Source organism: Oryza glaberrima, chromosome 5 (genome assembly GCF_000147395.1).
Source record: "Oryza glaberrima chromosome 5, OglaRS2, whole genome shotgun sequence".
NCBI classification, from domain to species: domain Eukaryota; kingdom Viridiplantae; phylum Streptophyta; class Magnoliopsida; order Poales; family Poaceae; genus Oryza; species Oryza glaberrima.
The window spans coordinates 10096431-10168519 of record NC_068330.1 but is presented as its reverse complement, the minus strand read 5'-3'; the positions used below and the strand labels follow the sequence as shown (position 1 = coordinate 10168519).

The window sequence follows — 72089 nt, the reverse complement described above, 5'->3', positions numbered from 1 at the left end:
AATGAATACCGAATCCTTGGAAACAGTCTTGACGACAAGGACGTATTTGATGTGAGCAAAATAATGGGTGCCGAATCCCTAGAAACAGTCTTGACGACAGGGACGTACCCGGAATAAAAGAGAAAAATTATGAGCAAAAAGGCTCAAGAAAAGGAAAAGTTAAAAATTCTCTTGGTTATTTTGTGCTAAAGGTTATTTGAGAAAGAATGATAAATGCAACAGGTATATGTGTTTAATGTTTATTCTTCAACCTATATGCTTGTTAAGATGTTGCATTATAGATCATATGAAATCATGAATTTTGATTGTTGATTCAAGCTTAATTGTAAAATCTTTGGTTCATGGTTATACTTTAATGCATGCTTGTTATATTATAGATGGGTTCATCTTCTTTTTATTGCAACACATGACATGATATGCTATATGTATGCTAAGCTCTTGAACATTAAAGAACATAATTCCTATGCTTGATGAAATCATTGTCAAAAGGGGGAGAAGTAATATGAAAATTTTTGATTTTTGGGAGAAGAGATGAGTTGTTGAAAACAGCATGTTGTTTTTGGTTTAATTGGTAATTTCTTTCTTTTAAAAAGGGGGAGAAGTTTTCTTTTGGATTTTCGAGCACGATGTGTACATTTGTACAAAGTGTGCTTTTTACCGCTTTTGTTTTTATTTTTTTTCCAAACACCAAAACATTTTTTGATGTGTTTGCCAATGTGTTCATCAAGGGGGAGATTGTAAAATCAAATGTGTTTTTGATTATTATTCTGTGATGAACAATTGGCATTGGAGATTATTGTTTTTGTTATTTGGAATTTATTCACGAAGTGGTTTTAGAGATGATTGGATTTACAGGTGAATTACAGGTGCTGGTATTTTATGTGGACTGGTCAGACCGGGCATGTGCTGCCAGTCAGACCGGCGTGTAATGCGCGGTCAGACCGGCGCAGCTCGCAGTCTGACCGCCCGACGCTGTGTCAGTTTCGGTTTCGGGTTGTTTGTTTGGATATCCGTGATTATTTCATGATTATGACTTCTAGATGGATACTATACGTATGTAATACTGTTGTTTGCTACTAATGAGTCAAGTTGGAGACAGCTTGGTCTCGGAATATGGTTTCTTTGTTTATTTCATGTGTAGGTGACTCGATGCCTCGGGAGAGTATTTGCGGTGATGGACCGGGAGTCGGCTTGAGGATAAGACAAGTCCGTGGTGGTCAGAGATCATGCGGGATACTTAGGCTAGAGTTGATGCACGTGGTTGATGGAGATTCCATATGGCATACGATGGAGGTATTGTGTGCGTATGGGATGCGGAGTCGAATTTGGAAGGAGTCCAAATTTAGTACAATTGGTTATGTAAAGTTTCTTTCTTGTACTAGAGGGTTTCCTAAGGTGTTTAGGAATCTTAGTATGAGTTTGGTTCGTGGCTTTAGGCTGCCTACCTCGGGTATAAATAGAGGGGAAGTGTGAGGCTTCCCTGTATCGCTTTTGAGAGCAATTGAGTTGAGTTTTCAGTTAGGGTTTTGTAAGGAGTGCTGTTGGTGCACTTTGTAAACACAGAGATAATCAATAAATTCGTCATCCACTTTAAGAGTTCTTCGATTTATGTTTACCGGGTTTCAGCGTTCTAACCGACGGGTGACCTGTGGTCAGATCGGCGGCGGCATCAGGCGCGGCAGGGATTCTAGGCGGTCCAATCGGAAGATCAACACCGGTCAGACCAGCAACTATGCTTTGGTCAGACCGGCTAATCTACTCCGGTCAGACCGATCTCCATCGATTTCGAGGGTAACTTTTATTTCCACTAAAAGTTTTCGGTTTTTGGGTATACCAACCATTCACCCCCCCCTCTGGTTGGCTTAGTTTTTGTGATTCGATCCTACACCTCGAGGAACACATAGCACAAACGCAAGAATGGCAGCAGATTGCTGATGCTTAGTTCACCAATATCAACAACCTGATGCACCAACAGCATGATGACCATCAAGCATACTTCCACTTTCAGGGGTTCGATCCTTACCAAGGACCCTGAGCGAAAGCAAAGCTTGGGGGGAGACGTCTCTCCCCCCACTGAGGTAACTTATATCACATTGCATATTTCCGTTTCCAATTGCATATTTGTTTTTCCAATTGCATTCTATAAACCTGAAAACAACATAAAAATTTGCAAAATAGAAAATACCAAAAAGATAGGTTAGATTTTGTCATGCTAGGTAAGACAAACTAGTTCTCCTTGTTGAAATGATGAATAGTTGCTCTATTTTATATCTCTCATATATGGGTTCATAGGTAAGTGCTCTCTCAAAAATTAAATATAAGTAGCCAACAATTATCTGGGAACCTAAGGTAAAGGAGTTGCATCTGGTAATCAGAGTCTAAGTTGTTGCGAGATATGAGATAGTAAATAAGAGTTGCTATGATCTTAGTCTAAGTTTGACTTAAATTCCGGATGCTTTGTTTTCCAAAATGATAAATTTGGAAGTTCCCCATTTGGTATAAATTCCTACCAGAGCCAAAAAATATGCCATTATGATTAAACCATATACATTGTGGTTACTTGCAATTCCATTGGACTTTGTTAAATTCTTGTGACTTGTGTAGATACTTCTCATGCTCTATGATCGAGATCATAGACCGACATATATGCACATGCTAAACTCCTACAATTGGAGCTAGCAATTATCCATTCCATTTCCATTCTACCACCAAAATAAATTCTCCATGCTTTTATGTGCTTTCTTCTCCTGAAAAGAACAATCCTTTCTAGAAAAAGGAGGGAAAGGCATGGTTATGAAAAAAAATAAAGTTATGCTCTCTGAAGCATGAGCATGATTAAAAAAAGAGAAAAAAAAGAGAGAATAATATAGCCATGCCCTCTCCTTATTAATAAAAGAAGGACTTTTTAGGAGAAGGAAGTAAGCACAAAAGAGAAGCATTTTTCTTTATTTTTCTTCACATTTCATTTCCACCATATATCACACACACACTTTGCACGATCTTGGTCTTGAGTATGATTAGTTATCTATTTTAGTCTGGGTTTTTACTTAGTAATAAATGTGGATGTAAGTATGCCATGTTTGATCCCTACCGAGCTCCATATATCAACCCGTAGAGTAGGAATCAAAAAGGCAAAAATGGTGAGGAATTCTTATTGATACACTTGGAGTGTCTGAGTGAATCATTTGAGGAACTTGGCTTTATTTTGCAAAATCATTTGAAAACTTCTGGAATAAAAGTTGAATAAAGATTGGGTGATTAGTGCTCTAATTGTTGTTCTGTCTTCCAACTGCTCAAGGCAAGGAGAAGCAGTATCTTGTGGGAATCAGGGGTAAGAGTAAGCCACCGTGCCAAAGATTATTTAATTTGAGAGAGAGTACATATACCATTACTTGTACCTTTGAGAAATACAGTATAGTAGCAACTCCTGATCAACAACCAAGTTTTTGTTTCCTTTCGTTCTTTACTCGGGACGAGCAAAGGTTCAAGCTTGGGGGGTTTTTGTTGACGGTCGTTAGTTATCAGTTTCGACCATCAATATTACCAAAATAGAGGAGAACTAGTTATGCTTGCAATGCATATTTGAGTTAGAATAATAATATTCTACTAGTATTAGGTTTACTAACCACTTGCAGAGAATTAACACAAAATGGAGGAGAATCGACATCAAATCAGACGATCAATCAATCGGATGATGTCGAGAATCAGGCTTATCAATGAACGGGCCAAGAACTCAGAAATGACACAACTAATTGTGCCGAAGTTCAGAAGTCTATGGAGGGGAGAAGTCCAGGAGGCCACCAGCCAAATTATGGGCTGGTTAGGCCGGCCCCTGTTCCGGCCGAACCCCCCTCATCACCGTTCGATGAAGGGTTTCTCCTGGACGGTGTAGATTGGCCCCCGAATGACGGTTGGTGAGTATTTCCGACCACTCCAACTGTCACAACCGTCATTGGGAGGCTATATAAGCTCTCTCATATTCTCTCGAGTTTAGTTTAGTGTTCTTAAGCTAGTGGAGTAGGAATAGAATAGAAATTGGAGTCTGGAAGCCTTCGGAAGAGTTCGGGTATGGCTCTAGTAGCTCTCCTTTCCTCTTTTGTAAGCTTTGTACTTTATTTAGAATACTCTTCTTTATACATTTCTAGTATTGAAATACTCTCCGAGTATATGAATGCCAACTTTATATTATGTTCATGTTATACTGATTATACTGCTAGCTTATTTGGGAGATGCATCGGTACAGGTATAATGTTTGCTTATGCAATTACTCTATGTCATGACGATGATATTAGAGTAGTATCTGGTAGTTTAGGCATGGTGTCTAGATTACAGGATATTATTATTTGGGGTTATATGCTGTGGATGAGAGGTGGGCCGCTGATGGTGACAGCTCAGTACGGGTATTCCTCCAAGCGTGTATATAGTCCTAAATTAATTTCCTGGAGAGGGTACTCCTCTGTATTTAGCCCCAGTTGTATGGTCATGACGGGCTGTCGTAAGTAACTCGGCAGTCAGGCTTGGCTTTTCGAAGTACCAGGAGGGCATCGGATAGAGGGTATTAGCTAGTTAATCATATAACTGGAATGTATGTATACTGGAAGTATAGAAATAGTTTCTCTTTCTATTTACTTTCCACTTAGCTTAGATATTTTAGTATGAGAATGAGTAGCTCCATGCTTGTGTGTCACTCTACCCTTTGATTTATCTTAACCCCTGTATAGACTATGATTATTACAATTAACATGGTGCTTGACTCTGATAGAGGGATGAGAAGATGTTCGAGAAAAGTTCATGGGTTGGTGACGTCGTCCTCTGGTGAGCTTGTTTCTTCTCTCTGGTAACTCCCATGGCGGAAGAGATCACTCCGTCCCCCCCTTGGGGGCTGGAATTTTGATTTTGGCAAATCGTTGGGTTCTCAGGTTCTCGATCTCTTCGGTTGCCTTGTGCATTTCTCTCGTCATTTTGGTCGCAATCCTTTTATCTTGGTGGTGGACTTTGTCCGTTTTAACTTTCATCTCTCGCCTAAATCTGTGGCTATTGCTTTGCAATCTTGTCATGGTGGCACTCCGTTTGGCTTCATGGTCTCTCTTCTTAGAAACAACTGTTTCTCATTCTTGGTTTGCAATAAACAAGTCGGCTTGTTCATCTATTCCCTCAAGAACTTTATCTGCAAAGATTTTCATGTGAAATTCTTCCTGTGGGGCAACGGTGGTCCTATTTGGCAGAAGGAATTCATCTCCTGGCAAAAAGAGGAATCGGATCAATGGACTGTAGTTTCCATCAAAAAGAAATCTGCTATTGCCCCAAGGTTTTCTTATGCTGCCGTTACTAAGAAGAATCTTTCTAAGGATATTCTTCAAGGGGTTATTTCTTCTAGGCAGAATGATGTTTCTGGTCAAAAAATTATGGCCTCTTTCCAGAAGAAACATGGTTCTGGTCCATTTACATTCTTTTATAGAGACTGTCTATTCTGATCACTCCAAGGGCAAAAGGCAAGCAGATAAACCCTCAGTTTTCAAACTATTGTTCTACTCCAATGGGGATCCTTTCATCAGTTCGTCCATACCAGGTAATTCTGTTGCTGATATTCATATCCCAGCGTGTTCTTCGCCCTCTGATTTGGTGCAATCGCCCATTATTTCGCCTGCCTTAATTCCTGCGTCGTCTTCGGGCAATCTTTCAAATGCTGGTTTTAAATCGCCTTTACCTAAGGAGCCTAGTTGCTCTCGTTGCCTGGGGGAATAAGTTCACTTCGTGACCCTCAAAAGTGATCGAAATCTAATCCATGACCCTAAACCACAAAACCGGATATCTTGACCCCTAAACTCTTTAAACCGGTGCAATTTGACTCCCTCGGTGGTTTTGGAGGGCGGTTTCGCTGACGTGGCGCCACGTGGCGCCTACGTGGCGATACTGACCGAGCCTTTGTTCCACGTGATGTTGACGTGGCATTAGAATTAAAAAAATTATGTGGGACCTGTTTGTCATTCACACACAGAAAAAAATATGGGGCCCACTGACATGTGGGACCTCCCTCCATCTCTCCCTTCTCTCTCTCCCCTTCTTCCCCTTCGGCGTGGCTCGCCGTGCTGTTTTACCTGCTCGGCGACACGGCGGCGGTGTACTTCTGCTCCAGCCTCGAGGGCCTCTCGTGGCTGCTCTGCCTCTCCCCAGCGATCGCCGGCGTGACGCTCCTGTCACTCGGGAACAGCGCGCCGGACGCGCTCTCCACCATCGCGTCGTTCGCCTCCGGCGGGGGAGAGGGGGAAACCATCGCCGTGGGGCTCAACGACTTGCTGGGGAGCGCAATGCTCGTGTCCTCCGCCGTGCTTAGCATCATCGGCGTCCACCTCGGCGCGCACGGGGACGCCATTGACAGGGTGAACTTCTACCGCGACGCGTCTTTCCTCCTCGTCTCCCTCGCCGCCGGCGAGGTGACAATGTGGGGCGCCCTCACCTTCACCTCCCTCTACGTCGTCGCTGTTGCCTTCACCCACGGCCGCTCCCCGAGCAAAGGCTACGGCGCGGAGGCAGACAACACGGCGGACGCCTTCTCCGAGCTCTGCAACTTAGTAGAGAAGAAGTTGTACGGCGACCAAGAACCACTCCTCCCTGAAACCACCCCGCCGGTCGACTTCCTCGACGTGGTTGCCGACGGAGAGGGAGTCAGCGCATGTCAGGAAACTTGCAATTCGCTCACAGCTCACACGCTCAACCTCACTGAATCTCTGAAACTCTAAAGATTGTAAGACTGTGAACAGTAAAGTGAAAAACCAAAGAACAGAGTTCTGAACAGAGTGGTTTTTGTGCTGCGTAAGTCTCACCAGTCACCGCATGTTTTCTTCTCTATTTATTCATCTCCGTCAGGAGTTCGTTACATGCATAACTGGAAAGAACGAGCCAGCCACTACGTGCATGCAAAACAGAAATTAAAAAGCTCAAGATTACAAAATATCCATCAGCGCATGCGGTGAGCGCGCGCACCAGCTCCATCGTCTCCTGCTCCACCTGCCCCGGCACCGGCACGCCGTTTCTCACGTCGATTCGGGCGGCGGCGGCGGCATCATCGCCGACGAACCACAAAGATCCTGACGCGAGTCAGCTTCCTCTTCTGTCGTCGCCATCGTCCCGCCCCCGTTCCTACTCCCTCCCCGCTGCCGACCGCCTCCAGTCGGGACTATCCAAGAAGAGCCGTGGCTGAGCGGGGACGAGGAGCCTCGCCCTCCTCGTCGGTGTTGAATGGCGCGAGTGGACGGACCGGCAGCCGGACATGCCCCCGACACCGATGCAGTTGATGGAGATGTGGTCCAGCGACTCGTGAGCCGTCGGAGACCGCACCGGTAACCGCGAGGACGAGGACGACGAGCAGCATCTTGGGCCGCCGCCATCGTTCCCCTCGTCGGTTCGTCCTCCCACTATCGCGAGCCTCCGCGGCCGAGCCGCCGCCGTCGTAGCCGCCGACTGCGCAGCGCGCCGATGCCGCCTGCCGCCGCTGCCAATGAAGAAAGAGAGAATGTAGGAGAGGAGTCACTGACATGTGGGCCCTACTTTATTTTTTTTAATTTATTTGATGACTGGGATGCCAGGTAGGCGCCATGTCAGCGAAAACATCCTCCAAAATGACCGAGGGAGTTAAATTACACCGGTTTTAAGAGTTGAGGGGTCGAGATATCCGGTTTTGTGGTTTAGGGTTACGGATTAGATTTCCATCACTTTTGAGGGTCACCAAGTGAACTTATTCTTTGCCTGGGTCGTGGTCACGATTCTTCCTCTTGTTTCAACTCTATTCGTTGTCGGGCTTGTTTCAAATATGGTCATCGGGCCCGTTTCTGTTTGGGCCGTGCGCAAAAGAGAATTTGCAAATTGAGGTCTGCTTCGATTTCGTCGGAGAAATCAGTGGGAGTGTTGCCTTCTAGCACCCCATCGCCTTCCCCTCCATCTCGCTCTGCCTCCTCTGCAGAACAGTGTTTTACTCACTCCGCCTCAAAAAACCCTCTTTCCGCCTCTCCGTCAGCGTCAATGGCGAACATCCCGGAAGCCGATTGCCGTCCAGAGCTTTTCCTTCCCCCCGGTACCAACATCGAAGTCCCTTGGGATGCAAGAACTCCAAGGGTAGATTTCACCTTCCAAGGGCCCATCCACAAAACTGATGAGTACTTCGCTGCAGTCATCGTGAAGCCGCAACCTCCTGTACATCTCATCGACCAGCTGATCCAGGAAGTTGCAAACATCATCACTCATCAGCACCAGATGCAAGTTGTCAGAATCCAGAGGTACCCCCTGGCTCTATGCATTGTCCAGCTTTCCTCTACTCTAGCAAGAGATGTTCTAGTTGGGGGTGAACTAGTTCTTCTAGGAAAATGGTTTCATGCAAGATTTGTGAATCATGATCAGCTAGCAAATTGGAGGAATTCCCCTTACACTAGAGAAGGTTGGTTGATGATTCTTGGCATTCCTCTGCACCTCAAAACCAGACCCATCATAGAGCGGCTACTAATCTGTGTGGGGAATTCATTGACTGGCACTACCGTGACAGAGTCCTCGGTCGGGTTTTGGTTAAGGCCAGATACAAATCAGTCAACGATATTCCTGCTAAACTGGTTATGGGGGATGCTTCAGCTTATGGGGGGCTAGGACAAACTTGGACCTTTCATGTGTATGTTCTTAATGGTACCCCAGCTGACGTCTTGCCAGGAGACGAGGATCTGTTACCAATTTGGCAAATGCTCCCTGCTCCCCATCACAATCAAGCAAACCAGCAGGATGGAATCTGGGGCAACATGGATGCCCAAGGTAATGATCAGAATGAGGAAGAGCAGCAGGGTGAAAATCACATGGTAATTGACATTCTTGATCATAAGCCACAAGACTCTATCTTTCGACGATTTTTCAGTAACTATATCAGAATCCACCTGGCTTCTCCAGCAGCAACAGCATCTGGGCTGGCAGATTGTGCCCTATGGCCTCTCGATTCCTGCACTCCAAATCAATAAGCTGCCTGAATTTTTCTGTTTGGCAGTTGCCCAAGGGGTGTTCAGTCCCCTCCTGCTTGCTCTCCAACCCCCGCTGTGCAGCCCCATCTCTGTGATTCCAAGGTGGTCTTTGATCCAAACAACCTGGGAAGTTAAGATGAACTTGGTGTTCTTCCAGGAGCTGGGACTCAGCCCTAGTCCTGCCAAGAGGCAAAAGATTAATTCTGCTGGAAAAAATGTTGCAAGAACTCTCCTTTTCTCTGATGAACCTTCAAGCTTACAGAATGAGGTCCAGGCAACTCCAAAGCCCAGGAAGCAAGACAGAAGGGGCCAATCTCGACTGATAACCTTAGAAGAAGCCCAAGGTTTATGGGCCAAGACAAGCTAAACTTAGCCTTTGACATCCCGAAAAAGAAGTCTAATGTCCTTCCAGTCAAATCTCTTCTCCCGGCTCCAGGGAAAGTTTTACCTCCCCCTATTCCAGTGGCTCACCTGCAGAAGATTGGAGTTGAAAAGTGTGGCCTGCTTCCTGAGGAAGTGGCTGAAGCCAAGCTGCTCAAAGCAAAGAAATGATTTTCCCCATGTTTTGTAATAATTCGGCTATGTTTAGCCTTACTACCCTGCTATGTAATAGGGTAGATTGTCTCTCTTGTCTGAACTTTATTATGGCTTGTCTTTGGACCTAGTTCATCCTATGGTTATTTCTCAATGTTATTTGCACTCTATGTGGCCATCTATCTCTCATGGGTTTGCAGCTGATCTGTCAGGAAATCCCAACGAATCAGCGAGCGGGCGAGAACGAACACCGGACGAACACAACGCACGCGACACTGTAGACAATCTGAAAACGAGCAGAGACACACGAGAGTTGGTGCTGCGTAAAACTGCCTGCAGCTTTTCTGTTTTCTTCTCCTTATTTATAGCAAAACGAAGATGCAAGAAAGGAAAAATCCAGCTCTGGAACCGGCCCACGCCGCGGATCGCTTACGTCCATCCCCACGAGTTCACGACGTGCGCATGCCCCCGCTGATCTCGGCCACGCGCGGCTATTCCAGCGCCATGACCCCTACGCGCGCGGCGTCCACAAACCGGAGCTCACGCGCATGCAATGCAACAGAAAAACGGAAAAATGCAAAGCGTAAAATGCACAAGGTTTATATCTAACAAATCTCCCCCTAAACCTTGCGCGGTGTTTGAACTTCGATGAGGCCAATCTGGGAACGCAGCTCCATGAACCTGTCCCGTCCGAATGACTTCGTCAGGATGTCCGCCAGCTGCTCGTTGGTGCTGATGAACTCGACCTTCACCCTGCCCTCCTCAATGCATTCTCTGATGTAGTGATATCTCGTGTCGATGTGCTTGCTGCGATCGTGGAAGACAAGGTTTTTGCTAAGCATGTTGGCAGATTGGTTGTCAATCTTCAATTTGACGGCGTCGGCCTCCTCTCCCCGGAGTTCAGCAAGGAGACGCGCCAGCCACACACCCTGGCAAGCCACCGTTGTCGCCGCTATGTATTCAGCCTCACAGGACGACAAGGCCACAACTTTCTGCTTCTGCGACTGCCAGGTGATCAAGTTGTCGCCAAGGAAGAAGAAGACGCCGGAGGTGCTCTTGTGAGTGTCGACGTCACCGGCGAGATCGCTGTCGTTATAGCCGACTAAACTTGCATCTTTCTTCCTCTTGTAGTGGCAGCCGTAGCCGATGGTGCCACCGACATAGCGCAGCACTCGCTTCACGGCCGCCAGGTGTTCGGTGGTGGGTTTCTCCATAAACTTGCTCACGTAGCCCACCGAATACGCCAAATCCGGTCTCAAGTTCACCAGATAGCGCAGGGAGCCCACGATCCGCCGGTAATCCGTGGCGTCGATGGAGGGGGCATTGCTCATCTTGCTGAGCCTGAGGTGCATCTCCATTGGGGTAAGGCTGGGATTGCTGCCCGCCATGCCGGCCGTCTGCAGAATCTTCTCCGTGTAGGCACACTGGTTCACCGTGATGCCGTCCTCCGTCTGGTTCACCTCCAGGGCGAGGTAGTACTGCAACAACCCGAGGTCGCTCATTTGGAACGCTCCTTTCATCTCTTCCTTGAACTGTTTCAGTTCGCTGGGGTTGCCGCCAGTGATGATGAGATCGTCGACGTACACACGACCACCAGCCGTTGCTCTCCCGTGCGCGCATGTACACGGCATGCTCGGAATCACTCCGGTGAAAACCAAGCGATAGCAGCGACGCGTCCAGCTTGGAGTACCAAGCGCACGGTGCCTAACGGAGCCCATAGAGCGCCTTGTCGAGGTGCAGCACCATGTGTTCCTGGCCGTCGATGACGAATCCCGGCGGCTGCGCGACGTAGACCTCCTCCAGAAGCTCGCCATTCAAGAACGCCGATTTGACGTCCATGTGATGCATGGCCCAACCCTCGCATGCCGCATGCGCCAACAGCAAGCGAACGGACTCGAGCTGCGCCACTGGTGCGAACACCTCGTCGAAGTCGATGCTCTGCCGCTGCACGTACCCCTTCATGACCAGGCGTGCTTTGTACATGGTGATGTTGCCAGCGGCGTCCTTCATGGCCTTATAGACCCACTTGAGCCCGATCGGACGTTGGCGCGCCAGTGGATCAACGAGCCGACAAGTCTTGTTCGCCTCGATGGAACGTATCTCCTCGATCATTGCATGTCGCCAGCAGCTGCGCTGCTCTGCTTCGGCGAACGACGTCGGCTCCTCCGCTGTTACCACGAACAGCTCCTCGCTCAGCTCGCGAATGGCCTGTCCCGGCGGCGTCACCGGCCCAAGCACGTCGTCAATATGACGGAAACGGAGTGGCGCATCATCGTGGTCCGCGTCGAGATCATTCTCCACGTCAGGCGGAGGAGAGACGAATTCCACTGGCGGCTCTTCGGCCACAGGCGGAGTCGAGCCTGATGCAGGCGAGCGCGGCGAGGCCGGAGCTCCCCCGTGTTCCGTGCCGGTTTGCGTCGGGGCCGCCGTCGCTGGGTGGTACACCGTGGTGTACTCGATGGTGAAGTCGGAGTCGACGTCGGTGGCCGCCTCGCCATCCCAATTCCACTGCGCCACCTCGTCGAACACCACATCCCGCGAGACGTGGACGCGCCGCGTCGCCGGGTCATAGACACGGTACGCCTTTGAGCCGGGCTCGTAGCCGACGAAAATCATCGGCCGACTCCTATCATCAAGCTTCTTCGTCGGGGCGGTCACCTTCTGTCACACCCTAAAAATCCTAAATATATAAATTGTTGTTTAATTAGAATTATTAGAATTTATTTTAAAAGCCTTGAAAAGAAGATCTAATTTTAAATAATAAATTCCAATATAAAATGGGGTCAGATAAAATTTCATTAAATACTTTGCTTAATTCTATAATTCCTAGATTTTTCTGGGATTTATTTGAGCTAAGGAAGTATTTTTAATAAATGGAATTGCATTTCATGAATAATTTAAATGGAAAAAGGTTTTTTAAAAGTCTCTTTTGGCTTTGGGCCGAAAGTCGGCCCAAAACCTTCTCTCTCTCTCCCTCAGCCCAAGCCGGCCCGCAGCCGCCACTCGTGCGCGCGTCCGCCCGCTGACAGGTGGGGCCCGCCTGTCAGGGTCGTCGTCTTCCTCCCGACGAAACCCTAGCCGCGCTGCGCCGCCGCTGCCATTCCAAATCCGACCGCCCCTTTCCGTTCCGGTGAAATTGATTGAGGGGAAAGGATCCCCGTGATCCACTCTACCTTTTCCCTTTTGGAATCATCGTCTAAATCGCTTTGGAAATCCGTGGATTCGATCTCGAATCGGATTCATCTCTCTCTCCGAACCCTAATCTTTCCTTCGCGTCGCCGGTCGCCGTGGGCCTTCGCCGTCGCCTTCCAACCCCTATAAAAGGACCTCCGGTGTCTCCGCTACCCGCCGCCACCCTCGCCTTCGCCTCTCGTCGTCCGTAGCGCCCTAGCCCCGTGAGCCCTCGCGCCGCCGTCGTCGCCGCCGCTTCTTCCTCGACGCCGTTGTCGTTCGGTCATCGTCCGCCGTCGCTTTGGTCACCGGTGAGTTCGCCGCGTCGCCCTCTACGTGTTGGTGTCCTCCGTTCGCGTCGTCGCGCCGTCGTTCGCCGGCGAGCATGCGCGCCCGAGCCGCCGCCGGTGGTGACGTCGTCGCTGACGTCATCGTCGTCGTCTCTCGTGGTCCGGTCGTGGACCGAGGGATCTTGGCCGTCCGTTTTGGATGGATCGATCTCGGCCGTTCGTTTCCGTGAGCCGCCGCCGTGCACCCGGTCCACCGCAAACCCTAGCCGCTGACGCAATAATTCCCTTTTCCTTTTCAAAAATAATTCATTATTGCGTCATAATTCAATTAAAATCTAAATAAGTGTTTTAATTCGATTTAATCTTTAAAAATTCATAACTAATTCATCTTAGCTCGGATTTAGTTGGTTCAAGTCTCTAAATTTTTCTAAAATTGAGATCTACATGTTAAAAATATCCACATGTACTGTTCATGCTTGTTTATGTGCTGTTTTGGTGTTTTGCTCCTTTCTGTTTAGATTCCGACGTTTCCGGAGAGTTCGTTTTCGCAGGAGAAGAATTTGAAGAGTCCCAAGGCCAGCAAGGCAAGTCACACAGATCCCAAACAACCCTTTGAGCATGTTGATCCCGTTTAAAGCTATTGTTTCTATTCAACTATTGCATTTATTTTCGAATGTCATTAGGTGGAATTAACCTATTGTTTGTTATAGCCCTTTTGTTCTTGATTACTTTATTCCTTGATACTTGGGTTATTATAACTTGACTAGTTGGGCTTTATATATTGGTTCAGCTAGATATTAGATATGATTGCTTATCCATGCTTAGAAACATTAGCACACTATTGGGATAACTAATGTTTCACTATTATTTAATGATGGCTTAATGATAGCTCACGATGGTCGATCGTGATTGGTTAATTAATTAACGTGCTTACTAAAACTTGATAATGGTGGGTTGTGAGCACATGGTTTTGATGGTCGTGCTCATGACAATTAAGAACCGGTTCACGAGTTTCGGTTGTGAAACATTAACCGTGCCAACCACAAGCCAGTGTGGGCAACGGCTTTACCTTTTGTATAGCATGGTTCATTGCGGAGCACCAGACTAAGAAGTGGCGGAGATAAGCCCACGGGGGTCGCTGGGGAGTCCATGCCTTGTTTATAAGGGGGTGATTATGATCCAGGAACAGTGCGCTGTGGTGGATTGTGTTGTGCGAGGGGTACTGTCACAGCTCCTTTCCGAGGTACCGTGGTGGTATTGAGGCACATGGTGACATGTTGTGGGGCTGTGTCTTGTGGGTACAGTGGTACACCTTTGGCCAGAGTAAAACTATTCGAATAGCCGTGCCCGTGGTTATGGGCGGGTCTAACAATGTCTTTCGTGATTAGTTTCACACTTCTCACCATAATAAAAGATGCTATAACTGGTAATAATTTGATTAGCTCCTGGTTTGGAATGGTATATTCCTGGTTTGCATATAGAACTGTGCAGCCGGGTTGGTTGTTCAGAATGGTTGGGCCTATGCAACAGGGTATGTTGTATAGCGTTGGATTAATATTGTTTAATTATTACTTAACTGTTTTATTAAATTCTGAAATGTTTATTAAATGCTGTTTATGCAAATGAAACCCTACTATGCCGTCCTTTGTTATCCTGTGCACTTGCATATTTGCTACGTGGCTTGCTGAGTATGTCATATACTCACCTTGCAATCATTCATCAGAGGAGGAGTTCTACAGTGATGCCGATGGTGTGGAGGATTAGGTGTAACCCTGGTCAAGCTGCCTGTGGAGTGGAGTCGTCTGCGCCGTTTACCTTATTTTCCGCTGCTTAGATCTTTATTGATTGAGAGGAACTATCTACCTCTGTAATGACATTTTATTCGCTTATTAATTAGAGTAATAATTGTACTCTATTATCAATTTGTTATTGTGTGCCTCGGCTGATTCCTGGACGAGGGTTCACACACATGTAAGCGTTTGGAATTTTGGATAGAAATTCCGAGCATGACACCTTCACGTGCGCGACACACCCAAATGTGCGCAGGTGATGGACAGCCGGCGTGACTCCATTCCAGAGCTCATACGGCGTCTTGCCATCAATGCTCTTGGACGAACACCTGTTGAGCAGATAAACAGCAGTGTTCACTGCCTCCCCCCAAAAAATACCTGGGAGCCCCTTAGCTTTCAGCATGCTTCGCGCCGTGCCCACCACCGACTGGTTCCGGTGTTCGACGAGGCCGTTCTGCTGCGGCGAGTATGGAGCTGTCAACTCGTGTTGCAGCCTGAGCTCTGTGCAGTACTCGGTGAAGTGCCCGACCATGAACTCGCCTCCACGATCAGTCCGGAGCGCCCGGAGCTTGTGGCTACTCTTGCACTCGGCGGCTGCCTGAACATGCTTGATGGCGTCCGGCGAGGCGTCCTTGGTGGCGAGGAGCACGAGCCACATGTAACGGCTGTAGTCGTCCGCTCGGTGTCGCTGGCGTGACCGGCCCACATAGGTCGCCATGCAGAAAGGGGAGGGGCTCGGTAGCGCGGTGAAGTGCTTGCTACGGGAAAGGAGTTCGCCGCTGCTTCCCGGCGAGGCAAGCCTCGCACACCTGCTCGACCTGCGACAAAACGGGCAACCCTCGTACCAGTACTTCTCTGCCCATCTTGTGCAGCGTGGTGAAGTTGACGTGCCCAAACCGCGCATGCCAACGCCAAGCATCCTCTCCCGCGCGATCCATCAAGCAGACCGGCCGTGCGAGATTGATGTCGAGCACGTAGAGGCGGCCTGGGGTGCGCGTTATGCGGGCGAGCAGTCTGCGTTGCTCGTCCCACACACGCATCACGCCGTCTTCGACCAACACCTTGAAGCCGGTTTCGTCCAGCTGGCCGACGCTGATGATGTTGGCGGCGAGGCGCGGGAGGTAGTAGGCTGTTGACGGTCGTTATCGATCAGTTTCGACCGTCAATATTACTAAAACAGGAGAGAACTAGTGATGCTTGCAATGCATATGTTTGTTAGAATAATAATATTCCACTAGTATTAGGTCTACTAACCTTTTGTAGAGAATGACAATAAAGTGGAGGAGAATCGACATCAACATAAGCGATAAATCAATCGGACGATGTCGAGAACCAGACTTATGTACGAATGGTCCAAGAACTCAGAATTGACACAATGAATTGGGCCAAAATTCACAAGTCTACGGAGTGTAGCAATAGGAAGTCGTCAGCCGAAGATGGGCTGGTTTGGGCCAGCCCATGGTTCGGTCGAACCAGGGGGTTCGGCCAAAACCCCATCTCCACCGTTGAGGCCAGGGTTTGGCATGGACGTCCAAGATTGCACCCAATGACGGTTGGAGGGTACTTCGGACAATTCCCCTTCCACAACCGTCATACCTACCTCTATATAAGGAGCTCACTCTCTTCACTTCATCACACACCTCAAGCAAGAGCTCTCTCATTCCTCTCAAGTTTAGTTTAGTAGTATCTAGCTGATGGAATAGAATTAGAATAGGAATCAGGAGTTCGGAAGCCTTCGGAAGAGTTCGGGTATGGCTCTAGTAGCTTTCCTTTCCTCTTTTGTAAGCTTTGTACTTTTATTAGAATACTCTTCTGAATACATTTATGGCATTGGAATACTTTCCAAGTATATCAGTACCTTCTTTACATTATGTTCATGTTATACTGAATATGCTGCTAGCTTATCTAGGAGATGCTTCGGTGCGGGTATAGTGTTTGCTTATGCAATTACTCTATGTCGTGACGATGATATTAGAGTAGTATCTGGTAGTTTAGACGTGGTGTCTAGATTACGGGATATCATTATTTGGGGTTATATATTGCGGATGAGAGGTGGGCCGCTGATGGTGACAGCTCAATACGTCCTCCGCGCCTATATATAATCCTAAGTTAATTTCCTGGGGAGGGTATTCCTCCAGATTTAGCCCCGGTTGGATAGTCATGACGGGCTATTGTAAGGAACTCGACAGTCAGGGGTGGCTTCTCGAAGTACCAGGAGGTCATCGGATAGAGGTATTAGCTAGTATACCAGTTAACTAGAATGTATGTATACTATGTATATTAGAAGTATAGGAATAGATTCTCTTTCTCTTTTCATTCCACCTAGCTTAGATTAATTATTATAAGGATGAGTAGTAATACTTGTGTGTCACTCTACCCTTCGATTATCTTAACCCCTGTTTAGAATATGATTATCACAAGAAATATATAAGTTATTAGTTGAGTTCTCTCTACATGATCTTCCCACGGGATAAAATAAATACGATACCCTTGGAATACTGTCAGGTGAAATGCTACAATGGTATTTCCGTGCGCTTGCGGATGAACTCTGTAACCATAATATGCCAGAAGTGTTTCTGCACCATTGCTGGGAATTATATTTCTAGTAATGTCGTTAAGGAATACCAACAAGCATTTCTGGCACCGTTGCCGGGGATTATATTTCTAGTAATGTCGTTAAGAAATACCAACAAGCATTTCTGGCGCCGTTGTCGAGGAAGATTCATGATAGAGATTACTTGAACTAATACATTATATTTACCTCTGTATAATCATTTTCCTTTCCAGGCTAACCTTGGTTGTTTTCACTCTTTGTTGTGAAAACAAGGTAGTGCATGACTGGTTTCAACCTGTCGGAAAACTTCAAAGAAAATCCAGAACCTTTCTTCCGGAGCGTCAGGCCGCGAGTCATTGCTCCATAGAAAACTCTACCGATAGAGAAACCAGCCGTACCAGCGCCACCAACCTTCAAGATTATGGCCAGCAAGACTCTTCGCGAGTTCGCTGCTTCCTCTGCTGACAATGTGGCCGTCAGGCCGCAAGTCAACATAGGAGATGTGGATTTCGACTTGATGTCCAGCCTCATCACGATGGTATAGGCTAGCCTGTTCTATGGCAAGCCTAATGAGGATGCCAAAGCTCATCTGCAACAATTCTTGGAGATATGCAGTACGTACACCATCAAGGGAGTCAGTCCTGACGCCGTCAGACTGCGACTGTTTCCGTTCTCCCTCCTCAGGAGAGCGAAGCAGTGGTTCTATGCCAACCGTGCTGTTATCAACACCTGGGATAAATGCTCTACGGCATTCCTCTCGAAGTTCTTCCCGATGGGTAAAACCAATGCCCTTCGTGGATGAATTTCCAGTTTCCAGAGACAAGGGACGAGTCCTGTCATGCCCTGAAGTTCCCCTCCTTGCTTTAAAATTCATAAAATAAATTGTCCGAAGAAATTGTTCAATTTAACCTAGAGCTAATTCCTCAAATTAATAAATGCAAATAATAATCGAAATCGGCATGTGGAATTTTTCTTGGGTTCTACATGTCAAAATATGCTAACAGGAATTTTAGTGGAATTTTCAGAGCCTTGGAAATAATTTTAACCAATTAAAATAAGCAAAGTGCCATATTAAATCCCTGGGAAAATCCTTTTTCCTTTCTATCTTTTCTTTTCCCTCTTTCCTTTTCTTGGGCCGCCGGCCCATTTCTTCCCGCGCCGGCCCGCTCCTCCCTCCCACTCCCGAAGTTCACCCGGCCTCCCTCTCCCTCTCGGGTGCTGACAGGTGGGGCCCACCTGTCAGCCCTTTCCCTAACCTCCGGCCGCCCACGCCCGCGCCAACCGCCGCCAAAACCACCGCCCACGCCGCCGCGTATCCCGCTGCTCCCGTGCCCACTCCGCGCCCCGCGCCCACGTCGCCGCGACGCCGCCCACGCCCTCGCCTTCCCGCCCGCGCCGCAAGCCCACAAGGGGTGGATTCAAATTTTGAATCCCCTCCCACTTTCTCTCTCCACCTCCCACGTTGCTGGCGAAATCGGGAGCACCCCGGCCACGTCCGTCTCTCCCGAGCCCCAATAAAGCTTCCCCGCACTCCCCCCCACCTTTTTCCTCTTTCCACCGCTCCCTCTTGTGCCCTCTATCGCTCCCGCGCCGCTACACCCGCCGCCGCCGCCTTTTCCACTCCTCCGGCCGCTGCTCGCCGCCGCTAGCGCTGCCGCCGAGCCGCGTCGTCGTCGTCTTCGGGTTCGCACCGCCAAGGGCTACCTCGTCCACCCCTCCTCCGTCGAATTCCACCATCGGAGCCCGCTGTTCGTCGCGTGCCGGTGAGCCCTTCCATAGCCGCCGCCATTGGCCATGGCTCTCTCTCGCCGTTGACACCCTCTCTCCCTCTAACCTCTCTCATTTCCTCTCTTAGGGTGTCCTGGAGCTCCGCCGCCGTTCGCGTCGGCCTCCGGTCGCTCACCGTCGCCGTTCGTCGTCGTCTCCTACCGCGCCGGGCGAACCCCGGTGAGAACTCCCTCCCCTTCTCTTTCTCTCGCGCGCGCCGCCGCTCCCCGCATGCGTGTCGCCGTCGTCTTCTCGCTGGTCGCCACCATCGGTGGCCGCTTGCCGCCGCCGCTCGCCTAACCGGCCGGTCGGCTTGGAGCCAAGCCGAGCCCGGCCGGTGCCACCTCCTCCCCATGAGCCGCCGCCCGGTGGGCCCCGCCTGCCAGTACCCCCTCTCTCTCTCTCCTTGAGTCACTGATCCGCGGGTCCCGCGTGTCGGCGCCGCCCCCCCCCTTGCTGACGTCAGCCCTGGGGCAATATTGCGCAATAAATACATTAAGGCTTTTCTTTAATAGTAAAAACACAGAGAATCTTCTAAAAATCATAACTAATTCATCCGAGCTCCGATTAAGTTCATTCAAGTCTCAGTAAATTCATAAAAATGCATAGAATCCATTAAAATTGGTTTTGTTTCCTGTTTCTGTAGTCTTATAGCCTGTTTTGCTTGTGTGTTTTGTTTGTCGCATAGATTTCGGCCGTTTCGTCGATCCACGGTTTCTCGAAGACGTTGCTGTGGTCTCATCAGTGCGAGAGCAAGGCAAGTCATGCATTACAATTGATCATATTGTACCCAATTTACAAATGTCCCGCATTTCTATTAAATATTGCATTGTTTTACAATATCATGTGGGATGAATCCTACTACTCAGCCATATATTGGTTACCTTATGCCAATGCTAACTCGGGTATTAAAATGACTAGATGTTGGTTTAGGAAATGCTTAGCCATGCTTAGTTCTACTAGTACACAAAAAGGGAATCACATTAAAGCATAGACTTTGATTATTGGCAATAGCTTTGGATTAGTGCCACCGTAATGGTGTTGGCTAATTAAAATACACTACACGGTGGGCTGTGGGTGCATGGTTTTGCTAGTTGTGCCCATGGCGATTAAGGACCGGTACGCGGGAAACCCTGGAAGAATTTATCATGCTTACCACAAGCCAGCGTGGGCAACGGCTGGGCTTGTAATGTAGCTTTTCTCTAGCCGACATACCCAGGCGAGGGTGGGCGTGATGGAGTTGGGTCGGCCGGGGTGTCCGGTTGATCGGCTTCCGGATTCACTGCGGCACGAAAGGGAGGCTGCCCGTTGCCTGCTGGGGATGGGGGCGAACCCTAAGGTGTGGTGCGATCGGTTAGAGGGGGTTATGCGAAGGGTCCTGTCATGGCCTCTTTCCAGTATGTCGTGGTGGCATGTCGGCGCACGGAAACATGTCGTGCGGCTGTGTCTTGTGGGTACAGTTGTACACCTCTGATCAGAGTTAAACTATTCGAATAGCCGTGCCCGCGGTTATGGGCGGTCGACCAGATTCACCGTGATTAGTCTCACCCCTAGTTAGCTAATGAACTGGCGTAGTTCAGGTGGTTGGTTGGGCCTGTTGCAACGTGGTGTAGCGTTGGACAGTGATTGGTTAATATTGATTAATTACTGCAATTGTTTTACTGCTTTTAAATGCTAGCTTTATGCAAAAGAACCTTTCGCCTCCCTTGGATATACCCTGCATCATACCTCCTCTTCCGGTATGACTTGCTGAGTACAGTGGGTAGTACTCAGTCTTGCTCTCTTTTCCCCCACACCAGAGTTGAAGTCCTTCTCCGTTGAAGATGTTTCGAAGAGATTGGTTTCGTCGCTGCCGTCAAGGATGCCTGTGGAATGGAGTCGTCCGCTGCAGGAGTCAAGTCTTCAGGCTCAGCTCGCTTTTATCTTTTTTCGCTGCATTTGTAATCTTTTATATTTTTGTAAGACGTGGATCTGTATGTCAACAATTGTCGTTTGTGTACCCTGGCTGGTCCTGGACAGGGGTTTAATACACATTTAGCTTAGAAATTCTGGTTCGTGAATTTCTGGGCGTGACAAGTCCATTCCGGAAGCATGGGAACGACTGTAGGAGTACGTGGCCGCCTGTCCTCATAATGGGATGGTCGACTGGCTGATCCTGCAGAACATTTACAATGGGCTCACCCCAATGTCCCGCGATCAGCTGGACGCAGCAGCTGGAGGAGCGTTCTTCTCTAAAACGGTTCAAGGCACCGTCAAGGCCTTGGACTTTCACATCACGGGTGAAGTCTAAGGCGGCACGGGTCATTCTCGGAACGACTGCCCGGAACCGGAAACCCGTGAGGAGGCGATGTACATGGGCAACAACAACAACGGGTATCGTCCACAAGGAGGTCAGGGGTGGAACCAACCACGCCCATATTATCAAGGAGGAAATAATAACGGTAACTTCTCTAACCAACCCTCCTTGAAGGATCTTGTTTTTGCGCAAGCTAAAACCACTGATGCGCTAAGCAAAAAGCTTGCTGCCAATGATAAGATCTTAGAGAACATAAATGCTAAGCTAGATGGCTTTGCTTCAGCATTCCAAAACCAGCTGAGCTTTAATAAGATGATAGAAACCCAGTTAACTCAGTTGGCATATCTTCAGTCCCTGCAAATGAAACTAGGAGGATTCCGGGGCAACCCGACTCCTCCATTGAAAATGTTAAGGCGATCACCACGAGGGGAGGTAAGTCCACTCGTGATCCACCATATCCTAACCCTGTAGGAACTAATGGGATGTGTTGACGTAAAACACGAGGCCTGGGAGATCTGCTTAACTCCAGTGCAGGTCCAAAACTCGCCTTCGGGTATGCTAGCATGCCAGTTGATTTGATCCTGCAATCAACAAGAAACAAAGACAAAGAAACCGCGGTTAAACCCATAAACGATAGCCAATCAGCTAAGTGCCGATGACATATCATTTATCTTTGAGCCGATGTCATATATGTATCGATCGGCAGTGATGAATAAATAAGAAGGAACTAAATCTACTCGATCGACTATAGATTTTAACAATATATACTCCTTATATCGATATATGCTTAAATCAAGTGATTGGGATAGATCGGTCGCCGTGCCGAGACAGTATAAATCACTTAGATCGAAATATATATTAATAATGGGACTATATATGTTCATAGCATAGCCGATCAGATAGATCTAGCATGTATCAGCTAATACTCCGATACCACTCTATGTTAAGATATTAAAGCAAGTTGAATATATCAAACAAAGGCCTAATATACTTAAATGCAACGAGATCTTAACATAAAGGGCAGATTTAACATATCAACGAAGCATATAGAATAAATATAGTTAAATCAGGTAAGATCATCTGAAACCTCGATACTACCCTAATCGGCAACCAAGAAGTAGGCTTGAGATTGAGATTGTAATCACAACTTATAAGATCAAACTTAACTGATGCAACTATAAGTATGAAAAGAAGGACAATATCTAGACAATCAAGCCATTGGAAGCTTCATAGAGTGGTGGGTACCCTATATAATCTAAGTCAACATCGATATCTAACCTAATCGGCTGCCCTCTACTGACAGATGTTAGCCGATTGTAGGTTAGATAGCGATATTGTCAGAGATTATGTAAGATATATGATAACTCGACAAATTACATAAACAAAATTGGAGTATCATAAAGATGGAAGCACTAATCCCGAGAACGCAAGCCGCCATAACAAGTTTTACCTCATGTTGAAGATCGAAACCGATGCAGCTCAACACGAAAGCAAAAACTCGTCGAAACAAAACGAAAGTAAAAAGGGTGGCGATGCACCGAGATTGTATTGAACGTGTGTTTTTTTAATTACATGGGGTTCGGGGTCAATTTATACCCGAGAATTACAAACTATGTCCATATCGGACACGACTCTTATCCCTAACAAACTCTAAGATACCATAAGCCTTTGCGGCAGACTTTTGCCCAAATATTCTCTAAGGAAATTACATAAAATATCCTAATTAATAGATACAATTGCCTTCTCAGGACTCTATCCATGCACGGCAATCATCTTGAAGCATACCAGTTCAACCCGATGACGTATACCGAGTTGTATTGTCGTAATCGGCTATATCGGCTTACCGAGTCTGATTCGAACTCAGCTGATCCTGGTCGTAGCCGATTTGGACTCCAGCCGATTCTTACTCTGTTTTCGAAATGATCTTCGTCTTTGATTCCGCCTCGATCTAATCTTCATCTCCATTGTTGATATTGCCAAATTTGGTCGTTAACACATGCCCCCCAAGTCCGGAATATTGGATAATGTTTCGGATTTGCTACACGTCGACTCCGAGAGAAATCTGCACCTGCCGTTTTCTGACCGTTACACAATGCTTTAAATACTAACCGTCGTCCCCAAGAATCTTCACACCGTGACTTCTGTTTTCACTGCCTAAGCCAACTCTGTCCTCTCTCTCTCTCCGGCGATTTCTTTGACGCACAAGGCGATTCCCAAGCGACTCCATCTCCGGCCAAATCTCCGCCCGCGGTGATGTCGTCCTCCGCCAGCCCGTCTGTCGCGCCGTCAGCCGAGTACGCTGAGGTAAGTTTTCATCGGCTAGATCTCCTCTTCTCGCAGCAGATTGGTTTTCTTATTCCTTATCTTGTTTTCCCCTTCTCGGTTCTTCTAGATTTGTAGCACATTTCCAATCTAGTTGCAATTCCAAGCCTATCACATGAAAATTACTACTTCCTCGGCCCAGACGGCAACCCTGATCCTACCGAGTTCATCATTGGCGAAACCAATAGGATTCCTTTCAGATTGGCCAACCCAGATCTAGGTCACTGGAAAAATACCTTCAAATCTTGGCCATCCCTCGAGAAAACTCCACCCGAGAAAAGTTGGATTACATGGTTCAAGCGCATGTCGACTAGCAAAAGAGTTCATTGGGATGAAATTGGAATCGGCCAAGCACTCGACCTCACTATAGCCAACTCAGCCAAAGACGAACCCTTAATGGCTGCCGCCTCCTATTTTTGGTCCAACACTATCAATGCCTTCTTGTTCAACCAAGGGCCGATGACCCCAACTCTAGTAGACATCACTATGATCACCGGTCTGGATGTCACTTCATCGGCTAATCGCATGAGTTTGAACACGAAGAATCAGTATGACTTCAGCACCAAGAGCATAGGAGGTTGGTTAGGTTATGTAACAACATATATGGGTCAAGGCTCTGTCACCCCTCGAGAGCATGTAGCCTTTCTGCTGATGTGGCTAGAGAAATTCCTCTTCTGTGGATCAAGCTGTGGCCCCACAACCAATTGGCAATTTGTAGCCGAAGCCTTGGGAACAAAGAAACAATTTCCTTTAGGCAAAATCCTCCTCGGCTACTTGTATCAAATGCTAAACAATGCATCGGCTAAGATAGTCGTCGGCTCAGTAGTTGGAGCAGGTGGACCATGGTGGTCATTACAGTCTTGGCTGAATCTAGTAGTCATGAAATTTGTCAATCGGCCATCTGTAATAGAAGCAGAATTCCCAAGACTAGAGCCGATTGTAGATGATGATGGAGAAGAACGCACCCATCGTAGGTGTACATCTTATGGAGAATATGCCTCCACACCAGCCGATGCAGGAGCAAAGCTATCAGCCGAGCTGCTCAAGGACTGGTTCTGCAGCTTTTATGATGGCTTTCTCAAAGAAGCTCAAATTTGGTTCCTCTACGAAGATTCAGCACTTCTGGAAAATCCATCATACTTTAGATTTGAAGACATCAACCATGAAAGATAACAAAAGTGCAGAGAAGTCCTTTCAGCTACAATCAGCCCATGCATCCTTCCTGTCGGCATTCATCAGGGAAGAAATATCCAGGTCTCTTATGAGTTCTATCACCCGATGAGCTCAGCCAGACAACTGGGAATGGGCCAACTTCCAATCGGCTTATTCTTTGCTGATAAGATCCAGTGCCGAGGGGAAATTTCATCAACCTTGATGATGGATGGGCTGCTAAATCTCCAAGGACCTCCTCTAGGCAGCATTGAAAATATAGAGCCGACAACATTCAGGAGCAAAGCATTTGACAGATGGTGGGGCGAGTGGAAACTGCATCTATTCCATCAATCGGCTTCCATATACATGACAGACCTCTTTCTAGATGTTATCCCCCAGGTATGCCTTGATTTAACTTTGTCTGAATAATTACTTAGCCGATTCATAACTTGACTAATTTTCTTTTTGACTCGCAGACGACAGAATTCTCTCCTCCTCACCAGAGCAATAGTGGCAGAAATATTGAATATGCTCCAGGTCTGATTCCTAATGGAGGCGGGCCATCTCCCCCTGTTATCGGCTATCATGCCCCCAGGACTTCAACTCTTCTCCAAGGGCTCATCAGAGAACCAGCCGATGCTGGCAAAAAGAGAAGAACCAGATCATCCGCTTGGATACATCAGCTCCCGCTCCAAAGAAGAAGGCCAAGCTAAAGAAGCCTAAACCAACCGATGATCTGCATGCCCTAGATCCATCCATTGAACAAGCTCTGGATGAAGAAGAAATCGGCGAGGATGTTGATCAAGCCGCAGATGAAGTAAGCGATACTGAAAGAACTCCATCGGCTTCACTTAAGCAAACTCCTCCAACTCCTTCTGCCCCAGCCCATTTTTCAAGGGTAAGCAACTTCCCTTGATTCCTTTTGCAATCTCTTCACGTATAGTCGATTACTCACAGATTTTATAGTTGCAGAAGAAGAAAACTGTTGTAAAGAAGAAATCGGCAGCAACAATTCTCAAACCGGCTCCACCAGTAAGATATTCTTAATTCTTTCACTAGTTGATTTCAGCTAATTTTGCCTAATATTTATCTTTTTGCAGCCTCCTCTTCCTCCTTCTCCACCAATTCAGCAACCATCAGATGATCAAACTCCATCAGTTGCAGGGAGTCACCATATTGAGGAAGAAGTACAACCAACTGCTCCTGCTATCCCAGTAAGTCTCTTTTCATACAAGAACTTAGATCGGCTATGTCTATTTAGCTCTAACTCTCTTTAAACCATTATTGCAGGTCTTAGCCGATCTTTTCTCTTTTGACATTAGAGACTATATTGATGAGACGGAAGAGGACACCACAAACAAAGCTTTAGCCCCCTTATCCGATGATGTGAAGAAAATTCTTGAAGATATCTCTCATTGGCTATGGGCATCATCGTTAGACAGCTTGGTGGTTGATTTGTCACAGCCTGAATTTTCGTTTTAGGATTTATAAATTATTTAATAAATTATTAATAGAATTTATATTAAATGTTCACTAATCTACAAATTAAGTTAAATGTGGGAAATAAAATTTCCTAAATATAAAGCATGGCTGGATTTAATTTTTTGTTAAATTCTCCATGACTAATTATACTCTCTGGAATTTCCTCGAATTTTTTAGAGCTCAATTCCTAATTTTAATACTACAAAGAATATTTTAGTAATTAGTTAATCAATAAATTAATCAATTAATGATCTAGTTATAATTATGTTAAATGTTTTGCTTGTTTAAAAATCCTTAAATTATAAATTGTTTTTTAAAAGGAATTATTAGAAATGATCTTAAAAGCCTAAAAGAGAAGATCTAATTTTAATTTTATAAATCTCAATATAAAAGTGAGCTAGATAAAATTTTGTTAAATACTTCTCTTGTTTCTATAGTTCCTAGATTTTCTAGGATTTATTTGAGCAAAGGAAGTATTTTTAATAAACGGAATATCATTTCATGAATAATTTAAATAGAAAAATGTTTTTAAATCCTTCTTTTTGCTTTGGGCCGAAAGTCGGCCCAAGTCTCTCCCTTCCCCTCGGCTTGCTCGCGCCCGGCCCAAGCCGGCCCAGTCCGCCGCCCCTCCTTCCTCTCTCTCTCGATGGCGCTGACAGGTGGGGCCCACCTGTTAGGTCGTCTTCAACCTCCAGCCGCCCTAGCCATGCCGCGTGCCACCGATCTCCTTCCAAAATCCGGCCGCCCCTTTCCTTCTCCGATCAAATTGATAGAGGGGAAATGATACTCGGGATCTCCTCTTCCTTTTCTCTTTTGGAAACTTTGGCTAATTTCGTTTGGAAACCGACGGATTTGAGCTCGATTCGGATCGATTTTTCTCCCTCCAACCCTACATTTCCATCTCCTTGCCGCCGGCCATGGGCCTCCATCGCCACCGCTTATCCCTATAAAAGGACCCCCGGGACCTCCTCTTTTCGCCGCCACCTTCGCCCTAGCCTGCCGCCTTCTCTAGCGCCACCTCCGCGTGGTTCTTTGTGTCACCGCCGCCGGCGGGTGTCCTGTCGTGCGCCGCCATTGCTTCGGTCGTCGCCGTCGGTCGCCGTCTCCTTCATCAGCATCACGAGGTCGCTGCCGTCCTCGTCCCATCCTCGTGCGCCGTTGACACCGTCGACCCGAAGCTCTCCACCATCGTCGTCCGTCCAGCCATGCCGCACCGCCGTTGCAGCCGCCGCTTTCGGTTGCCGTTGCCACCATCGGGTTCGCGAGGAGGAGAAGAACCTCGGCCAGCCCTTCGTTGCTGCCGTTTCCCGCCGGAGCATCGCCGTCATCGCCGACCCGAAGACCGCCGCCGCCTCGACCTCGCCGCTGTCGTCATCCGTCATCATTTGCCGCCGTTCAATTGCTCGGTGAGTTCGATGTGCCGATCCCTACCCGTTGGTGCCCTCCGTTTCGCCGCTTCGCCGCTGTTTGCTGTCGAGCATGGTGTGCCGAGCCGCCGCCGGCGATGACATCATCGTTGATGTCTGCGCTTTGTCAGCCGTAGACCCGTGGTAGTCCAGATCGATCTCGGCCGTCCGATTCGGTCAATTTTTGGTCAATTAGATCTTGGTCGTTGGTTCCGTGGACCGCTTCTATGAACCCGGTTTACCGTGGACCATCCTTGATGACGCAATAAATCTCTTTTCTTTTTCAAAAATAATTCTTTATTGCACCATAATTCAATTAAAATCCATATAAATGCTTTAATGCGGATTAATGTTTAGAAATTCATAACTAATTCATTGTAACTCGGTTTAATGTGGTTCAAGTTGCAAAAGTTGTATAAAATAAAGATCTATATAGTAAAATTATCTATAAATTGTGTTAAATTTATTTAATCCTTTTTAAATAGGCTTTAATTATATTTAATCTTGTAAAATTGGTAATTAATTCACATGAAGTCAGAATGAGGCCGTTCAAGTCTCATAATTCATCTAAAATTATGATCTACATGTTTGTTTACTTTATATGTATTGTTTATTTGGTTTCTATTAGTCTTTTTCCTCGTTTTGCGTGTTAGCTTGTCGTTTCGAAGGATCGTAAGTGCGTCGGAAGTATTCAAGATGATTAATTGAAGACCCTTTATTGCAAGGCAAGTCACACAGATCCTAAACACAATTCCTTTGAGCATGTTGATCCTATATTTAAATTCTCTATTTATTTCAACTGTGCATTTATTTTCGAATGTTACCGGGTGGCGTGAACCTATTTCTTTGTTATGGCCAATTTGCATTGATTACCCTATTTCCTGATTACCTCGGGTTATAATTTGACTAGTTGGATTTATATATTGGTTCAACTAGATATATTAGATGTAATTGCTTAGCCATGCTTAGAAACATTAGCACACGATTGGGATAACTAATGTTTCACTATCACTTAATGATGGATATTTAATGGTAGCTCACGATGGTCAGTCATGATTGGTTAATTAATTAATTTGCCAACTAAAACTTGATAATGGTGGGTTGTGAGCACATGGTTTTGATGGTCGTGCTCATGACAATAAAGGACCGGTTCACGAGTTTCGGTTGTGAAACATTAACCGTGCCAACCACAAGCCAGAATGGGCAACAGCTGGACACTTTGTATAGCAAGGCTCATTGTGGTGTGCCAGACTGAGCAGTGGCGGAGATAAGCCCACGGGGGTCGCTGGGGAGTCCATGCCTTGTTTTATAAGGGGGTGATTATGATCCAGGAACGGTGCACTGCTTTGAGTTGAGTTATGCGAGGGGTCTTGTCACAATCACTCGCCATGGTGACGTGTCTGCGTTGACACGGTGACATGACGGTGGGTTGTGTCTTGTGGGTACAGTGGTACACCTCTGGCCAGAGTAAAACTATTCGAATAGCTGTGCCCGCGGTTATGGGCGGGTCTAACAGTGTCTTTCGTGATTAGTCTCACACTTCTCACCATAACAAATGATGCTATAACTGGTAATAATTTGATTAGCTCTTGGTTTGGAATGGTACATTCCTGGTTTGGAGATAGATCTGTACAGCCGGGTATGGTTGTTCAGGATGGTTGGGCCTGTGCAGCGTGGGTGTGCTGTTCAGCGTTGATTAATATTGATGATTAATTACTCTACTGTTTTACAATTCTTAACTGTTTGCTAAATGCTGCTTTTGCAAATGAGCCTATATTATGCCATCCTTTGGTATCCTTGTGCACTTGCATATTTGCTGTGTGGCTTGCTGAGTATGTCATATGCTCACCTTGCAATAATCAATCAAACCTCAGTTGAAGATAAGTTGCGAAGGAGAAGACGTTTGGCTTATACCCTAGTTGAGCTGCCTGTGGGAGTAGAGCCGGAGCTTCGCTAGACCGTAATTCCGCTGCTGTTTTTCTTTTCTTTGTAAGTATGTAACGTTATTATTATGATGAATCTGTATATTAAATTGTCAGTTTGTGTACCTCAGTTGATTCTTGGACGAGGATTTTATGCACAAATTAGTTCGGAAATTACTAGTGAATTTCTGGGCGTGACACACGAGGTTCAAGCTCTGATCCCATATGAGCTAGCCAATGTCCTTACTCCAGCTGTCTATCTCGAGCAGCATCAATTCAAGCTGGAGAAAGCCAAGCGGAGACTAGCTGAACGTCAGGAGCGCAAAGACATCGAAGCTACAATCCAAGACAATTGGCAGCTTGTTCATGAAGAGAAGGCCAAACTTGATTAGCTATCTGAGGGCCCGATCAAATCTAATATTGATCGGCTCGAAGCTCGCAAGATTGAGCTCTTGGCACAACTTGAAGAATGCAATGCCGAGCTGGACATGGAACATAAAAAGCTAGCCGATCTCCCAAAGTCCGTCGAAGAGCAGAAGGCAAGATTAAAATCGGCTATCAAGAATGTTGCTGATCTGACCAGGTCTTTAAAATTCATCCCTAGAACCGATGCTCAAGATGCCCAAGCCATTGAAGAAGGAGAACAAATCAGGCAAAGAGCTATTTCGGCTATCCAACAATATTTGTCTCAGTGATATCTTGTGTAGTAGATCTTAGAAATTTTTTGTAATCGGTTAACAAAACTTTGGCTCTTCATCTAGCTTATCTTGATAACTTTTATGCCGATTCAATAGAACTCCATATTTTGCTCAAAAATCTGCAATTTTTCATCTATATGTGCCCCCCTAATTTTACAATGTCAGAAGCATTGATAAAATTATAACTTGAACTAAGGGCGATATAACAACATCGGCCATTGTACATCGGCAAACCACAACCAATTACAACATGAAAAACAACTAAGGGCGATATAACAATATCGGCCATTGTACATCGGCAAACCACAACCGATTACAATATGAAAAACAACTTAGGGCGATATAACAATATCGGCCATCTCAAGGCGGTGCAAACACATCGGCTGTCCTGTATCGGTAACACCAACCGATCATGCATTAACCCAAACACTTGGTTGTTTTAGTGCTAGTCCATAAACTTCTCCATCGAGTCCTTGCAACATGTAATCTCCCTTAGACACAACTTTATAGATTTGGAACAGTCCTTCCCAATTCGGCGACCACTTGCCGAATTTGCTATCCCGAGTCCCAATCGGCAAAATCAACTTCCATACAAGTTCACCTTCCGAAAAAGCTTTGGGCATCACTTTCTTGTTGTAATGCCGAGCAACTCGTTCCTTATCCTTGGTAACTTTTGCAAGGGCCCTTAATCTAGACTGAACCAAGTCTTCCCTTTCATCGGCCATGAGGTTATAATATTCATTGGCTGTTAAATCATTCTGCAACTCCGTTCTTCTTGAGCCAATTCTAACCTCCCATGGTAAAACAGCCTCATATCCATAAACAAGCTTATAAGGAGGGACTTGGATCGATCCATGACAAGCCATCCGATAAGACCACAATGCTTCGGCCAATCGAGTATGCCACTGCCGAGGATTATCAGAAATCTTTCTCTTAATCAATTTGATCAAACTCTTGTTAGATGCCTCGGCCTGCCCATTAGCTTGTGCATAATATGGTGAAGAATTCAACAATTTGATACCCATGCTATCGGCAAACTGAACAAACTCATTGGACATGAAAATTGAACCTTGATCAGTCGTAATGGTTTGAGGAATCCCAAATCGATAGATTATATGTTCTTGAACAAATTGTATAGCATCCCCAGAATCAACCTTCTTCAAAGGAATCACCTCTACCCACTTGGTAAAATAATCAGTTGCCACCAATATAAACTTATGTCCTTTACTCGATGGTGGATTAATCATGCCGATCATATCAATTCCCCAACCTCTAAATGGCCATGATTTAATGATAGGATTCATAGCCGAAGCCGGTGCTCTTTGAATCGTCCCAAACTTCTGACAATCCTGACACCCCTTGTAATATTTGAAACAATCCTCCAGCATTGTTGGCCAAAAATATCCTACACGTCGAAGCAAGCACTTCATCTTATGAGCCGATTGATCAGTACCACAAATTCCTTCATGAACTTCTCCGATTGCAACCTTAGCCTGATTGGCACTCAAACACTTTAGCGTCACCCCATCAATCGTCCGATAATAGAGCTCATCATCCAATAAAGTATACTTCAACGCCTTATATCTCAATTTCCGAGAAGCCGATTGAGATGGATTCTGTAAATATTGATGTACATCATATCTCCAATCATCGACTGTTATTGCAGCAATTTCAACCTTAACATCTTTGATCATCGGCTAATACCCTGAAGCCCCTTGGGCCAAATCATTAGCTTCAATATTTTGCTCTCGAGATACATGCCTCAAAGTAACCAGCCGAAACTCCTTCATTAATTCTTGGCACTTCTCATTATAAACTATTAATGTATCATTCTTGCACTCATATTCTCCTGCCAATTGACTGATTAGTAGCAAAGAATCCCCCATAATTTCGATAGCATCGGCTTCAACTTCCCTGAGTAACTGCAACCCTTTAAGAACAGCTTCATACTCATCTTGATTGTTGGCTGCATAAGGTTTAATAGTATAAGCAAACTCAAAACATGCCCCCCTAGGGGAAATTATAACTAAGCCGATACCACAACCATGAGTACATACTGACCCATCAAAGAATAAAGTCCATGGCACGATCTCAACTGAGCCGATTGAATCATCACGATGATCAACAATGAAATCGGCTATAGATTGCCCTTTGAACGCCTTCGGTGACTCACATCGAAGGTCAAATTCAGTTAAGGAAAATATCCATTTTCCAACCCTCCCTATCAAGATTGGAGCTGATAACATGTATTTAAGAACATCGGATTTGCATATGACAGTGCATTCGTTGGACAATAGATAATGCCTTAACCTTGTACATGAAAAATATAAGCATAAGCACAACTTCTCCACAGGGGAATATCTAGTTTCTGCATTCAAGAGCCGACGACTCAAGTAGAATACAACTCTTTCTTTCCCTTCGAGCTCCTAAATCAAGACCAAGTCGATTGACTTCTCACCGGCCAACAGATATAATCTAAAAGGTATCCCCTTTTGTGGAGGAATCAAAACTGGAGGAGAGCGAAGATATTCCTTAATATTATCCAAAGCATTTTGTTGCTCTGCCCCCCAAGTAAACTGTTGATCGGCTTTCAATCTTAATAATGGTGTAAAAGGCTCTAACCTTCCAGACAAATTAGAAATAAACCTTCTATCAAAATTTATCTTGCCGATCATCTCCTGCAACTCTGTCTTGTTCTCTGGAGGTTGAATCTTCTTGATTGCATTCACACTTCTTTGAGTAATCTCAATTCCCCTCTCATGAATAAGAAATCCCAAAAACTAGGCAGCCGATACGCCGAAAGCACACTTTGTTGGGTTCATTTTCAAGCCATATTTCCTGGTTCTCTCAAAAACCTTCCTCAAATTGGCTATGTGGTCTTCTATCTCTTTAGATTTAACAACCACATCATCAATGTAGACTTCAACCAACCAGCCGATTAGATCATGATATATATAATTCATGGCTCTTTGATATGTAGCCCCAGCACTTTTCAAGCCGAAAGTCATTACAACCCACTCAAACAAGCCGATTGCGCCAGGACACCTAAAAGCTGTCTTATGGATATCTTCTTCGGCCATAAAGATTTGATTGTATCCTGCATTACCAGCCATAAAGCTCAAAATCTTGTGTCTTGAGGCAGCATCAACCAGCTGATCGGCTACTGGCATTGGATACTCGTCCTTTAGGGTAGCTTTATTTAAATCTCTAAAGTCAATGCACACCCTCACCTTGCTGTTCTTCTTAATAACAGGAACTATACTAGAAACCTACTCGGCATATGGCAAGGATGAATAAAACCAGCATCATATATACGTTTAATCTCAGCCTTGACAGGTTCGAGCATATCGGCTTTGCATCTTCTAGGAGGTTGTTGGTGTGGCCTAACCCCTGGTTTGATAGGTAGCCGATGGTCAACAATCGATCGGCTGAGTCCGGGCATCTCATAATACTCCCAAGCGAAGCAATCTCTGAATTCCTTTAACAGCTCTATCAACTTGGTTTTGAATTCTGAAGATAAATTCTTACTAATAAATGTCGGCCTTGGTCGATCACCTAGACCTATGTCAATTTCTTCCAAATCATCGGCCGACATGAAACCCTGTCCTTGTTTGTCATCGAGATTATCTACAATGTCCTTAGTGTAGACGTTTGCACCCTCCACGATGCCCTCAAAATAATAGCTTGGGTTCTCCATCTTCAATTGGCTGTATATCAGAATCGGACACTTTTAGAAAATCTCCATCCCAAACTTTTTTAGATAAACAATCCAGACCATCCATCTCCCAAAGAGCTAAATCGGCACTAGCAACATTGACTGACCTGTCGGCTGGCACAATTTCAATCTTGTCGCCTTGCCATTGAATCAAGCATTGATGCATGGTTGAAAGAATACAACAATTGGCATGAATCTAATCCCTTTCAAGCAACAAGCTATAGGAACCCTTCCCATCAATGACAAAGAACGTTGTAGGGATAGTTTTGCTGCCGACGGTCAGTTCCATATTTAAAACTCCATTGGTTTCTGATGGATTGCCACCAAAATCCTTGAGCAGCATGTTTGTCTTGATTAGATCTTCAGCGTTTGTGCCCAACTTCTTGAATGTAGCATAAAGCATCAAATTCACTGCAGCCCCACCATCGACCATCATCTTGGACATCAGCTTCCCATTGACATAGCTTTTTATATACAATGGTTTAAGATGCCGATTCTCTGTTCCTTCTGGCTTCTCGAAGACTGCTTGCTCTAGTGACAAAATCAATTTAGCCAATTCTTCTTCAACTTCGTCAACATTGCCTTGCTTGACCCCAAATTCAGCAGGCAACGTGAAAACCATGTTAACCGATGCAGTTACAACACTTTTCCCTTTAGCCAATCTCTTTGCTTCATTGCCTCTATTATACGATCGGCTTGAGCTTTCTGCAATATTACCGCACCCAGGACAGTCCTCGATAGATGGCAGCCTCACACCCTCATTCCAGCAAAATCTAAAGAACTTGCAGCCCCAATGAGGATCAAAACCGTCATCACCTTCCTCGTAATGCCTCTCCTGCTGTTTGTCATACTTCTTCTGATACTTGTTGATAATTTTAGCCGAATTCACCTGAAAACCTCTTGCACGTCCTCCATCGGCTGTTCGGCCAGCTGTATGCACCATATTGACAGGAAAAGGATTGCCATCAACCTTCATCGGCCTCTTAGAATCATCAAATTTGATTTTGCCTCCCTCAATAGCTGCTTGGATCTGCTGCCTGAAGACGTTGCAATCATTGGTGGAATGAGCAGAATTATGCCACTTGCAATACTTCCTCTTGCCCAATTCCTCAGCCGATGGAATTGTATGACTAGCAGGAAGTTGAATCTACTTCTCTCGGAGTAGCAAATCAAAAATCTCCCAAGCCTCGTGTTTTACGTCAACACCTTGGTAATATCAAAGTCATACCTCTCCTCTTTTCCAGAATTCTTTACCCATTGGCATGGTATAACCTTTTTGCTTCTCACCCATTCCGCCGCTGCTATCTCAGAGTCATCATCCTCATCATCATCCGATCCATATATGTAGGGACAGACATGATTAAACTTTTTGAAGTTCTTCCTGGCTTCTGCAAATCTCTGTTCATGCAAGGTTACCTACTATGCAAGATGTGACAAGCTATTAAAGCCTTGAGATGAGAACTTCTCCCTGATCGGAGCAATCATACCCTGAAAATCTAAATCGGCTAACTGGGTATCAGTTAAACTCAAACTATAGCACTTATTCCTCATCTCTCTGAATCTCTGAATATATTCATGCACAGGCTCATCATGTCTCTGCTTGATCGCTTTTAAATCGGACAGTTTCATCTCATGAATCCCACTGTAGAAATAACTATGAAAATGCTTCTCCAAATCAGCCCAACTGTTGATTTATCCACACGGCAGAGAAGAAAACCAAGTGAAAGCTGATCCAGACAAAGACAACCGGAACAACCTAACCCTGAAGGCATCCACAGCCGATGCTTCACCACACTGAGCTAAAAATCGGCTAACGTGTTCATAAGTTGACACACTATCCTGCCCTGAGAATTTTGAAAAGTCGGGAACTTTGAACCGGTTAGGTAGAAGGACTCTCTCAAACCATTCAGGGTAAGGATGCCGATACAAATTTCCAGCGTCTCTCGGCTTGAGCCCAAACTACTCCTTCATCACATCCGCAATCATATCGGCCCATGGTCGTTGCTAAGGCACTCCTTGAGGTTGTTGTGGCATGAGCTCGAATTGATTGTATTGAGGAACAAACTGGGGTTAAGCCGATCCTCCCTGCTGATATTGAACTTGTGGTGAAGGAGGCTGATACTAATAATTCAAATTGCCCCCCTGGTAATTTTGAAAAATTGGCTGAATATTGTGCACCAAATGCTCGGGGACAACTTGAGATATCACCGTCTGATCTGGTTGTACATGATGAACCAAGTGCTCTGGAACAACTTGATTCGCAGCATGCTGCCTTGGCTGATTGTCAGGTGTTGCAAACCCAGCTGATGCATTCATCAAGCCTTGTTGTTGAATCGGCTGAATAACTTGTTGCCTTAATGGCGTCTGCTGAATCGGTTGCAAAACCTGCCGTGGTGTCTGCTGAATCAGCTGCCCGGCTTGCTGTTTTGATGGTGTTTGTTGAATCGGCTACACAACATGTTGCCTTGTGGTGTTTGTTAAATCGGCTGCTACTGAGTTGGATCAACATTAGGTGGAGGTGGTAAAAACATAGCCGCAACCTGATCTTGTGTTAGTCGATTCACATTCTGCCCACTATGTTGTGGTTGCTCTCTCACCAACAATCGAGGATTCACTAATTGACCTGGCGCTGATGGTGGTGCAGCAGGTCCAGGAGCCGATACTGGTGCCGTCGGCTGAGCTGATAGTGCATTAGGAGGAATTGATTGAATAGCTAGCTGATTATCGGTGACTAATGGCCGATAATTCGGGAATACCCCTCCCGGTAGATAAACCGGTCCTTTACCCTGATATTCAGCCATTGAACCATCAACCATTGTCTTCACCATGTTTGACAAAGTGTTGACTGATATTCCAGATTGATTGATCAAAGCATGGTGCACGGCATAGTCAACCTGATCCTGGAAGTTGTTAAACTGTAACTGTGCTGTATTGCCATCTTGATTAGGACCTCCACCTTGAAATCCCTAAACACCATCACCTTGAATTCCTTGAGAGCCATCACCTTGATCTCCTTGAAAGCCATCTGCAGCACCTTTATTACTCGGTTGAGCCGCGTCATCTGGAGCTTGTTTCACTTCTCCATCCTTAGAAGGACCTGTCCTAGGAACATCAGCAATTACTTTTACTTTGTACTTCTGAACAAGTGTTCCCTTGCGGGTCTCTGTGAATGAGCTCAAGAACTGATTCCGTGCTTGCTGCATCATTGCCTCAAGATCCTTTTGCTGTTCAGGTGTCAATTTGTCCATAGTGACGGGCACAATGTTGCCTTCATCAACCTCAGATAGACCCAGCTTATGGATCTTAGCTTTAACAGAGCCAGGTTCACCAGCTGAGGACGGCGATGCTAGCGGTTTCTCGGCCATGGGGAAAAACTACTGTTGTGATTCTGACTTCTGATCGGTCCCACCGGGCGTGCCAAAAGGGTGTTGACGTAAAACACGAGGCCTGGGAGATCTGCTTAACTCCACTGCAGGTCCAAAACTTGCCTTCGGGTATGCTAGCGTGCCAATTGATTTGATCCTGCAATCAACAAGAAACAAAGACAAAGAAACCGCGGTTAAACCCATAAACGATAGCCGATCGGCTAAGTGCCAATGACATATCATTTATCTTTGAGCCGATGTCATATATGTATCGATCGGCAGTCATGAATAAATAAGAAGGAACTAAATCTACTCGATCGGCTGTACATATTAACAATATATACTCCTTATATCGATATATGCTTAAATCAAGTGATTGGGATAGTTCGGTCGCCATGCCGAGACAGTATAAATCACTTAGATCGAAATATATATTAATAATGGGACTATATATGTTCATAGCATAGCCGATCAGATAGATCTAGCATGTATCGGCTAATACTCCGATACCACTCTATATTAAGATATTAAAGCAAGTAGAATATATCAAACAAAGGCCTTATATACTTAAATGCAACGAGATCTTAACATAAGGGGCAGATTTAACATATCAACGAAGCATATCGAATAAATATAGTTAAATCAGGTAAGATCGGCTGAAACCCCGATACTACCCTAATCAGCAACTAAGAAGCAGGCTGGAGATTGAGATTCTAATCACGACTTATAAGATCGAACTCAACTGATGTAGCTATAAATATGAAAAGAAGGACAATATCTAGACAATCAAGCCATTGGAAGTTTCATAGAGTGGTGGATACCAAATATAATCTAAGTCAACATCGATATCTAACCTAATCGGCTGCCCTCTACTGAGAGATGTTAGCCGATTGTAGGTTAGATAGCGATATTGTTAGAGATTATGTAAGATATATGATAACTCGATGAATTACATAAACAAGATTAGAGTATCATAAAAATGGAAGCACTAATCCCGAGAATGCAAGCCGCCATAACAAGTTTTACCTCTTGGCTAAGATCGAAATCGATGCAGCTCAACCCGAAAGCAAGAACTCGTCGAAACAAAATGAAAGTAAAAAGGGTGGCGATGCGCCGAGATTGTATTGAACGTGTGTTTTTTTAATTACATGGGGTTCGGGGTCTATTTATACCCGAGAATTACAAACTATGTCCATATCGGACACAACTCTTATCCCTAACAAACTCTTAAGATACCATAAGCCTTTGCGGCTGACTTTTGCCCAAATATATCTCTAAGGAAATTACATAAAATATCCTAACTAATAGATACAATTGCCTTCTCAGGACTCTATCCATGCACGGCAATTATGTTGAATCATACCAACTCAACCCAATGACGTATAACGAGTTATATTATCGGAATCGGCTATATCGGCTTAACCAGTCTGATTCGGACTCAGCTGATCCTGGTCGTAGCCGATTTCGACTCCAGCCGATTCTTACTCTGTTTCCAAAACAATGTTCGTCTTTGATTCCGCCTCGGTCTAATCTTCATCTCCGATGCTGATATTGCCAAATTTGTTCGTTAACGGGATGTCTAAAGAAACGCCATCTACTGACTCGGCTGGCAAGGACATTTAGCCAGAGAAGACACTGCCGCAAGAGTACTGCGACACGAGGCTGCTACCATTTCCTCAACGGAGTAGGAAACCGTCAGTGGACGAGCAGTTCGCTCGTTTTGTTGAAATGATCCAAAGGATCCATATCAACGTTATGCAAGTGCCGACATATGCCTGTTATCTCAAGGACATACTCAACAACAAGAGACCACTCCCAACAACGGAGGTGGTCAAGCTGATGGAACATACTCCACAAGCTCCCGGAGAAGAAGAAAGATCTGGGGTGTCCTACGATCACCTGCTCGATCGGGGCACAACAATTCGACTAGGCCTTGTGCAACCTTGGAGCCAGCGTCAGCGTCATGCCAAAAGACGTCTTTGACAAGCTGAACTTCACGGTGTTGGCACCAACACCGATGCGCCTCTAACTGGCTGACTCGCCAGTCCGTTACCCGGCGGGGATAGCGGAGGATGTGCCAGTCAAAATACGGGATTTCTTCATCCCGATTGATTTCGTTGTACTGGGCATGGACACGGGCAAGGAGAGACCACTCATCCTAGGCCATCCGTTCCTTAGCACCGCAGGAGCCAACATTGACGTGGGAACGGGGAGTATCAGTTTCCATATCAACGAGAAGGAGGAAAAGTTTGAGTTTCAACCAAGGACGGAACAATGCTCTATGGTCAAAATCAAGTACGGGCCAAACCCGCAGAACATTCAAGAGGTCGAAGTGGAGCCTCCCAAGACAAATAGCCTGGTAAGGTTTATGCAGAACTTCCTGGAGAAGGAAACAACAATACCTAGGAACCGTTATTGGAGGAGACCGGTAAAATCACCTGTACCGGCTAAGAAGTTAGAGCAGCCGGCTCAGAAGAAGCCGTCTTCCGCACCGAAATCAATAAACGTGTGGAGGAAGAAGCCAAAGACGCTCGCTCCATCACCTCCGGAGATGGGTGGAAAATCCGTGAACTGAATCAGAAGGAGGTACGGTCTTGCATGTCGGACTTTAAATGACGCGACCTTCGCCAACAGGTAAATTGGTATGTATCCGCATATTTGTTTTCAACAATTTAAATTTTTGCATCATCACATATTTGAATTTCAAAATTGCATTTAGGACTTTTGAATTTCGAGGAAGTTCTTCAATTGAATTTTTCAGAGCAAACCAAAATAAAATCTCCAACAAAAATTCACTATGCCACGGCCACACTGACCGTTGTATTCCAACGGTCGAAAGTGGGGCCGGTTGGGCCCACCAGGGGTTCGGCCGAACACCCTAGTTCAGCCGAACTGCCCAGGCAACGGTTGGCTGCCTCACTTTTTGAGGCAACGGCTAGTAGGTCCCACATGTCAGTTCCGACCGTTGTGGTCACCCTATAAAAGCCAGCCGGCCGAGAGAGGGAATTCCACCCCATTTCAACTCATTTTCATTCCCTCTCCAAAGTTTGTTCTCAAGTTCATTCATGCTTTGATAGTTTTCCTCAAGTTCAAATCATTTAGTTGCATATGTACAAGTTGCTTTGGTGAAACTAACCGGTGGGTGAAACTCTTGTCATTTCTAACCCCCGCCGAGTTAGCTTGTTCTTGCTCCATTGTGTAGTATGAGGAGGCAACTGTCTCGTCTGTTCAAGGGGTCGGGCTCTCCATCAAGTCGTCATGACGAGTCTAATGCTCGTTCATCAGCCGATGCCTCGATGGAAGACGCCGACGCTCCGCAACAACTCCTGAGCGACGTTGACCTCGACCATGTCAGTGATCGGGAGAGACAAGCCTACTACATGCTGAGTGACCGGGAGTATGCTCACACGCGAGAATACTCACCGGAATTGCTGAAAAAGATAGGTATGGATGTTGAATTTCGTTCTATTTGGAAAGCTGTTGGTTGGCAGAGATTTGCTGTGGTAGATGAGCCTGGTTCTCGTTTGCTTACTTTGCAATTTCTGTGCACTTTGAAAGAAATAGAAGATGGTATTTCTTTTCACTTTTTCCGTAAGGAGTTCACACTCACATGGAAGGGCTTGAGTACACTTCTTGGTTTTTACGATTCCTGTAAAATTGTTCTCCAGAAAGGAATTTCTGGGTTCGAGAAAAATAGGTTTTGGGAAGATATTTCTGGTGCTCCAATTTGCAAGAAACCTAGAACGAATGATATCCATAATCCTACACTTAGGCTCATGCACAAATGGATTGCTATGACTTTGTTTCCTAGAAGTGATCTGAGACCCATTAGGGGAGATGAATTAATTATCATGTTTGCCATGGTTAGAAAGATCAAAATTTCTCCTGTGTAATGTATGATAAGACAATGGTTAGAAAGTATAAAGTTCTCTGCTCCTGTTGAGTGCACTTGTCTGATTACTTGGATAGCAAAAGGGCTAGGGGTCGTTAGCGACCAAATTGCTTTTATCTCAGCCGCTCGTCCGCGTATTGATGAGGCCTATCTAGTGCAAGGGCATATTTTGAAACATGGAGCAGATGGATCTTTGATATACTTTTTCCCCGGTTGTACAAATGAAATCCCGTTGCCAAATGTGGGGTATCATTTGTACAACTGCCATGAACTAACCATTCCCCTGCAGACCATAGAAGAATCTCGTGCATGTGGAACATACAGGGAGACGCGCAACATGACAAGGAACGAACAAGGAAGTTCATCATCCTCGACACCCGTGTAGATGTATGAGGCAGGTTGGGCACCAACTGGGGATGCACCTGGATGGACCCAAGCTCCACGCCATATCATCAGGGTCTCAACCCGGTCAAGCGCTAGTGAGGACTGGTGGCATGCGCCTCATGACATCCACTGGGGACAATCAACCTCCTATATCAAGTGGTATGCCTCCATCCCCATGTGAATGGCGCTTGAGTTCCACTCGTTGGGACTTGGGTGAAATCACTAGGAGGATGGACACCCTTGATGTGCAGACGGGGGAGATCCAGCATGACCTCGCAGAACACATAGCTCAAACGCAAGAATGGCAACAATCTGCTAATGCTCAGTTCACCAACATCAACAACATCATGCAGCAACAGCATGATGACCTTCAGGCATACTTTCGCTTTCAGGGGTTCAATCCTTATCAAGGACCCTGAGCGAAAGCCAAGCTTGGGGAGAGCGACGCTCCCCCCACTGAGGTAACTTGTATCATATTGCATATTTCCCTTTCCAATTGCATATTTGCTTTCCAATTACATCCTATAAAAAATGAAAACAACATAAAAATTTGCAAAATAGAAAATACCAAAAAGATAGGATAGGTTTGAGTCATACTAGGTAAGACAAGCTAGTTCTCTTTGTTGAAATGATGAATAGTTGCTCTGTTTTATATCTCTGATATATGGGTTCTTGGTAAATATGAGTAGCCAACAATTATCCGGGAACCTGAGATAAATGGGCTGCACTTGCTGATCTAAGTCTAGGTTGTCGCGAGATATGAGATAGTAAATATGAGTTGCTATGATCCTGATACTATTTTGGCTTGAATTCCGGATGTTGAAAGTTCCTCATTTGATATAAATTGCTACCAGAGCCAAAAATGTGTTATCATGATTGTCAGAGGTATTAAAAAAAACCTTCTTTTTGGTCTTTTCTTTCTTGCCGCCACTTTGTGCCGCTGCAATGAGAGCGAGTCGTTAGTGGGATAGGTTTTTCTTGTAGGAGAGAGATCGGGAATCCAGACAACAGGGCTAGGGTTTGGGGCTAGTGCGGCTAACTTCCCCTTCTCTACCCGTATCTTGTTCGTTCTGGAAACACGTCTTCCTATTCCATCTTTTCCCGAATCTCCCTTAACGGAAGAAATAGAAGCTCGAGCGTCATAGAGCGGGTTCGCTTGTAAATAGGCCCAGACCAGCGCCTCTTTGTTCTACATGGCATCTCGATTCTTCACTACACCCAATCTGTATCGACTCCCATTAATTACACCTTTTCTAGGTTACGAGTGTGGAAAGAGACTTCTTTCTTTTCATATTATATAGAATAGTCTTCTCTTCGTGCGTTTCCGGCTTTTTGCCTTCAGCACGCCATCTAATAAATAGGAATAGGAAAAAAAAGACTCCCTTTTCTTCCTATTGATCTTGACGTCGGCGTGCTCCCCTGTCCTTCCACCCTTCTCGGCAGGAGGGATCATAGCAGGGAGCGACTACTACAGTATCGGCCTCGTTACTATGTGGTGGATTCCATTCCGTCTCTATCTATGTCATTTCGAGAGCGTTGAAGACGACTTTGCTCGACCCTCAAACTTCTTTCACTTTTATTGACTTTAGGCACTTCAAAGAATAAAGCCTCTCAAAGACACCAAAAACTAGAATGCGGTAAGAAATCCCGGGACCTAGAAATTCATTTCGTACAATTGAACCTTTTCAAACTGTTTCTTTTTGAGAACCAAAAAAAGTTGTGCCAAAATAACGGATGCGAAGAAGAACAAAAGGCCTTGAACGCGTAATGGATCCTGAAGCACTATTTCTGCATCCCCCTGACCAAACCCTAGAAATGCTAGGGTATATGGAAGGTAGACAAGATATGCCTATTTCAAAGTTACTAGGTAAAGTAATGTAAGGGATAAGTAAAGTAAGAAGAGAAAGATAGTCAAAGTTGACATCTTGAAATCGACTCGCATGGGCGTGCTTATAAAAGGAGGCTAAAGCATAAAACAATAATGAAAACTATAGGCATGTTGGATCATCTATAGTCCTAGAACATGTAGGACCTGGAAAATGAATCCGAGCGAGTATACAAATTGAAGGGATCAAAAAGGTTAGCAACTTCATACTCTATTAATGTATGGTTAACATATTGCATTTGTAGCTATATTTCTATACGGCATTCTCTCTCAAAAAGGTATATGGAAAAAGATGATAGAGAAAAATGTATTAGAGTAAATACGGGTACTTCATAATATTAGAAACATTTGGATAAAAATGTCAAGAAAAAGACAACAGAGGAGAATTGTAAAAATGAGGACAAGAGAATGAAAAACTAAGTCCATTTAAAAATCATGAAAATAGTTAGAAATACTATCCACTGTGTTCCTAGTATATTCTTCATTTTGGCCGGTCTTCTTCCCTAGCTCCCACAGGACATGAAATTCATATTTGCTCAGAAATAAGATTAGACACTATACTATTTACAAAGATGGAAAATTACAGGAAAACATTTTTGGTATGGTAATGGAATTGTTGGTAAATGACTTCGCCCATCAACGATCACCTGGATAGTGGAGTACAGGGGCGTGTGTGTATACCTCTTCCGTCTAATTGAGAGAAAAAAAGTGAGATGGGAAAAATACTACGTGGACATTCTTGATGAGTGTCTCCAAGCTCTTGACCTTGAGGTGCGGCATGCCGAGCACCCTGCATCTCCTCTTCAAAAGCGTGAGCCCGACATTGAGCTCCTGCACTGCCGGTTTGATCGGCAGGCAGAAGTACTGCGACACGAGTTCAAACGTCAGTGTCCTCTCCCCTTATTCTCGGCCGCTTGAGAGTCATTGCAGTTGCAGCTCCATGGCCTACTCACAATCCAGCTTCTCTTCCTTCTGGCCGCCAACTTTGTAGTTCTTGAGTAGAAATAAGAAGAATGCATTAAAAATATGTCTAGAAATTTCAAAAAATTCTAAATATAATAAATATAAGGATAATAAATTAAAAATATATATTTACAACTTTTCAAAACATTTAGAATTTTTATATAATTACTCATGAAGTCCATTTAAAACTTGTTAAAAATCTTTTGAAATAAGAATAATTCATAAAATGTGTAACGCCAGATTTGAGTTTAATTATGATGTTTAAAATTATTATATGATTATTTAATTAGTTTCACTTTTGTGGACTTCCTTTACATTTGTTTATTTTATGTAGATGAATCGGCAATGGTTGTACACCACAGACCAACAGTCGAAGGAGTTTATTGATGGCGTGCATTATTTTTTTAGTATGGCCAATACCAACAAGCATAAGGGTTTTATATGTTGTCCATGCAAAAAGTGCCGAAACCAGAAGGAGCATTGTACATCAAGAACTATTCATGCCTACTTGTTGGAGCCGGGATTCATGCCAAGCTATAATTGTTGGGCCTCGCACGAAGAGTTAGGGGTTGCAATTGAAGAAGAAGAAGAAGACAACATTTTGGACTAAGCTCAATACGATGGATTTTCAGAAAATACAACATGTGAGGTGAACGGGTCTGTTGAAAATAACGACGGTGCGGATGATCATGGTCATATGCTGTGCGATGTAAAGAAGCACTGCGAAAGTGAAAATGATAAGGCATTTGGTGAGTTCTTGAAACTTATAAAGGACATTCTTCCGGAGCAAAATGAATTGCCCGTAACAACGTACGAAGGTAAGAAGGTAGTCTACCCCATAGGACTGGAAGTACAAAAGATACACGCATGTCCAAACGATTGTATCGTCTTTCGCGGTGAGGAGTATGGGAACCTAAAAGCATGTCCAGTTTGTAAGTCACTACGATACAAAATTAGACAAGATGACCTAGGTGATGTCGACTGACAGCCTTGGAAGAAGAGAGTTCCTGCTAGGGTGATATGGTATTTCCCTATAATACCATGGCTGAGGCGTTTATTCAGGAACAAAGCGCATGCTAGAATGATGTGCTGGCACGCAAAAGAACGTCAACAAGACAGGATGCTACCCCCATGGATGAGTCACAGTGACGAAACATCGACAGAACATTTCAAGACTTCGGAGATGATGTACGAAACATAAGGTTCGGTTTAAGTACAGATGGCATGAATTCATTAGGAGAGATGAGCAACGGTCATAGCACTTGCCCTGTGACCATGTGTATCTACAACCTTCCCCCTTGGTTATGCATGAAGTGGAAGTACATCATGATTTCGATTATTATTCAAGGCCCAAAGCAAGCTAGTAACGATATTGATGTGTATTTGACACCATTGGTTGAAGATCTAAAACTACTGTGGAAGAAAGAAGGTGTCCCTGTGTGAGATGAGGACATTTGTGTACATGGGCCATTGTATGGAGCAATTTAACTTACGAGCTTGCACCCATTGTATGGATGATACTGACAGTACATACTTGAAGCATTGTAGGAAGGTTGTGTACATGAGCCATCCACGATTTCTTATTGCAAGCCACCCTGTCCGAAAGAAAGGCAAACATTTTGAATAGAAGTCAGATCACCGTATGAAGCCTAAACATCGTAACGGGATAAACCGTATTTGCTATGGTGAAAGTTCTGGAAATTTTATTTGGAAAGGGACCAGGCAACCAACCTATAGCAAGTGAAGATGGTCACAAGGCAAAGTGGAAGAAGAAGTCTATTTTTTGGGAGTTACCCTATTGGGAAGTCGTAGACATCCGCCACGCAATCGATGTGATGTACCTAACTAAGAATATGTGTAAACCAGCTGGGCTTCCTAGGTATATATGTGTTGGTATTTGTAACGACCATAGATAAATCGACAAGCGCACGAAATACCACTGTAGCACATCACCTTCGGATGACCCCAAAAGGATATTGAACTCAGGGAACGTGTGTAGTCTACCTAACGCTAAGGTTATCCAAGGACAACAACTATTGGTAGGCTAGCTAGGCTAGGGATGACTTTCTGTGTGTTTTAATTATCTATGTTAAGTAAAGGTAATTTCCTATCTATTACTGCTGGTCTGTCAGTGTGGTTCCGGTTATAGCTCTATGATGTACCCAAACGTGGAGAATTACTTGGATGGGATTTAGGGCCGTCACTACCTGCCATCTACCTCTGACAAATCCGTGGGATATACAACAAACAAAGGTAATATCTAACCTAGATACGACGCCTAAGTTATTAATTACTACTCTAATACTTGTGCAGGAACTTGCTTCTTTATCTAGAGTCCTAATACTAGAGCACTTAGTACGAATACTAAACAATAAACCCGCAAAGATGGAAATCTATCTCACTTAGACTAAGTAATTAAATAACATCAGAAATGTGTGGGCCCCTAGTTTTATATATCGGAAACCCCATGTGTATTACAATACCACTTCCTGAATCAGTAGGTGGTACACACATGGCACAGTCGAATATCACAAGCCGACATCGTTTTACATGTATTGTACTACATGAATAATACAAGGGTTACACAACTGGGAGTCCAAATACACCAAGCATGGTCATGCACATCAAAAAGTACCAAATGAAATAAATGAAATAGCGGAAGTGAAGCAGCGGCGGTCCATTGAACTCCACAAGCGTCAACTGGTGAACCTAGGTCCCTATACACTTGTCTTCAATATGTTCTCAACAGTATGGCATGCATAAGGTCGACTCCAACTCCTTTCTAAAAGATTTAAATTAAGCAAGGGTGAGTACGAGCGTACTCTGCAAGCCACCATTACAAAATGCATGTAGTGCACACAGGGGTTTAAGGATGGCTTGGTTTATTTGCATAAAGCTACTTTTCACAATTCATTTCACAATCATATGACCTAGCAATTTTAACTGAAAACAACGTTATGTTGATGTTGTCATTAATCATCGAGGGTTCATCTTGCTTGGTCCGGTTTACCCTCGCATTCAGTTTCATATCATCTTCATCATATCGACCTTCCCGCACAGTGGGCAAGGTCACACAGTTCGTTTCATCTCTAATCCTTAGCAATAGTAAAATTTATGAGTCTAGTCAAGAGTAGTGCAAGTCTCGTCGCTCATTAACCGTGAGCATGGCTATTCGAATAGATTGGATTATTCACACTGCAGTGGATGTACGCTTTTTGTCACGCCCAGAAATTTAACCCAAATTTCCAGACTATTTTGTGTATTAAATCCCTGTTAAGGACCAGCCAGGGTACACAAAACGACAAGTAATATACAGTTCCAAATGCAAATAAAGCGTAAAATACTTATAAAAGAGGCACTTAGTCCTCATACCGAAACAAAAGCAGCAGCAGCGGAAAAAGGCGATCCTAGCGGGGCTTCAGCTCCACTCCATAGGCCAAAACTCAACTGGGGTCTGAACCTTGGTCTTCTAACTTCGCCTTCAGCTCAGAAGCACTACACTTCTGAAAAAGGGGAAAAATAGCAAAGCTGAGTACAACCACCGTACTCAGCAAGCCACACCAACGATGCAGACGTGCAAGGGAACACAAGGAAGGTTTGTGGCTATTTACATAAAGGCGGTTGTAAAACATTTTACTGAGCAAAACAGTAAAACTGTTGATTAATTAAGGTAATATTAAATCTCCACTGAACAACGTAACACCACGTTGAACATGCCCAACCAACCCACCTGAACTACAGTGCGTTGAGTCGATTTATTAAGGTGGGACTAATCACGGTGAATCTGGTCAATCGCCCATAACCGCGGGCACGGCTATTTGAATAGTTTTACTCTGGTCAGAGGTGGACAACTGTACCCACAAGACTCAATCCACCGGCATGTCACCGCGCTAGGCCTGATACGTCACCATGTCGAGTGATTGTGACAAGACCCTTCATATAACCCTCCCCTAACCATCCACACCACGCTATGGTGGTTTCACCCCCTCCTCCTACCCAAGGTCGACAAAGGATAGATATCAAAAATAAACATCGCACAAGCGAGCAGATAGGTAATACCTGGATACCATGTAATTAGCAAGACATGCATGTTTATTTGAAAACGGTAAAACATTTATAAATTGGGATCAACATGCTCAAGGGGAATGTGTGACTTGCCTTGCTTCTTCAAACAATCTTCTGAACTCTTATCCTCGCGACCGCGGACTTCCGAAACGACGGAATCTACTCGCTGGCATGGAAAACAAGGAAAAAATCTAATAAAAAACAAGGAAACAGTACATAAAAAGTAAAAAAACATGTAGAGCTCAATTTTAGATGATTTTTGCAAGTTGAATGGCTCAATTCGGAGTTCAAATGAATTAGATATGAAATTTAGAAGTTTTGAGCCATTTAAATGAATTCCTATAATTATTAATGATTTATTGCGCAATTATTAATTATTTTCTTAAAGGAAAAGATTAAGTGCTGACATCATCAAAGAGGCCGGTGCTGACAGGTGGGCCCCACACGTCAGCGGGTCAAGGGGATCGGTCCACCGCGGACCGGGACCACGGGGTGGTCCACCGCAGGTGCACAGGATGGACGGCCCAGATCGGCCAAGCCGATCGGGCGGCAGAGCAACGGCACACGACGGGGCACGGGCACCAGCGGTGACGGCCGGCGGCGCACACGGACGGCGGCGGCGCACGTGAGGGAGCAGCGTCGCAGCGCAGCTAGGGGAGGCGGCAGCCGGCTGCCGGGCACAGCCGGCAGCGACGTGAGCGCAAAACGCGACGGCGACGAACCGGCCGGACGGCCACCGGTGGCGATAGCGCGTCACGATCTGGCCCGGGAGGCGGCCGGCGAAGGATAGTAAGAGGGAGAGGGAGGGAAGTGCTTAACGTCAGGCCAAACGGTGGAAGGAGGCGGCCGGCAGCGAGCAAGGTGACGGCGGGCGCCTCGGGATGACGGTGGGACGGCGCTCCGGCAACTCCCGGTGAAGACCGCGGCGTGGCCGACGACCGGCAGGACATAGGGAAGGTATGGAAGGGAGCTAGAGTGAGTGAGGGAGGTTGCGCGGAACGACAGCAAAAGGCGGCTGAAACCTGGCGGGAAAGGATGAACTCACCTTGAGCAGAGGGGAGGAATTTTCGGCGGTGATTCACGAAGATGGAGGGGTAGACGGGCTGTGGACGACGGCCGCGGTATTGAGGAGGGCGACGGCGCACCGCGGGGTCGACTGGACAGGCGGCTATGCGCGGCTAGAGCGGTAGGAGGCAGTGGTGGTCGGGCTTGCGGTGAGAGCGGGGTTTCGGCGATGGTTCAGGGAAGCAAGGTGGAGACCGGGATGCGGTGTGGAGCGGCGAAGCCGACGGTGGCGGTGGTGCGACTTGGTGGTGCTTAGGGCGGCGGTGGTGGCTAGCTGGAAGGTAACTAGCGAGGAGCGGCGATGGGGATCGGCGCGGGGGAGCGAGGGAGGGCGCGCGGCTTGGGAAAAATGGGGGAAACGAATGAGGAGAGCACGGGGAGGCTGTTTATAGTGCGAGAGAGCAACGGGGAGCCCGGGGAGTGGCGAATTTGGGGCGGCAATGGTCGGCGACGTGGAGCTCAACGTGGGTGGAGTGGAGACTCGATTTGGCGCCAAAAGTTGGGGAAAAGTGGGGGATTTGCTGGAGGAGGTGGAGGGGAACCGATTTCATGTGGTTTGGGCGTGAGGGTGCGAGCGGGAGGAGCCAGAATCGGCGGCGACGTGGGCGGCAAAAGGGCGGCATGGCGGCGTTTTCGGCTCAGGGAGCTGGAGGTAGAAGGAGGCCTTGATAGGTGGGTCCTCGGGTCCACCTGTCGGCGAGGGGAAGAGAGAGGAGGCCGGGTAGGGGGTTATTTATACTTTGCGCGAGGGAAAGTCGATCAGGCCGAGAAGGGAGGGGTCAGCCCGAGAGGGAGGAGGGAAGGAGAGAGGGGCGAGCGGGCCAAGGAGGGGGAAAACATCTTGGGCCGAAAATGGCCCAAAGAAAGGAAGGAGGAATTTATTTGTTTTTCTTTTTGATTTAATTGATTAAATGAACTTTGTGTCATTAAAATTAGATATGGAGCTCCGAAAATTCACGGAAAAATCCGGAGATTATTTTAGGGCACAAAGAATATTACAAAATATTCTCGGCCAACGATTTTTAAGGGAAACTTTTAATTCTCCCATTATTTCACTTGATTAAATTGCTTTACCTTTTATTTAATTTCTAGAAAATGCATTATTAATTAATTTTTAATACCGAACGAAAATTGGGGCGTTACAAATCTACCCCCCTTACAGGAATCTCGTCCCGAGATTTTGGGATGGCTAGAAAGAAAGCTGGTGTTGGCGGGCGGTCTGACTAATCTGCTGACACATGCTGCCACTCTCTGCTTCGAACTGACTGATTGACTGTTTGATCAAACCTGCACGATTGAACTGGCTGGATTCGACCTTTCTGTTCCTTTGCTTTGCCAAAACTAGATCGACTGGTTCTGGTTGCACTGACCTAGACCAGAACTGTGGATGCTCTTGGAATTTACTTATCTTGGACTGAAATGTTGATGCTGACAATTCACCATGCTGACTCGAAGAGGACGAAGTTGTTCCTGAAACTTGCATCTGGCATTTGTAACTCATTGATCCTACGTCCGCTTGAACTGGTCCTGACTCGAATGACGAGTAAGTCCAGGAAACTTGCTTGAACTGTCTCCTGTCTGGATGACGACTGTTCCTAATGCTGCTTCTCTAACTGCTTCATGGGTGTACATTAGAATCGAACCTGTTGACTTGAGATTGGGGTAACTCTGCTAACACCTTGCAGCTTGCTCCTTCAAGTACTTCCCAAATTGTTGCACTAGGTTGAACCTTCAAGTGAAACGGCGACGAGGTAAGCCAGAACCCATCTTTGCGACCTACCCCCCTTACAGTGAGTAGTCATACTTTCGCCTGACTGGGAACAATTGAACTGTTGACCTTGAAAAACAACCAACACTTCTCGGATTTACAAAAAGCACTGACTTTGAAAACTGAAAACTTTATCTATCAATCAAAATGAAACAATGATGGTGCACTTTCATCCTGGCAAGACCTGGAACTTAACCCTTAGCCGAGGATAGGAAATTCGACATAAAGGTGACTCCCACTTAGCTCATGAACATACTGACTCTTAACTAACTTTCCCATCAGTTCTAACTGCTGGCATGACTGTCCTGCTTCTGACCTGACTTCGGTGTCGTCCACCCAAATGGATTGTGTAGTTGATATCTCAAAACTGAACTGATCGACTCGTTCAACAATCTTCTGAGAAGTGACCTGTCATATATCTTCCTTGAATGGTTGGATACTTTGCGAGAACTACCCTTGAAAACCATAACCATTGTAGGTAGCACTTGTTGCTCCTGGGATTAGTGGCTTAGCTGTGCTGGTCTGCTAAGGACTTGGTGGTGTATTGTCTGAGGTTGCGGGTGCTTGCTCTTGGAAAACAAACTGGCTTTGGCCCTGATCCTGATTCCGGCTTGCATCTGGGCTTGTACCTGTTGTTGGAGACACTGTCGTTGCATCTGCTGCATCGGACTCTGCGGCGGCTGCATCATCAATTTCTAACACATCCATCATCTGACCTTGGCTAACCAGAATTTCACCAGAGCGAGGTGCTCTGATTCAACTAGTAGCTTGTTGTATTGAACTGATCCACTGACTCTGGCCTCAGCATACTGCTGGTGGAGTTACTTCCGCTACATTTGACCTTGTGTCGAGCTTTGCATCTCCTGCATCAGCACACCCATCATCCGATCTTAGACACCAAACGCTGATCACGAGGAGGGGTTCTTCTGGCATTGAGGTACCTTGCGGCTTTCAACTGAACCATTGACCTATGACTTTAATATACCGTCGTTGTTGCTCTTCTCTCTAACATTGACAATAAGCTGCCAAGATGGAAGAGAGGTGGAAGAGGGGTTGCTAAAGATAAGACCTTAAACCACTTGCCTACTGATCTGTTGTGAGTAGACTTTTATTGTCCAAGTTGCTTAAGCAAACAACCTAGTATGGTCGCATCCCTACCAATGATGCAAACCATACCCCTACAGACAAGCAAATAACACACGACCTAGCTGCTAACGAAACTACTCTTCCGGGGAAGATTGGGTTTAGGTAAACTCTGGGAAAACATCACTTGGCCTTCACGGAACGACGACTCTGAACTGGCCATCTTGATTCATGCTGCACGAAGCTTGAGACTTGACTTGACTTCCGAACAAGCATGAGGCTGATGGTTTGTCCTCCAGGTTTGGTAGCTAAAAGAATTGGAGGGACAGGGAGGAGAATTTTGAAAAACCGTTTCACAAAGAAATGCCGAAGGGCAAGAGGAGACATTTTGCAAATAGGGTTTTCAGAAAACTTGTCCTTAGGGTTTGACCATTTGGCTCAACCAACGGTCGAGTTGGCTCTGATACCACTTTGTCATGCCCAGAAATTTAACCCAAATTTCCAAACTATTTTGTGTATGAAATCCCTGTCCAGGACCAGCCAGGGTACACAAAACGACAAGTAATATACATTTCCAAACGTAAATAAAGCATAAAATACTTACAAAAGAGGCACTTAGTCCTCACATCGAAACAAAAGCAGCAGCAGCGGAAAAAGGCGATCCTAGCGGGGCTTCAGCTCCACTCCACAGGCAAAAACTCAACTGGGGTCTGAACCTTGGTCTTCTAACTTCGCCTTCAGCTCAGAAGCACTACACTTCTGAAACAGGAGAAAAATAGCAAGGCTGAGTACAACCACCATACTCAGCAAGCCACACCAATGATGCAGACGTGCAAGGGAACACAAGGACGGTTTGTGGCTATTTGCATAAAAGCGGTTGTAAAAGATTTTATTGAGCAAAACAGTAAAACTGTTGATTAATTAAGGTAATATTAACTCTCTACTAAACAATGCTACACCACGTTGAACAGGCCCAACCAACCCACCTGAACTACAGTGCATTGAGTCGATTTATTAAGGTGGGACTAATCACGGTGAATCTGGTCGATCGCCCATAACCGCGGGCACGGCTATTCGAATAGTTTTACTCTGGCCAGAGGTGCACAACTATACCCACAAGATACAATCCACCGACATATCACCTCGCCAGGCCTGACATGTCGAGTGATTGTGACAAGACCCTTCATATAACCCTCCCCTAACCATCCACACCACGCTAAGGTTTCACCCCCACCCCCTACCCCGGAGGTGGGCAGTCCCCTCGTGCGCCACGGTGAATCCGGCAGCTGGACAACCGGACACCCCGGCCGACCCAACTCCATCACGCCCACCCTCGCCACCGGTGTCTAGGAAAGGGTCTAGCTATACTTCAGATCAAGCAGTTAACCACTCCCGCTTGTGATAAGCGTTGTATGTCTTCCAGGGTTTCCCGTGAACCGGTCCTTAATTGCCATGGGTGCGACTAGCAAAACCGGCTCATCAAGATACTACATGTCTAATACTGTATTTATCCCATCAACTGAGCTAGTGGTAATTAAGCATGGCTAAACATATAGTTCTAGCTAGGTCAACATAAGTAACACCAGCTAGTCGATTTATCACCCAAGGTCGACAAATGATAGATATCAAGTAAACATGGCACAAGCGAGCAGATAGGTAATACCCGGATCCTATGTAATTAGCAAGACATGCATGTTTATTTGCAAACGGTAAAACATTTATAAATTGGGATCGACATGCTCAAGGGGAATGTGTGACTTGCCTTGCTTCTTCAAACAATCTTCCGAACTCTATTCCTTGCGACCGCGGACTTCCGAAATGACGAAATCTACTCGCTGGCACGCAAAAGGAGGAAAAACTCTAACAAAAACAAAGGAAACAGTACATAAAAAGTAAATAAACATGTAGAGCTCAATTTTAGATGATTTTTGCAAGTTGAATGGCTCAATTCGCAGTTCGAATGAATTAGATATGAATTTTAGAAGTTTTGAGCCATTTAAATGAATTCCTATAATTCTTAATGATTTATTGCACAATTATTAATTATTTTCTCAAAGGAAAAGATTAAGCGCTGACGTCATCAAAGTGGTCGGCGCCGACAGGCTGGCCCCACACGTCAGCGGGTCAAGGGGACCGGGACCACGGGGTGGTCCACCGCTAGTCCACAGGATGGTTGACTCAGATCGGCCAAGCCGATCGGGCGGCAGAGCGACGGCACACGACGGGCATGGGCACGGCACAAAGCTGGCCCGGCCGAGCGACGGAACGGCCACCGGTGGCGACGACCGGCGACGGCGCTGGGAGTGGCGGCGCACATGGACGGCGGCAGCACACGTGAGGGAACGACGGCGCAGCGCGGCTACGGGAGGCGGCAGTCGGCTGCCAGGCACAGCCGGCAGCGACGCGGGCGCAGAGCGCGACGGTGACGAACCGGCCGGACAGCCATCAGCGGCGGCGACGCGTCACGAGCAAGCCCGGGAGGCGGCCGACGAAGGAGAGGAAGAGGGAGAGGGAGGGGAGTGCTCACCGAGAGGCCAAACGGCGGAAGGAGGCGGCCGGCGGCGAGCAAGGTGACGGCGGGCGCCTCGGGATGACGGTGGGACGTCGTTCCGGTGATTCCCGGTGAAGACTGCAGTGCGGCCGAGGACTGGCAGGACATGGGGGAGGTATGGAAGGGAGCTAGAGTGAGGGAGGTGGTGCGGAACGACAGCAAAAGGTGGCCGGAACCCGGCGGGAAAGGCCGAACTCACCTTGAGCAGAGGGGAGGGATTTTCGGCGGCGATTCGCGAAGACGGAGGGGTGGACGGGCTGCGGACGACGGCCGCGGTATCGAGGAGGGCGACGGTGCACCGCAGGGTCGACTGGACAGGTGGCTATGCGCGGCTGGAGCGGTAGGAGGCAGTGGTGGCTCGGGCTTGCGGTGAGAGCGGGGTTTCGGCGATGGTTCAGGGAAGCGAGGTGGAGGCTGGGATGCGGCGTGGAGCGGCGAAGCTGATGGTGGCGGTGGTTCGACTTGGCGGTGCTTAGGGCGGCGGTGGTGGCCGGCTGGAAGGTCGCTGGCGAGGGGCGGCGATGAGGATCGGCGCTGGGAGAGCGAGGGAGGGTGCGGCGGCTTGGGAAAAATGGGGGAAACGGATGAGGAGAGCACGGGGAGGCTTTTTATAGCGCGAGAGAGCAACGGGGAGCCCGGGGAGTGGCGAATTTGGGGCGGCAACGGCCGGCGACGTGGAGCTCAACATGGGCGGAGTGGGGACTCGATTTGGCGCCAAACATTGGGTAAAAGTGGGGGATTTGGTGGAGGAGGTGGAGGGGAACCGATTTCATGCGGTTTGGGCGTGAGGGCACGAGCGGGAGGAGCCGGAATCGGCGGCAACGTGGGCGGCAAAACGGCGGCATGGCGGCGTTTTTGGCTCAGGGAGCTCGAGGTAGTAGAAGGAGGCCTTGACAGGTGGCGCCTCGGGTCCACCTGTCGGCGAGGGGAAGAGAGAGGAGGCCGGGCAGATGGTTATTTAGACTTTGTGCAAGGGAAAGTCGATCGGGCTGAGAAGGGAGGGGTCGGCCCGAGAGGGAGGAGGGAAGGAGAGAGGGGCGAGCGGGCCAAGGAGGGGGAAAAGATCTTGGGCCGAAAATGGCCCAAAGAGAGGAAGGAGGAATTTATTTGTTTTACTTTTTTGATTTAATTGATTAAATGAACTGTGTGACATTAAAATTAGATATTGAGCTCTGAAAATTCACGGAAAAATCCGGTGATTATTTTAGGGCACAAAGAATATTACGAAATATTCTCAACTAATTATTTTTAAGGGAAAATTTTAATTCTCCCATTATTTCACTTGATTAAATTGCTTCAACTTTTATTTAATTTCTAGAAAATGCATTATTAATTGATTTTTAATCTCGAAACAAAATCGGGGTGGTACACTTTTAATCCCGCATTCTGTGACTTACCCAACATATGAGACTGATCACGGCCCGGCTTTTTAGTCATTCTCGCATTGCGACACCCGCTCCAAGGACTATGAGCCCCCATTGCACCCCTGGCACACCAAACCTACCTCGAGCCAGAAGTGAGCTGAGTCCTAGCGCTCCAGGGATCATGGGATATTTAACATATACATACTTATAGGGTGCATTTTAGGTTTTTACCGGTATTTTCCAATTATCAGCACTTCAACAACAACATCACACTCATACAGAACCTACCATGACTGGGGTGCCGTCCCACGAGAATTTCCTAGTCCATTGGGTCTATCCATTCATGAAATGTGGTCGTACTTGGTTCGTTTCCTGTATAGCTTCCTGACTCGGTCCTTAACTGACCAGGGTTGGCGACTAACCGTTCCACCCATATTCTGATCGTGCCGCCCCAGTCGAAATTGTTTTGTTTCATTAAGTTTTAGTTTTCGCAAAAGATTTTTGTGTGGCGGGTGGTGCTCATGTCTCCACCCGCACATCATCAATCACTCACAAAGAGTGATCTCACATCCATAACCATATAACACAAGGTATAGAGTGTACAATCGCCTATAATAGCAATGCTAAGCGATGTCATTAATTGACTGCGTATAAATAAATAGACTCAGGCAACAATGGATGAATGTATAACATAGTGATAACAATATCAAGGATGGGTTTTATGCAAGTGTAGGTACGCGGTTTTATAATTAGCATGCAATTTTTATTTGCAAACAACAAATTTCTAAATATAGGTTCAATATGTTCAAGTAAGGGAGCGTAGTGACTTGCCTTTCTTTAGATTATAATATCTTCAAGAAATCCGCAGCAATTAAATAAGCAGAATACCCATGATCGATAAATATCCAGAATATCCGAAATGTCCGATGAACAATCAAAGAATATCCACGCACAATCCTAAAAGAAAGAAAATAAAGCAACATTCAATCCAACTACTGGTGCCATTAAATAGATCTCACTTTTAGAGAGATTATGGAAGTTGAAAGGAGTCAATCGGAGTTACGGTTTGAAAGATATGTATTTTCAAAATTTGGAAGGATTTATAAACTGAGGAGGAAGAACTCGGGGTGGGGAGGTGTTATAGAGAGGCTTTGGGTTGTAGTGGGACACGACATAGACTTTAGGTAGAGGGAGGAGGTTGCTGATGGGCTCTGCCCGAGGGTTAGATGAAGGGCGTCCTATGGACTTCTATAGAGGCATCCACCCCTCGGGCTCAGCCAAAAGTGTAGGGGTGTAATATAGATTTTAATAAGGAATGGATGTCTTAGGCTTGGACAGAAAACTAGAGGGAGGTAAAATAGACTTATAAGGAGAGAGTGCTCATGGAGGAAGAGCCTAGAATGTGGGTCCCACTAGTGGGCCCCACCTCTTTTCTCTTTTCCTTTCTTTTTATTTTATTTCTCTCTCTCTTATCCCTTTCTCCTCCCTCGATTTCATCCTCACCGCTCTCTGTCCATCTCTCTCTCGCTTCTTTCTCTGCTTCCTTCTTCCTGTTTCTCACGCGCAAGATAGGGAGGGCGGAGGCGCTGGCAGCACGCGATGTGGACTAGGGTTCCCGATCTTTCGAAAGGTTCTGATAGATAGTTGATTTAGGTGGAGTCGCAACACAAATCGATCCGACTTCTTGATCAAACACGCTCTTGAGCCCCAATCGCAGCACCAATTCTCCTCTGGTTATCAACCGTGTCAAAATGTAGTTGATCTCGCCAAGAAGGCTAATCCCTGTTTGCGAATTGAACAACAAAAACAAGAACAAGAAAGTATATAACCAAAATTGCAGATGAATGATTAAGCTCACAAGGCTAATCTCTGCTTAATTTCAGTGTAGGTCCAAAATCTTGCTTTTTGGTTCGTGAGCGTGCCAGTTGATTTGATTGTGCAATCAACAAGAAAGAAAGACAAGAAAAACCGCGGTTAAATCTATAAATGATAGTTGATCGGCTAGTTGCCGATGACATATCATTTATCTTTGGGCCGATGTCATAGTGAAATTGATCGGCAGTTATAAATAAATAAGATAAAACTAAATCTACTCGATCGGCTGTAGATATTAACGACATATAATCATTCTTTCAACGTATACTTAAACTAAGTGATTGGGATAGATCGGTCACCATGCCGAGACTATATAAATCACTTAAGTCGAAGTATACATTAAATCAATGATTATATAGACATTTTTAGCATAGCCGATCAGATAAATCTAGGATGTATCGGCTAATACTCCGATACCACTTTATACTAAGATATCAAAACAGGCATAATATATTAAACAAGAAGCCTAATATACCTTAATGCAATAAGATCTTAATATAAATGGCAGACCTAGCATATCAATCAAGCGGATGAGATATAAAGTAGCTAAATCAGGTAAGATCGGCTGAAACCCCGATGCTATCTCTCTCGATAATCATAAAACAAGCCAGATATCATAATTAAAGATATTACTTAATAGATCGAACTCAACCGATGCAGCATTAAGCATAAAGAGAAGTATAAAATCTAGGCAAGATGATGAAAACCTCTGAGAGATGGTAGATACACAATATAATCTAAGTTAATAACAAAACATAACTCTATCGGTTACTTCCTAACAGTAAGAACCAGCCGATGACAAGTTATATAACGCAATTTATCAGAGATTACGAAGTGTATATGATAACTCGACGAATTACATAAACAAGATTAGAGGGTCATAAAGACGGAAGCACTAATCCCGAGAACGCAAACCGCCATGACAAGTTTTTTTTTAAGATCTCTTTAAAATCACACATTATTTTTAAGATCTATTTGCATCATTGTACTCTACTTAAAACATGTGAAAAAACGAGATCCATGTTGAATGTAATCCAACCTTTATTAATTTAAAATAATTTATTTAAATTGTAGAAGTAACTTAGATATGCAACAGAAGTAACTCTCTATAACACAAGTAATTACATTATGACTGAGTTGAAGTAACAAACTATGTGGAGTAAATTCACCAAAAAATGTGTAGAGAAGATTTTCAACTAAATACATTTATGAAAGTAAATTCTGTAAGGTTTGAAAGTAATTTTAAGAAAATCATAAAAGTAACTTAGTACAAAATGGGAGTAAGTTGTTAAAACATTAGAAGTAAATCAGTTGTATAGATAAAAGCATGAGCCTATCTAGAAATTAAATTTAATCAACACATATTATGGAATTGACTAAAACAATAATAAAAGTAATCAACTCAGAGCATTATGAATGTATAAGAAGTAATTTAATCAAATCTATAATTTATATATACGATAAAAGTAACATGCATATATAATAAAAGTAATTTACATATATAGTCATGTTAGATCTTATTATAAAGATTTTATTGCAATGAACACAATAGTGTAATCGGATTGTATATCAGATGAGGCTGAGTTCTTATCTCTACTTTCCCAACTCACCTCCCTTGTTTTCCGTGCGCACGTTTTTCAAACTACCAAACGGTGCATTTTTTGCAAAAATTTTCAATAGGAAAGTTACTTTAAAAAAATCATATTAGTCCATTTTTCAAAATTATTTTAGCTAATACTTAATTAATCATGCGCTAAACGCTATTTCGTTTTGAGTCCTAGGGAGTGAGGGTTGGGACCCTCACTCGCGAACTCAGCCAAAGTAGTTTAAGAGAAAAATTGTAAGAAGGGAAAAAAGATATGTATGACATAATAGCTAAGAAGAGATGCATGTGTAGTAGTACTTTTTTGATGTATGTAATGTCTTCCATTAAGACTAAATAGAGAGGTCTCTCGATTTAGATTTTAACTTTATATTACAGGTATGAAGTATTCACATTAAAAGACAAAATAAAAATGAAAAAGGAGGTAATGCATACTCATTTATCAAGTAAAGATACCGCCACACATTTTCTGTTAGTGATATGCCCTAGAGGTAATCATAGAGATGATTGTATCACATACTATGTTTACATATTTATCCGACTTTGTTCCTTGAAATAGATAACTCATTATTGGTTAATGAATATATGATTCTTTATGAGACTCTTTATGTTGCATGTTGCTATTTCTAAAGGATCCCTGATCAAATATCATATGTGGAACAAATATATTTAGATGATCAGCACATGTATTAATTGATGATCATGTCTCATGGATCATGGTATATAGATACCAAATTAATAATGTGGACACATGTTGTTGGATAGACCCAACATGAAACACTGCAAGAGCCATATGTGTTGTGTCATCAGTGATCTCATTTAGTGTTGGTGTTGAATCCTTAGACCTGAGATATTATGGTTTCGCAACATGTGTAGTAGCTTACTTAGGGACTGCTAAACGCTCTCTGTAATTAGGTAGTTGTAAAAGTAGTTTTCGGGTATGCTATGAAACATGTAGTGGGATATGAATAATCAAGATGGGATTTGCCCCTCCTATGGAGAGATATCTCTGGACCCCTCGATGTTGTAGATTATGCATCTGCATGGCCATGCCAAAGGTGACTGAGTCAATCACAAGTTATATAATCTATCACAGGTTCGAGTGAATGATTGAGCTATTAGAGGATGGCACATATCTATCCTTGAGCTTAATCGATATCGTGAGGCAAAGGGGTTCATACAAGTATACACTAGAGGTTCAGCCGATATGATCTTTATGTATGCCTGGTGGGTCAATACGTTCTGCTAGGGGCCGCTGTTGACGCGTGAACCGAAAAGGAGTTTTCGGGTTACAGCCGAGTGTACATGAACCTACAGGCTCGCACGCTTAATGGGCCGGAATAAGGGGATTGGATGGAGATTCAATATGAGCTTAATTCGGATAGGGATCCGAACAGGAGTCCTACGGGCCTTGGAGGCCCGAGTGATGGATCCTATATATTCGTGAGAGATGTGACCGGCGGAGGTATTGCATCACGTGAGAAACCCTAGCCGCCACTCCCTTCCCGAGCAAAACCCTAGCCGCGCGTGTGTGCTAGCACATCTGCGTGTGGCGTTCCATGTTTGTACATGTGGATATATCCCGGTAGAGGCGTTGCGCGGTGCTGATTGGCGTGAGAGTACGACGAGGAGAACGCACGAGGAGGAGAAGTTCGAGCCGGTGCGATCGACTACTTCCTCTATATCTACGCGCGCTACTTCGCGAGTGTTCCTTCGACTTCTTAGCGTCGTCTTCCGCTGCGCAGCGCGTCGAGTGGTAACGATTTATGATCTAATACTTGTATGGTTCCTGGTTTACGCGGTAGAAAAATTTTGATTTATACTATCGCAGCCTACGCGTATCCCTACATTTTTCACCTTGCCTCACATCAAGCAACTGCATAATAACGGTTTTGCTAAAAATACCAGAGACATTTTTTATTTTGAAAACTTTCGATTGTTGCGCTCAGAGAGATCCATGCTAAGCAGGGGGGAATAAAATCGTGGCCTTGCGCAGAGGAGCTGGAGATCGAAACAGGACAATGTAACTCCGGTATAGTATATAGCAGCGCCCAATTACATAGAATCAATGCTATACGTGAGTTGCATAAGCCAGATGACGACTCAGTGACTAGAATGTAGATGATCATAACACCAGCCATTCTTTCGTATGTATCCACTCATTTGGTAATTCATCATATAATTATATTATAATTATAACTAAATATTTTTAACCCAAAAAAATTATAATGGATTTTTTGATAGACCCGCATAACAATTGCTCTGGATTGACCAGCTCTAAAATCTCTCTATCTCTCTCTTTCCCTATATTTGGCAGCGTGCACACTATGCATATAGGCTGTGTTTAGATCTAAAGTTTGGATCTAAATTTCAGTCCTTTTCCATCACATCAACATATCATATACATACAACTTTTTAATAACCAAAATCCAAACTTTGCGCAGAACTAAACACAACCATAGTAGAAGTTTATAAGAAAAAAAACTAACGTTGATGGAGAAAAAAATGGCAAAATATATACAGACAATCCCCAGTTTCTCTCTTATCCAAGCACAGTAGCCTTTGACCTGTAATCTGAATTCTGAACTAGCTGTTTTGTTCTCAAATAAAAAAAAACTAGCGGTTTAACTTTTCTTCTCTCTTTTTTCACAACTGACCAGTGTAAGACAACTAGAATGGAATCAAATAATAAATCAAGAATAATGCAACACATGTACACATATCCTGATCTCCCATGTTACGTACATACGAACAGTTCAACACCAGTAAATCGATCCCAGTCCCAAACAAACGGTATGCACGCATGGCCTGTTCCACCTACCATCCCGCCGGATAATACAACTCGTTCCCATGCCCATCGATCGATCCATCTCACCTGCCAGTTGGGCGGACGAGCTGCGAGAACACCACGCTGTTAGCGATGTCCTCCTCGTCCATATCCTCGCTGATCAGCGACAGCGCCGCGGCGTTGGCAGCCATGCTGTCCGCCACAGAAGTGGTGGTGCTGTCGCTCGTGCTGTCTGCTCCCTCCGTCTTCCCGCCGTTCTCAAATGTCTCCTGCATCTGCAACGCGAACTCAAGGTTCCAAAGGACGTCGCCCATGGACGGGCGGTCCACGCCATGGTCGGCCAGGCACTTCTCTGCCGTTTCGGCGAACTTCTTCAGGCAGTCAGGTGCGATCTTGCCGTTTAGCAACGGGTCGATGATGTCATGAAGGGTTCCTTTCCTCTGGCAGCTCATGGCGTGGTCGGCGAGGCTGACCTGCTCCCGTGGAAGGCTCGGGTTCAAAGCAGGCCGTGCACACAGAACCTCGAACAACACGACACCGAACGAGTAGACGTCGGACTTCTCCGTGAGCTGCTGCCGCCGGAAGTACTCTGGGTCGAGGTATCCGAAGCTTCCTTTGACCATGGTGCTGACATGGGTCTGGTTCATGGCCGTCGGGCCAGTCTTGGACAGGCCAAAATCAGAGACCTTGGCGACCCACTTCTCGTCGACGAGGATATTGGTCGTCTTGACGTCACGATGGATGATGGTGTACTTGGCACCGGTGTGAAGGTAGTGAAGTCCACGAGCGGCGCCAATTGTGATCTCGAGCCGTTGCTTCCATGACAGAGCCGGCTTACCACCCTTGTACAGGTGCTCACGGAGCGTGCCGTGCGCCATGTAGTCATACACGAGGATCATCTCGCCCTCGTCCTCGCAGCAGCCGATGAGCGAGACAAGGTGCTTGTGTCGCAGCTTGGACAGCATCTCGATCTCAGTCTGGAACTCCAGCACGCCCTGCTCCGACGACGGGTTGCTCCGCTTGATAGCCACCTTGGTGTCACCGTCAACCACACCCCGATACACCTTCCCAAACCCACCAACTCCAATCACCAGTGATTCATCAAAGTTCTTCGTTGCTGACTTGATCTCTCCAAATGAGAAGTGCCGGCACATGGCCGTGATGTTTGGGTTGATCAGGGCGGCGCTTCTGCCACCAGACGATTTGCTGGTGCTTGTGTGCGAGTTACCACCATACACTGGCAGCCATCCAGATGAGTGGGATGCACTGTTATTTAGCACCTTCCTCTTCTTTGATTGATACACCACGATGCAGATGGCCGCAACAATCCCAAACGCGGCAGCGCCACCTGCAGCACCGCCGATCACGGTGGCCTTGAGGTTGCTAGGCTTGGACTTGAACTTCCCTTGAGCTGAGGACTCAGCTTCCTCAAGCAACTTGGAAGGGTCGGGATTCGGACCGGCCAGGTTGCCAGAAGAGTCGCTCATCTTGAAGATCTCCAGTCCATTGAGAAGAGAATCGAAGAACTCTGACCCACTCCCAACGTTAGGCATCAGCTGTACCCACAGGACCTTGTCACCAGCACCACCAGGCATGATTGTGGCGTAGTCCTTATAGACTGGAACAAATTGACCTCCCCACCCGATGACATCGGCCCCGGACTGGGCGGTTTTGTTATTGATCAGGATGTCGAACACCCGCTGGTTCGGCTTGGAGAGCAGTAGCTCACAAAAGTGGAGCCTGACGATGTAGGTGAAGTTGCCATCCACCTCGAACACCCACGTCAATTTGTAGTTCTTGTTCACCTTCGGGTCAGGCCCCATTGATCGGCTGGTGAGGTATACGCTTGCCGGTGCAGCGTACTCTGCATCAGGGTCATTTTTAGGGTACTTGATCTGGACAGTGTCATTAGCCTGGTAGGTCACACCCACTGCGGCACCATAGATATATGGCGTGTCGTCGTACCAGTCACGTGACAGCCCAGAATCATTTGTCGGAGCCACGTATGAACCACCGACGTTGAGGCGGTATATAGTCTGCAGGCTGCTGTCAGTGGTGCTCACCTCGTTGCCGGCGATATCAACACTCGCTGCTGCTTGGCTGAAGATGTTGGGCATCGAGATGATCTCAATGCCATTGACAAAGGCGTAGGACGCATTGTTCATCGCCGTGGGTGTGAAGATCAGCGACAAGGAGCCAGTTGTTGATGGTGGGAGTGTGAACTCCCTGATGATGTACGCCTGGCTGAGCGCTTTGGCGGTGATGTACACGCTGAAATTCTTTAGCAGCGTGATGCCGGTGGATGTAGACACCGAGAAGAAGAAGTTCTCGGCGGGCAGATCGTGGTAGGACGCAGGGTAGAAGTGTAACCTAACCCAGTGGCGCTCCTCCCCAACGGAGAAGTTGTACATGGTCTCCTTGGTGAACACCCGCGCCGTCATATACGGCACCGGCGATGGGAGGGAGGGATCTTGGAAATCTGCATTTGCCATGATAGATGACTTCTCGCCGTCGATGAGCCACTTACTGTCCTTATCAGAAAGCCATTTTCTGCCGTCGATGTCCTGGCCCTCCTTGTCTGAACCACAGTTCACAAGTATGGACTCAGTTGGCTTGTATTTGTCTGCGTTGGCGAATTCGAGAACCCCAACCATAATAAGTGCAGCAATCAGGACATGCCGGCGGGACGCCATGCCCGTCGTGCCCAATCGCTGGCGACCGCCGTGCAAATGCAGACGTCAATAGAAGATTATGGCTTCTTAGGCCATGTGGAGGTGAAAGTGGTTGATTAATTGGTATGGGAACGAAGCAAAGGAGGGAGAACAGAGGTGTGTATGCCTCTGCAATCTCCACCTCGAAGAGGATGTTTGTTTGGGGGAATAAGGGGCCAAGGGAGCTTGACCAATGTGTTGTGGCCGTTGAAGACGGGCGCATGGGAGCATTTGGCGGGAACAGCTGCTGTGCGTATCATTTATTTTGGTACCTGTCATTCCATTCGATTGTGTGGACCAGCACACAGGTAGAAACTGACTAAGAAAAGCTCAAACTCATGTTGGCTAATTTTAGTATAAAATGGCTGTCACTTTTTTGCAACCTCTTTCATCTATATGACCTGGTCAAAGTAAACATCAAGACAACAAATTTAAAACATCCTTTACACTTCTACATAATCGATTTGTCTGGACGAGACCCCTCTAAATTACAGGCGGACCATAATTACCTCCGTATGCAAAAATTTCTGCCCCGAGGGTGGTTCAAGTACCCCCACGAGAAAATCAATTTTCGTAGGCGAGCCAGTTAAGATGCTCGCCAGCCACCAGCCCACCATCCTTATCCTCTTCTCTACTCTCTCCACTCCTGTCCACTCCACTCCTCTCTTATCCTCTTCCCTCCACAATGCCCAATCTCCTTTTCTCAATCCCTATCCTCTCCTCACCGGGAGCGGCGGCATGCGGCTATAGACATATAGTGGTAGGGCTTACTTCTAACAATTTCCACGAGTATTGGTAAATAATTGTACACAGGTAATAAACCACCAAAGTTGAGATGAAATACAATAAAAATGGAGGAGAATACCATCCATAGAAGATTTAGGCTTATAAACTCATCGAAACATCAGAAAATGGACCCAATCAACACACCATTGGGCTAGCGAGGCAAATATCAAGGCCCTGGAGGAAGCGCACAGGTTGAGGGGTAGGCCAAGGTTCAGCCGAACCACCATTAAGTTCCCACGCCATCTGCTTCCACGTGGACGTCTAGGATTACTGTTGATGCGAAAAACACGAGGCCTGGAAAATCTGCTTAACTTCAGTACAGGTCCAAAAATCTTGCCTTTAAGTTCGTGAGCGTGCCAGTTAATTTGATCCTACAATCAACAAGAAACAAAGACAAAAAGATAGCGGTTAAATCTATAAACGATAGTCGATCGGCCAGTCGCTGATGACATATCATTTATCTTTGAGCCGATGTCATATTTGAGTCGATCGGCAGTCATAAATAAGCAAGAAAGAACTAAATCTATTCGATCGACTGTAGATATTAACAGTATATAATCCTTATGTCGATATATACTTAAATCAAATGATTGGGATAGATCGGTCGTCATGCCGAGACAGTATAAACCACTTAGATCGAAATATATATTAACAAGAAGATTATAAGCGTTCATAACATAGCCAATCAGATAGATCTAGCATGTATCGGCTATACTCCGATACCACTCAATATTAAGATATTAAAGCAATCAAAATATATCAAACAGGAAGTGTAATATACCTAGATGCAACAAGATCTTAATATAAATGGCAGATCTAGCATGTCAATTAAGCACATAAGATATAAGGCTAAATCAGGTAAGATCGGCTGAAACCCCGATGCTACCCTAATCGGCAACCAAAGACAGGCTAGAGATTAAGATTCTAATCACAACTTATAAGGTCAAACTCAACTGATGCAGCTATAAGTATGAAAAGAAGGACAATATCTAGACAATCAAGCCATTGAATGTTTCATAGGGTGGTAGATATCCTATATAATTTAAGTCAGCATTGATATTTAACCTAATCGGCTGCCTTCCAATGATAGAAGTTAGCCGATTGAAAGTTAAGTAGCAGTATTGTCGAAGATTATATAAGATATATGATAACTCGACGAATTACATAAACAAAATTAGAGTATCATAAAGATGGAAGCACTAATCCCGAGAACGCAAGCCGCCATATCAAGTTTTACCTCTAGTTGAAGATCGAAACCGATGCAACTCAACCCGAAAGCAAGAACTCGTCAAAAGTAAACGAAAGTAAAAGGGTGGCGATGCGCTGAGATTTTATTGAACGTGTTGTTAACGACCAAATTTGGTAATATCAGCATCGGAAAAGAAGATTAGATCGAAGCGGAACCGAAGATGAGGATTGTCGCGGAAACAGAGTAAGAATCGGCTGTAGTCCGAATCGGCTACAATTGGGATTGGCTAAGTCCGAGTCAGACTGGGATAAGTGATACAGCTGATTGCGACAATACGACTTGGTGTACGACATCGGGTCGAGTTGATATGCTTTAAGATGATTGCCACGCATGGATAGAGTCCTGAGTAGGCAATTGTATCTATTAATTAGGATATTTTATGTAATTTCTTTAGATATATGTTTGGCAAAAGTCTGCTGCAAAGACTTATGGTATCTTAGAGTTTGTTAGAGATAAGAGTCGTGTCCAATATGGATATAGTTTGTAATTCTCGGGTATAAATAGACCCCGAACCCCGTGTAATTAATTAACACACGTTCAATACAATCTCGGCGCATCGCTACCCTTTTTGCTTTAGTTTATTTCGACGAGTTCTTGCTTTCGGGTTGAGCTGCATCGGTTTCGATCTTCAACAAGAGGTAAAACTTGTTATGACGACTTGCGTTCTCGGGATTAGTGCTTCCATCTTTATGATACTCTAATCTTGTTTATGTAATTCGTCGAGTTATCATATATTTTATATAATCTTTGCAATATTGCTATCTAACCTACAATCGGCTAACATCTAACAATAGAGGGCAGCCGATTAGGTTAAATATCAACGTTGGCTTAGTTTATATACGATATCCACCACTCTATGAAACTTCCAATGGCTTGATTGTCTAGATATTGTCCTTCTTTTCATACTTATAGTTGCATTAGTTGTTTGATCTTATGAGTCGTGATTAGAATCTCAATCTCTAGCCTGCTTCTTAGTTGCCGATTAGGGTAGTATCGGGGTTTCAGCCGATCTGACCTGATTTAACTATATTTGCTTTATATGCTTTACTGACATGTTAAATCTGCCCTTTATGTCAATATCTTATTGCATTTAAGTATATTAGGCTTTTGTTTGGTATATTCTGCTTGCTCTAATATCTTAACATAGAGTGGTATCGGAGTATTAGCCGATACATGCTAGATCTATCTGATCGGCTATGCTATGAACATATATAGTCTTGTTGTTAGTATATATTTCAATCTAAGTGATTTATACTGTCTCCGCATGGCGACCGATCTATCCCAATCACTTGATTTAAGTATATATCGACATAAGGTTTATATATTATTAATATCTACAGCCGATCAAGTAGATTTAGTTCTTTATTATCTATTTATAACTGTCGATCGATGTATATATGACATCGGCTCAAAGATAAATGATATGTCATCGGCACTTAGCCGATCGGCTATCGTTTATGTATTTAACCACGGTTTCTTTGTCTTTATATCTTGTTGATTGCAGTATCAAATCAATTGGCACGCTAGCATACCCGAAGGCGAGTTTTGGACCTGCACTGGAGTTAAGCAGATCTCCCAGGCCTCGTGTTTTTCATTAACACGCTTTTGGCACGCCCGGTGGGACAGATTAGAAGTCAACAGTTTTTCTCATGGATGAGAAAGCACCACCATCGCCGTCTTCGGCTGGTGAACTTGGCTCTGTTAAAGCTAAGATCCAGAAGTTGGGTCTATCTGAAGTTGATGAAGACAATATCGTGAATATCACTCCGGACAAGTTGACACCTGATCAGCAGAAGGATCTTGAAGCAATGATGAAGCAAGAACGGAACCTATTCTTGAACTCATTCATGCAAACCCGCAAGGGGACAGTTGTGCAGAAGTATAAAGTAAATGTAGTTGTTGATGTTCCTGGGACCGGTTCTTCTAAGGATGGAGGAGTGAAACAAGCTCCAGATGGTGCGGCTCAACCGAGTGATAAAGGTGCTGGAGATGGCTTTCAAGGAAATCGAGGTGATGGTTCTCAAGGAGTGCAGGGTGTTGGCTCTCAAGGAACTCAAGGTGATGGTGTTCAGAGAGTTCAAGGTGAAGGCCCTAATCGAGATGGCAATGCGGCACGGTTACAGTTTAATAACTTCCAAAATCAGGTTGACTATGTTGTGTACCATGCTTTGATCAATCAATCTAGAATATTAGTCAACACTTTGTCAGACATGGTGAAAACAATGGTTGATGGTTCAATGGCTGAGTATCAAGCTACAGGACCGGTTTATCTACCAGGAGGAGTGTCCCCGAATTATCGGCCATTAGTCACTGATAATCAGCCAGCTGTTCAATCAATTCCTCTTAATGCACCATCAGTTCAGCCGACGGCACCAGTATCGGCTCCTGCACCTGCTACACCACCATCGGCACCAAGTCAATTAGTTAATCCCCAATTGCTGGTGAGAGTACAACCACAGCATAGTGGACAGAATGTGAATCGGCTAACGCAAGATCAGGTTGCAGGTATGTTCTCACCTCCTCAACCTACTGTTGGTCCAACCCAGCAGCAGCCGATTTAGCAAACACCACCAAGGCAGCAGGTGGTATAGCCGATTCAACAAACACTCCCAGTCCAATAGGTTGTGCAGCCAATTCAGCAGATGCCACCAAGACGGCAGATTTTGCAACCAGTTCAGCAAACGCCATCAAGGCAACAGGTCATTCAGCCGATTCAACAGCAAGGCTTGATGAATGCATCGGCTGGGTTTGCAACACCTGGCAGTCAGCTAGGGCAGCATGCTGCGAATCAAGTTGTCCCTCAAGTTGATCCCTCATCATGTACAGCCAGATCAAACAGTGATCCCTCAAGTTGTTCCTGAACATTTGGTGCGTAATATTCAACCAGATTTTCAAAATTACTAGGGGGGCAATTTGAATTATCAGTATCAGCCTCCATCACAGCAAGTTCAATATCAGCAGGGAGGATCAGCTCAACCCCAGTTTGTTCCTCAATACAATCAATTTGAGCCCATACCACAACAACCTCAAAGAGCACCTCAGCAACTACCATGGGCCGATATGATTGCAGATATGATGAAGGAGCAGTTTGGGCTTAGGCTGAAAGATGCTGGAAATTTGTACCGACAGCCTTACCCTAAATGGTTTGAGAGAGTTCCTCTACCTAATCGGTTTAAAGATCCAGACTTTTTAAAATTCTTGGGGCAGGATAGTACGTCAACTTATGAACACATTAGCCGGTTTTTGGCCCAGTGTGGTGAAGCATCGGCTGTGGATGCCTTAAGGGTTAGGTTGTTATGATTGTCTTTATCTGGATCGGCTTTTACTTGGTTTTCTTCTTTACCATATGGATCAATTAACAGTTGGGCCGATTTGGAGAAACATTTTCATAGCTATTTCTACAGTGGGGTACATGAGATGAAACTGTCCGATTTAACAGCAATGAAGCAAAGACATGATGAGCCTGTGCATGAGTATATTCAGAGATTCAAAGAGATGAGGAATAAGTGCTACAGCTTGAGTTTGACTGATGCCCAGTTAGCCGATTTGGCTTTTCAGGGTATGATTGCTCCGATTAGGGAAAAGTTCTCATCTGAAGACTTTGATAGCTTGTCGCATCTTACGCAGAAGGTAACCTTACATGAACAGAGGTTTGCATAGGCCAGGAAAAACTCTAGAAAAGTTAATCATGTCTATCCTTATATATATGGATCGGATGATGAGGATGAAAATGACTCCGAAATAGCAGCAGCCGAATGGGTTAGAAGCAAGAAAGTTATACCATGCCAATGGGTAAAGAGTTCTGGAAAGGAGATATATGTCTTTGATGTTACTAAGGCTGATAAGATTTTTGATTTGCTACTTCGGGAGAAACAGATTCAACTTCCTGCTGGTCATACAATTACATCGGCTGAAGAATTGGGCAAGAAAAGTATTGCAAGTGGCATAATTCTGGCAGCAGATCCAAGCAGCTATTGAGGGAGGCAAAATCAAGTTTGATGATTCTAAAAGGCCGATGAAGGTTGATGGTAATCCTTTTCCTGTTAATATGGTGCATACAGCTGGCCGAACAGCCGATGGAGGACGTGGAAGAGGTTTTCATGTGAATTCGGCTAAGATTATCAATAAGTATCAGAAGAAATATGACAGGCAGCAGGAGAAGCATTATGAAGAAGATGATGATGGCTTTGATCCTCATTGGGGTTATGAGTTCTTTAGATTTTGTTGGAATGAGGGTATGAGGCTGCCGTCTATTGAAGACTATCCTGGGTGCAGTGATGTCGCAGAAAGTTCAAGCCGATCGTATGATAGAAGCAATCGGCTAAGGAAAACAAGAGTTCCCGTTCATCAAAGATTGGGCCCAGTGAACCAAGATTATAACCGAGGGGACAATGAAGACAGGAAGGCTCAATGGTGTCCTTCAAGTATCTTTACAAAGAATCAGAAGAAAAGGGTTCAAAGATTGAGAAATCGAGAACGTTTTCAGGAGGTCGAACAGGAAATCAATCATCGGTTAAAGAAAACGAAGCAGAAACAGGAGTGGCGTGTTAAGAATCAGGTTCCTGCAGCTGATGAAGCAAAAAGATTGGCCAAAGGAAAA

At 45.4% G+C, this 72089-nt stretch overlaps 2 protein-coding genes across 2 annotated transcripts; both read right to left on the bottom strand.

Moving 5' to 3' along the window:
• Positions 1-10147: 10147 nt before the first annotated feature.
• LOC127774155 (uncharacterized mitochondrial protein AtMg00810-like) lies at positions 10148-11158 on the bottom strand. The gene has a single exon (XM_052300439.1). It carries the CDS (start codon positions 11156-11158, stop codon positions 10148-10150), a length of 1011 nt encoding a protein of 336 aa, XP_052156399.1.
• Positions 11159-62631: 51473 nt separating this feature from the next.
• On the bottom strand, positions 62632-65607 carry LOC127772998 (receptor-like protein kinase FERONIA). The gene has a single exon (XM_052299005.1). It carries the CDS (start codon positions 65434-65436, stop codon positions 62827-62829), a length of 2610 nt encoding a protein of 869 aa, XP_052154965.1. The 5' UTR covers positions 65437-65607; the 3' UTR covers positions 62632-62826.
• Between the last annotated feature and the right edge of the window lie 6482 nt (positions 65608-72089).

What these genes read in the sequence shown, in the direction of transcription:
- LOC127772998 (XM_052299005.1), bottom strand. Translation starts at nt 65,436, where the DNA reads ATGGCGTCCCGCCGGCATGTCCTGATTGCTGCACTTATTATGGTTGGG.
- LOC127774155 (XM_052300439.1), bottom strand. Translation starts at nt 11,158, where the DNA reads ATGCCGTGTACATGCGCGCACGGGAGAGCAACGGCTGGTGGTCGTGTG.